The sequence below is a fragment of the Hoplias malabaricus genome, chromosome 4 (genome assembly GCF_029633855.1).
Source record: "Hoplias malabaricus isolate fHopMal1 chromosome 4, fHopMal1.hap1, whole genome shotgun sequence".
Lineage (NCBI taxonomy): Eukaryota > Metazoa > Chordata > Actinopteri > Characiformes > Erythrinidae > Hoplias > Hoplias malabaricus.
Genome location: NC_089803.1, coordinates 1,533,815 through 1,594,762, shown reverse-complemented (window position 1 = coordinate 1,594,762; position 60,948 = coordinate 1,533,815). Strand labels below are relative to the sequence as shown.

General features: G+C 41.7%; 1 protein-coding gene and 1 pseudogene across 1 annotated transcript; one reads left to right on the top strand and one right to left on the bottom strand.

Moving 5' to 3' along the window:
• Nucleotides 1–19,251: 19,251 nt before the first annotated feature.
• LOC136694210 (NACHT, LRR and PYD domains-containing protein 12-like) lies at nt 19,252–43,764 on the top strand (annotated as a pseudogene).
• A 10,331-nt stretch (nt 43,765–54,095) lies between these two features.
• On the bottom strand, nt 54,096–57,831 carry LOC136694073 (zinc finger protein 665-like). The gene is made up of 2 exons (XM_066667428.1): nt 57,797–57,831; nt 54,096–55,773 (listed from the first exon to the last, which is right to left on the bottom strand). The coding sequence occupies exons 1-2, from the start codon at nt 57,829–57,831 to the stop codon at nt 54,096–54,098; spliced, it is 1,713 nt and encodes a 570-aa protein (XP_066523525.1).
• Between the last annotated feature and the right edge of the window lie 3,117 nt (nt 57,832–60,948).

The window sequence follows — 60,948 nt, the reverse complement described above, 5'->3', positions numbered from 1 at the left end:
ACAATCTCTCCTATCTGTCTACTATAAGATTTGATTTAGTTCACACACATGTTCCTTATTTTTCTGGTCATCTTGTAGAGAGTCTGGGTGCTTCCAACAATCCCATCTTCTTTCATGTTGATTTATCGTAACTGGAGCCTCTGTGCAAACCTGTGAAACCGGTGAAAGACAAGCTGAAGATATAGAGACAACTACAATAGAAAAACAAATAAACACGCCTTAAGAAGAGACAAATATCTCAAAAATATCTTTGTGGAAGATATCCCTAGGTCTTCCATCCATCCATCCATTATCCACCGCTTATCCGGGTCCGGGTCGCGGGGGAAGCAGTCGGAGCAAAGAAACCCAGACCTCCCTCTCCCCAGCCACCGACTCTAGCTCCTCCGGGGGTATACCGAGGCGTTCCCAGGCCAGTCGAGACATATAGTCTCTCCAGTGTGTTCTTGGTCTGCCCCGGGGCCTCCTCCCCGTTGGACATGCCCGGAACACCTCTCCAGGAAGGCGTCCAGGAGGCATCCGAACCAGATGCCCGAACCATCTCAGCTGGCTCCTCTCGACGTGGAGGAGCAGCGGCTCCACTCCGAGTCTCTCCCGGATGTCCGAGCTCCTAACCCTGTCTCTAAGGGAGAGTCCAGACATCCTGCGGAGAAAACTCATTTCAGCCGCTTGTACCCGCGATCTCGTTCTTTCGGTCACTACCCAAAGCTCGTGACCATAGGTGAGGGTTGGGACGTAGATTGAACGGTAAATCGAGAGCTTTGCTTTTCTGCTCAGCTCTCTCTTCACCACAACGGACCGGTACAGAGCCCGCATTACTGCTGACGCTGCACCGATCCGCCTGTCAATCTCACGCTCCATCTTTCCCTCACTCGTGAACAAGACCCCGAGGTATTTAAACTCCTCCACTTGAGGCAGGATCTCACTTCCAACCTGGAGAGAGCACTCCACCCTTTTCCGGCTGAGTACCATGGACTCGGACTTGGAGGTGCTGATCCTCATCCCTACCGCTTCACACTCGGCTGCAAACTGGTCCAGCAAGAGCCGGAGGTCCCGGTTCGATGAAGCCAACAAGACCACATCATCTGCAAAAAGCAGACATGGAATCCTGAGACCACCAAACCGGACACCCTCCGCCACTTGGCTACGCCGAGAAATTCTGTCCATAAAAATTATGAACAGAACCGGTGACAACGGGCAGCCCTGACGGAGTCCAACTCTGACTGGAAACCAGTCAGATTTACTGCCAGCCATACGAACCAAACTCCTGCTCTGTTTGTACAGGGACTGGATAGCTCGTAACAAAGAGCCCAGTACCACATACTCCCTGAGCACCCCCCACAGAATACCCCGAGGGACACGGTCGAATGCCATCTCCAGATCCACAAAACACATGTAGACTGGTTGAGCAAACTCCCATGCACCCTCCAGGATCCTAGCGAGGGTAAAGAGCTGGTCCTGTGTTCCACGACCGGGGCGGAATCCGCATTGTTCCTCCTGGATCCGAGGTTCAACTATCAGTCGGACTCTCTTCTCCAGTACCCCCGCATAGACCTTACCGGGGAGGCTGAGGAGTGTGATCCCCCTATAGTTGGAACACACCCTCCGATCCCCCTTTTTGAAAAGGGGAACCACCACCCCAGTCTGCCAGTCCAGAGGCACTGCCCCCGATGTCCACGCGATGTTGCAAAGACGTGTCAACCAGGACAGCCCCACAACATCCAGAGCCTTGAGGAACCCGGGGTGAACCTCATCCACCCCCGGGGCCCTACCGCCAAGGAGTTTCCCTACCACCTTGGCCACTTCAGCCCCAGTGATAGACGAGCCCCCCCCCCCGGGGTCCCCAAGCTCTGCTTCCTCTGCGGAAGACGTGCTGGTGGGATTGAGAAGATCCTCGAAGTATTCCTTCCACCGTCTGATGACGTCCCCAGTCGAGGTCAACAGTTCCCCACCCCCACCATATACAGTGTTGGTGGAAAACTGCTTTCCCCTCCTGAGTCGCCTGACGGTTTGCCAGAAACTTCTTGGAGCCGACCGAAAGTCGTTTTCCATGTTCTCACCGAGCTCCTCCCACACCCGAGTTTTTGCCTCAGCGACTGCCGAGGCCGCAAGCCGCTTGGCTCCCCGGTACCTGTCGGCTGCCTCCGGAGTCCCCTGAGCCAACCAGGCTTGATAGGACTCTTTCTTCAGCTTGATAGCCCCCCTCACCCGGGGTGTCCACCACCGAGTGCGGGGATTGCCACCCCGACAGGCACCGACAACCTTGCAGCCACAGCTCCGTTCAGCCGCCTCAACAATGGAGGTCCGGAACATGGCCCACTCGGACTCAATGTCACCAGCCTCCCCCGGGATGCAGTCGAAGCTCTGCCGGATGTGGGAGTTGAAGATCTTTCTGACAGGTTCCTCTGCCAAACGTTCCCAGCAAACCCTCAGCACACGTTTGGGCCTGCCAGGTCTGTCCGGCATCCTCCCCCGCCATCTGATCCAACTCACCACAAGGTGGTGATCAGTTGACAGCTCAGCGCCTCTCTTCACCCGAGTGTCCAGAACATATGGCCGCAGGTCAGATGATACGACTATAAAGTCGATCATCGAAATGCGGCCTAGGGTGTCCTGATGCCAGGTGTACTTGTGGACACCCTTATGTTCGAACATTGTGTTCGTAATGGACAAACTGTGACGAGCACAGAAATCCAATAACTGAACACCACTCGGGTTCAGATCAGCGGGGCCGTTCCTCCCAATCACGCCCCTCCAGGTCTCACTGTCATTACTCACGTGAGCGTTGAAGTCCCCCAGCAGAACAATGGAGTCCCCAGAATGAGTGTTCTCCAGCACTCCCTCTAGGGTCCCCAAGAAGGCATGGTACTCTGAACTGCTGTTCGGTGCATAAGCACAAACAACAGTCAGAGCCCTTTCCCCAACCCGAAGGCGCAGGGAAATTACCCTCTCGTCCACTGGGGTAAACCCCAACGTACAGGCGCTAAGCTGGGGGGCTATGAGTAAGCCCACACCTGCCTTACGCCTCTCACCCTGGGCAACTCCAGAGTGAAAGAGCATCCAGCCCCTCTCAAGGAGATTGGTTCCAGAGCCCATACTGTGTGTCGAGGTGAGCCCAACTATATCGAGCCGGTACCTCTCAACCTCGCGCACCAGCTCAGGCTCTTTTCCCACCAGAGAGGTTACGTTCCATGTTCCAAAAGCCAGTTTCAGTAACCGAGGATCAGAACGCCAGGGCCCCCGACCCCGACCGCCACCCGATCCACAATGCACCAGACCCGGATTACTACCTCTCCCACAGGTGGTGGGCCCATGGGAGAGTGGACCCATGTATTTCCTTCGGGCTAAGCCCGGCCGGACCCCATAGGTGAAAGTCCGGCCACCAGGCGCTTGCCAAGGAGCCCCTCCCCCAGGCCTGGCTCCAGGGTGAGGCCCCGGTAACCCTGCTCCGGGCAAGGGAGGCTGTGTCCTCGTTGTTATCTTATTCATCCATGTCTTTATGGATCACTCTTTGTCTGGCCCATCACCTAGGACCAATTTGCCTTGGGAGACCCTACCAGGGGCTATTGCCCCCGACAACATAGCTCCTAGGCTCACGCAGGCACGCAAACCCCTCCACCACGTTAAGGTGGTGATCCAAGGAGGAGTCCCTATGTCTTACTGTGAAATAATATAATATACTTTTTATATAATATTCTATGCACTGAGTGGCATGGTGACGCAGCAGGTAGTGTCGTTGTCATACTGCTCCAGGAGCTTGGGTTGTGGGTTCAAAGAGTTTGGTGTGTTCTCCCTGTGTCTGCATGGGTTTCCTCACACAGTCCAAAAACGCACATTGGTAGGTGGATTTCATATTTCCACATTAGATTAGAATCTGTTCTTTTTAAATGTTATGCATCTTAGAAAATTATATGTTAATAAGTTATTGGGCAAATTTGCATTTATTTGTCAGAAACAATAATATTTAAATATATACAGTTACCATACAGTTTGTTTCGTACATTCAGTAATTGTAACAGTTTAAATTTAAAAGGGGACAGCTGTAGTTTTACTGAAACATGTATGTGTGTGTTTTACTGTTTTTAGGTTTATTTGTATTTATTCTAATGTTATATACTATTTTACTGGTGAAATATACTTAATGTGAGGAGCTTTTAGAAATTATTTTAACCCTATTGTTCCCCTTACCCCACTGGTATTCAGAAACTATGTTCAACACCACTAGGCATAATTATTCAGTTCTTTATTTAATCCTTGTTAACACCTGTAAATAAGTGTCATCTAAGGGAACAGGCCTGCCTTGGACCTCTCAAACTATAACCCAGACCCAAACTACAGACTTTACTATAATAAAGAACACACCAATCAAAGTGATCAGTGTTGACGGCAGGAGTCAGTATAACTTTAAGATTACACTTAGCATGCTACATTATTTTTTTGAGTAGCCTTTTCTTTTGGAGCCTGACCTGTGAGAACTGGTTGTTGTAGTTTTCAAAGCCAGTGTTAGTGTACCAGTTTGTGTCCTCACTGGCTCCGTTTTACTGGGGAGCTGTGCCAGTGGAAAAGCAACAAATTTTAAGCGAGCGAGGCGTGTAGAGCCAGACCCATCAAATCAAATCAAATTTATTTATATAGCGCTTTTCACAACTGATGTTGTCACAAAGTAGCTTCACAGAATTCCAGTAAGACAAAGATTTGACATGAAAAGTAAAAACAAAATGTAAAACCCTTAAGTGAGCAAGCCAGGGACGACAGTGGCAAGGAAAAACTCCCCCAGCTGAGGAAGAAACCTTGGGAGGAACCAAGGCTCACAAGGCATGACCCATCCTCCTCTGGTCAATCTACTGGTAATAATAGTTAGTAGTCTGTGAGAACTTCAGTGTAGGGGCAGCTTCAAGGCACTTGGTGGTTGCTGGAGCATGGGCAGCTGGTGTGCAGTCGTTTACGCGGAAAGATGTAAAGGAATGGAATTAATTTTGAACTGTTTGGTGTTTGTAAAGTAGAAAATATGAAAATTTCCAGAGTGTGGCTAATGACTCCGGCAGATCTGACTATGACAGCTTTAACTAAAAGGAGAGAACCAGAAGGACACACAGACACTGGAGCATCCTGAAACACTGGCATCCCTCCGCTCCACCGTCAACAAACCTGAGTGATCGCGAGAAGCGGCGGGACAACAGCACCAGCGTCTCAGTTTACTATAATTCCCTGTGTCCATGAACCCCCCGGATCTGCCGCCTTCATCTATGGGGGAGCATTAGCTACCAAAACATAAACTAAACAAATGAGTTTTTAGCCTAGATTTGAAGATTGCGACTGTGTCTGAGTCCCGAACATTTTCTGGAAGATTTCTGGGGCTTTATAAGAAAAGGCTCTTCCCCCAGCTAAGGCCTTCTGAATTCTGGGAACAATTAAAAATCCAGTATTCTGTGATCTGAGTAAACGTGGAGGCACATAATAGGAAACTGTATCTTGAAGGTATTCAGGAGCGAGCCCATGTAGAGCTTTATATGTTAATAACAGAATTTTGTAGTCAATGTGGAATTTAACAGGCAGCCAATGAAGTGATTATAGAACTGGGCTAATATGTTCAAATTGTCTAGTTTTAGCGAGGACCCTGGCTGCAGCATTTTGAACTAGTTGAAGTTTTCTTAAATTGCTGCTGGTGCATCCTGACAGTAGTGCTTTACAGTAGTCAAGCCTTGAAGTAATAAAGGCATGTACTAATGTTTCTGCATCCTGAAGGGATAAGGCATTTCTAATCTTAGCAATATTGCGAAGATGTAAAAAAGCTGTCCTAGTGATACTGCCTATGTGTTGATCAAATGATAAATCCGGGTCAATTATGACACCAAGATTTTTTGCTGCTGAACCAGGTTTAACTGGAAAGTCAGCGAGATTTAAAATTAAATCTGATAATTTATTTCTTGCCACTTTTGGACCCAAAAGCAGGACCTCTGTTTTGTTGCTGTTTAGAAGGAGGAAGTTACGCAACATCCAGCCTTTCACGTCTTTTACACAGTCCTCTATTTTCTTTAATCTGTGTTTGTCATCGGGCTTGGCTGAAATATACAATTGCGTGTCGTCTGCGTAACAGTGAAAGTTAATGTCATGGTTTCTTATAACTGTGCCTAGCGGTAACATGTATAATGTAAATAATAATGGTCCTAAAATAGAGCCTTGTGGAATTCCAAATCTTACTTTAGAATAATTTGAATTTAGATTGTTTAATTTTACGAATTGATAACGTTCCATTAAGTAAGATTTGAACCATAATAGGGCTGTCCCTGTGATTCCAACCATGTTTTCTAACCTTTCTAGGAGAATATTGTGGTCTATTGTATCGAAGGCTGCGCTTAGGTCAAGAAGCACCTACAGGGATACGTGGCCTTGATCAGAGGCAAGAAGAAGATCATTTGTTATCTTGACTAGAGCTGTCTCTGTACTATGATGTGTCCTGAATCCAGATTGGAATTTTTCATATATATGATTCTTATGTAGATATGAACTAAGTTGTTGGGCCACGGCTTTTTCTAAGATCTTGGACAGAAATGCCAGATTTGAAATAGGCCTGTAATTAGACAGTGTACTAGCATCAAGATTTGGTTTCTTGATCATAGGTTTAATAACTGCTAGTTTAAAAGCTTTGGGTACATGGCCCAGGCTAAGGGATGAGTTTACTATAGTTAAAAGAGGATTGATAACAGCTGGTAGTACTTCTTTGAGCAATTTTGTGGGAATTGTATCAAGTGTGCAAGTTGTACAGTTTGCGGAGGTGATAATCTTCTCTAGTTCTAACTGTGGGAGTGGGTAAAAGGTTTCAAGTCTTTCTTTTACAATTACATTATGTTTTATATCATTCATATCGGGTGGTAGCCAGGTCGGATTTAATCCTGTGGCTTGAGTTTGTTGTCTAATATTCTCAATTTTATTATTAAAATGTCCATAAAATCTTTACTGTTGAGAGTTGCTGGAATTAGTTGTTCAGAACCTGCTTGATTTTTTGTAGTTCTGGAAAACACACTAAACAGTGCTCTCTGATTATTTTTATTATTGGATATCAGCGAGGCCAGATATGCTGAGCGAGCTTTAGTGAGGGCATTTCTATACTCTATAAGACTGTCCTTCCAGGCAGAATGGAACACTTCCAGCTTGGTTGATCGCCATTTCCACTCTACTTTCCGTGATGTTTGTTTTAAAGTACAGGTTTTTTCATTATACCATGGTGCGAGCTTTTTCTGTCTTGTACTTTTATGTTTAAGTGGTGCTACCTTTTCTAAAGTAGATCGACAGGTATTTTCTAAGTTGTCAGTTAGTACATCTAGGTCCATTGGGTCTGACGGAGTGGGAACTGGTGTTAATATTTTCTATAAATTGTAGGGCGGTAGATGGTTTTATTATACGCTTTGTAGAATAGCGAGGGGTCTTACATATATTATGGCTAAGACGTAGCTCATATGAAATTAGGTAATGGTCGGAGATTGCTGAGGATTGCGGTAAGATATTAATTTTGTCAATGTTAAGACCTAGTGTCAGAACTAAGTCTAAAGTGTGGCTGCAGTAGTGTGTAGGCCCTGTTACATTTTGAGTAATACCAATAGAGTCTAAGATTGAGGTAAATGCCTTTTTTAGTGGGTCACTTTCCTTCTCAAAATGGATATTGAAATCTCCTACAATTATAACTTTTGATTGCACACAGCTAGGTGTGTAGCAAAATCGCTGAATTCTTTCAGAAATTCTAAGTAAGGCCCTTGTGGTCTGTAAATGTTGCATAATAAAAATGCGTCCTTTTTTGTGACCGGATTTGTAATAATAGTGGAGAGAAAGAAAGAAATGAAGGTGTCACATTGTTTAAGACTAATTTCTAGAGTATTTTGGTAAATTACACATACTCCACCTCTATATTCTTGGATATTCTTGGGCTATGTACATAATTATAGCCTAGGGGGGTGGCTTCATTTAGTGCTGAATATTCATTTGGTCTAACCCACGTTTCAGTGAGACAGAAAACGTTGAATTTATGATCACTTATGATATCATTTACGATGGCTGCTTTTGAGTTTAGTGATCTTATGTTGAGTAACCCAAATTTTAGTTCTGAGGTGTTGCTGCTACATGTTGTGTATGATTTAATATTGATTAGGTTGCTGAAACAGGCTGATTTTGTTTTTCTACTTTTACATTTAGTTCGGGGGAAAGACACAGTCTCAATACAGTTGAACCTAGGTGACGCCTCAAGACAGTTCGCAGACGGTCGGTTTAGCCTGTCTGTCTGCGGCCTGGTCCCGGCTTTGGATTGTCAGCAGCTGTCTACATTACTCTGCTGACTAACTAAAAGACTATGTGCTATGCTGCAAGAAAGTAAGACAGCACCCTCCCGCGTGAGGTGGATACCATCCCTACCTATAAGACCAGGCTTGCCCTCAAAACGTAACCAATTGTCTATAAAGCCCACTTGATTTTTGGAACCCCACTTGGACATCCAGCAGTTTAACGCCCAAAGTCTGCTGTAAGCTTCGTCGCCACGCCGCATTGGTATGGGGCCAGAGCAGATTACGGCATCGGACATCGTCTGGGCCAGTTTAATCACCTCTGTAATATTACCCTTAGTTACCTCAGACTGCCGCAGACGAATATCATTGGCCCCTACATGAATGACTACCCTCGAATATCTCCTATTAGCTAACAGTCTAAGGTTGCCACTAATATCCGGCGCTCTGGCTCCCGATAAACAGCTAACTGTTACTGCCGGCGCCCCTAAAGGAGTAGCTAATTTCACGTGTCGAACAATAGAGTCTCCTATAACCAGAGCACTCTTAACAGGCTCCTCAGCGGGTGCTTCGCTGAGCAGGGCAAACCTGTTTGACACGCGAATCGGAGGAGTGTGGTGTCCCGGTGGGCTAGCTTTGGCCTCAGCGTTAGCATCAGCCTTAGCTTTCCGGCTATGACGCCGAGACGTCACCCATTCACCCCGCTGTGAGGGCTCTAACGCCGGAGTCGTGGGGGTGCTAACTCTCCCTAAGGCACCCGGAGTTGCTAACACTGAATCTCGCTGTTTATCCCTTAACAATAATAAGCTCCGGATGCTCACTTCCAACTGGTCCACTTTATCCACCAGCTAACTAGCTGACACTTAGTACAAACACAACCACTATCTTTATCGCTAGAGGTGGAAAAGGGGGTTAAACTAAACATGCCACACTCTGAGCAGGCAAAACAGCCAGTAGTAGCCATGGAATTGCAGGTACTTACCGCTTTTAGTTGATTTTAGTAACTTACACCAAGAACGTTACTCCAGGGTCCGGTGGCAGTTTTAGTACCTCTGTAATGAATATTCCTGCAGAGACAATTTAAAAGATAGATCTATGGATGGTTAGTAGGTTATAAAATCAGATATAAATATAGAAATAACAGTGGAAACGAGTAAACAGGAAAACCCGAGCGAGCAAAACAGCTTCTAAACGGGTACAGGAACAGCCAAACGGGTTGCCAGAAACACACAGCTCTCTCAGCTGGAGTGAGGGGCACATACACTGCCTACTTCATTGTCATTCACTCACACACTCACACCTACGGACACTTTTGAGTCACCAATCCACCTACCAACGTGTGTTTTTGGACTGTGGGAGGAAACCGGAGCACCCGGAGGAAACCCACACGGACACGGGGAGAACACACCACACAGACAGTCATCCGAAGCAGAAATCGAACCCACAACCTCCAGGCCCCTGGAGCTGTGCGACTGCGACACTACCTGCTGCACCACTGTGTCACCCCTATATCAAATCAAATCTAATTTATTTATATAGCGCCTTTTACACCTGACGTCACAAAGCAGCTTCACAGAATTAGTATCAGAACAGAACATTTAAATCAAAGCCCAATGCCATCTGCCGAAGGCGACAGTGGCAAGGAAAAACTCCCTCGGGCTGGAGGAAGAAACCTTGGGAGGAACCAAGACTCACAAAGAGGATCCATCCTCCTCTGATCAAACTACAGACTGAAATTTAAATGATCACCAGTTAAGTGTCATTACACTACAGTACAATAATAATAATAATAAAGTGAGGGTTGAGAGCGTCCCAAAAATGCTAGCGTACAGCACCAATGGAAAATTCCTACAAGCCAAGATATCATTTCCAAGATATTCTACCAGCGTAGATAATACCTCAAGGGATCCTTTAATGTCTGCAATGGTGAGTTAATTGAGTATCTAGGCTTTTGGTTTTCCCCATTCCACCACACATTGTGCTCTAATTGTATTTGAGTGCTTATTTTCCCTTCATATTAAACTGTGAATCTTCACAGGACTTCAGTCCTGAGCCTAATTCTACCTGAAACAATATCTGTAATATTTTGACGCTTTTACAGTTAATCCTTAAATGGCTACCATTAAAATTTATTCTGTAGTCTGCCAGACACAGCGTAGCAGCAAATGATGCAGGAATCTTCCTGACCAGTTTGAGCTCCATCACACTACATCAGTGGGGACAGGGGTCATGGAAACAGAACAGCACTTTTAGAGGAAATGCGAGTTCAGAGTTCTGTTGGAGCCTGTTAGATGATACTACCCCCCAAAGAGGATTTCAGATGTAAATGTGGGCTTGTGATCAAGGTCCAATGGGTGGTCGATGCAGATGAATGACTCGTTAGGAGTACAGTGCAAAAAAAGTAATGTTTATTAGTGCGACGTAACAAGACAGACAAAAGAAATACTGAAGAAAAAAAACCACTTTGAACGTATAAACTATTTACAGGGGGTTATTGGCTCTAGCCTCAGTCCAGTCCCCCAGAAATGAGAATCTCTGTACACAGTCTATACACACACAGACACAACTACACAAATCGCTAGCAGTTAGCTCAAGTGTTACGCCTCACTCACTGATAGAACCAGAGCTCTCATACTTTAAGACCCACCCCAAACCATACTATTCCTGCACCAGCAGTGAACATAATAAACTAATCTGCATCACACACATCATCTGTACAGCATCAAACACACAGGTGCAACACACACATTTACATCTAGTTGTAAGTATTTCCATATCCACATGATCATGATCATTAATCCATCTTTCCTCTTTACAGGTGCTAGTGCAGAGTGATCTCTTATTTTAGTCTGTCAATCTTCCCAAGGAAAAGGGAAGCACCTGTACTACGGAATCTCATAAAGGAAACCCTCCTACCAAGGATTACAGGTAAGTTATGACTTATATTTATACAAAAGTTAGAAAATTACAATTTTGCATAATGTCTCTCAGGCTGGTGATGGTCTTACATGGTTCACCATATTAGAGAGCCTTTCTGGAGAACTTAATGTTCTCCATGTCAGAAAAGTCAGTCCAGCTTTGATTCTTGTGTTGTTATATTCTGTTAGAGGCAGTTTTTACTGAATAAACTTTTTTTCTCAGCTGAGGAATATGTGAATTGTTGTTTTGTCACAAGTGTTTGTAGCAAAATCCACCATCTTGAATAGAAAAAGCTTTGTGGGCAGTGTGTGTGTCGTTCAGGAGGGCAAACAAATGTGGGGAGAGACAAAACTTCCACAGGGTGGGACTAACATTCACATGCTGCCATCCCAAGGGTGAAAGCAATGTCCTGAGAACAGCAGAGCAGAGTGTGGCTGCTTTCTCTGCTCAGGACACCTTAACTCCACTACACTTTTACATCAAAATGAGTTGTTTTAATGTGCTGCTATATTAATGTACAAGATTTGGGACAGTTAACCTGTTAAACACTATTGGTACTCGAGTGTTAAGTGAATAAAGTGAATGTTAAAGCCTAATAAACAGCTTAATGACTGCTTTAAAGAGAAAAGCAGAAATGGTTGTGTCATGGTGCTGAAATATCATAGTCTGACTTGTTTAGCAGGGGCTGAGGATTAGGGTGTGTACACACTGCCTCTCCATTTTTACCTGAAAACCCATAGGAATGTGCTACTAACCACTATCTACAATTTGCGTAACAGAGTCAGAGGATAGTGGTGGCTTTGTGTATACACTGATCAGCCATAACATTAACACTAATTTGTTTATAAACTCTGTCGACTCTCTCAACGCCACTGACCATAAAAGGAGCACGATGGTGTTCTACAATTCTACTGTAGTCCATCTGTATATCTGCATACTCTGTTAGCCTCCTTTCACCCTGTTTTACAAAGTGGTCAGGACCCTCCCAGGACCACCACAGAGCAGGTATGATTTGGGCAGTGGATCATTTGCAGTGCTAATGTGACAGTGACATGGTGGGGTGTAGCAGGCAGGGCTGTCACTGGGCCACTAGTTATTTTTGGGCTTGGGCAGCCACCGTAGTTGAGGAGCATTCTATCCCCGCATCCCCTTTTCTTCAACTATTTTTTGGAAGGCAGATTGGCATTCAGGAAAACCAAGTGTCTCAGCTCGGAGGGTTGGAGCTTGCTTGTTGTTCTCTGATTGGTTGAATGACAAGCCTCGGCCTTGGCTCGGTCTTAGACGAGAACCGGCTCTCATCGTTCACTTACAAGAGCCGGCTCTTTGAACCGGTTCGTTCGCGACCGACACATCACTAATATATACGCAGTTAGCATGTGGTAGGTTAAGCTCCCACTTTTTATCGTTTGGGTCGCGGTACTGTGGTGCTTGCTGCTGAGAGTCTCGAGGACATTTTACCAGAAAGAAGACAGGTGTCACTCTCCCCGTCGATTCACCAAGCTAGCTAGCAGCAGCTTTAATCTGGGACAGTGCATATAACGCAGTTGTTGGTGAGTACGATTGGTTGGACAGTAGACATTAGGAGCTACCGTCATCCATTTTAATGAATTTGATCAACTAAATAGGATGGAAATTAACAGGAAAATGTCGTAAAGACGTAAATGTCGTAAATGTATATGGCAAGCTGCATCGAGATACGAATTCCATTCTTTTAGTTAGGCTGGTGTATGTTTTAGTTATAGATGGGTTTAAGGGCTTGAGGCACGGAGGGTATGTGTGTTTAGTAGCACGTGACTAGCTCTCTATCCCACCTATTATATGATGGTTTTATATTTTTATGATTAAGATGTTTCCTTTTTTATTAGGTGCTCTGGGGTGTCTTCCATTGGAGGTGGCCCAGGTGGTGTGGAGCAGAGCTTCTCCTAGTCTCCTGCTGTTTTGCCTTTGTGGATACGTTGTGGGGTCGAACCACTTTTATCTGGTTGTTTCTTTTATTTTGATTATTTGCCCTTGTGGGTTTTCTTGTTTGTTTTGTTATTGAGTTCTTTTGTTTTTCTTTGCCTTTTAAATTAACCCTTTATTTGGTTATTTTGGATTGTGTTTGGGCTGTGGGGATTACAGTCCTTTTTTAAAGCGCATATATATACATCATATAAGAACATCATGCGTTCACAGTGTTTCTCTCTGAGCCACTTTCTAAATCAGAAGTCTGATAAAGAGTAATTTCCCGTTTCCTCTTCCATTTTCTACACGGTCCCTCTGTCCTCCATGTTTCTTTTCTGGAAGGCGTTTCGTAGGAGGCACTCAGTCACGGAACCATTCGACACGTGTCTAACGAGTCCTCTGATCCCAAAACATAAAACACAGGTGTGTGACTCGCACTGCACAGATTCACATATTGGTTTGAGAAGGTGCAACTTTTGTGCATGTTTTATACGAGTGTGTGAGTGTGTTTTACACCATGTTTCCCACTGCAACTGCAGTAAAACTGAGCACATTATATTCTTGTACCTGTGTGTGTGTGTGTGTAGAGTTGGGTTTGTGCAGCTGCAGTGACTAATTTGTGAAGGTGTAACTGTTAAGTTGTGTTTGTGGGAGAGGAAAAAAATCTACGGGTTTGCAACTTCTGAAGAGGTTTACTCTGACTTCAAATTTATTGATACAAATATGTGACTATTTTCTACAACTACAAATCTCACTGTCACATGTGCTCAGGGGTTTTGCACCAAATAGACCTCCATACACCAGCATGCCACCAGACTGAGTGAGTCACTGCAGCACTGAGAGTGACCCACCACGCAAATCACTCCTGGTCTGGGGAGGTCCTGATCATTGAAGGGCAGGGTGAAGGGGTTAAATAAGTACGCAGGGCAGCAGGTGGACTAGTCTGTCATTCTAAAACTACAAAGTGCTTCTGTATTGTCAGTGGAGTTGAGAGAATGGAGAGTGATTGAGTCCAAAACTGTGCCCTATTCTACAATTTTGTAGTGGTGTCCACAAATATAGAGGACAATTTTCAGTGCACTCAAACAATCCCACAATGCACTGCATAAGGTAGGGTGTACTGTTTGGTAAAAAAACTCACAGGATAGTGTCCAAAATTGTTCACTCCCCTCCTGAATTCAGTTCCCTATAATAGAGATTATTATAGTAATGAATAATACAGGAAATAGTGAATAGGGAGCTGTTTCAGACACAGGGTGAGGGCTTAGATACAAGGAGGTGGTCATAATGTTATGGTCGATTGTATGAATAGATATGCGTTGGAGTACAGTAACAGAAGGAGCCTATTTAAATCACTAACAAGAGGTTGGAAAGTGTAAGAGCTAATTTATATGTGAGTAAATGAATACGTCCAGTTCAACGATGTACCCATCACTGTCCTCACACTTTAATGCATCCATTATGTTGGAATGAATGTTAAACACTACACTAGAGGCCTTTCAGAGTCAACATTTTCTGATTACAAAAACGAACATGGCAACAGTGGAGGAGGTGCATTGTTTTTTCCCTTTCTTTGTTTTCCCCATGCTTCACTACAGCAACATATTTGTGTGTGTTGTGATCAAGTAATGAAGCTGTTTTCAAGTGATATTTATTTGGTTTGTGTTGGATGAGGAAGCTATGAGCGTTTTCTGTTGGTGCAGACTTGCAGAGTATGACCATGGATAACTCTAGAGGGTCTGTCTGGAAAAATCCCTTTAAAAAAGGAGTGTGCTTAATCAGCTGTGCACACAGAGGAAATAACTAATCTAATAATATATAATCTTATCTAATAACACATTTAACTCAGGGACTGGTGAAGGGCTTGGGGCAAGAAGAGCTGGTGCTCAGAGGATGTGCCCTATTTTGTCAGGTAAAACAGAAGAGCTCATGACAGGCTTTGAACAGATGCTCTCACTCTCACCATAGTTTATTAAGCACTTCTAGCCACAGGGTCTGAACGGTTGAAATCCATTGAACCTGTCAAAAGCATTGTGTTTGAACAGAAGAATATCTCAGGGGTAACATGCACTGGAATGAGGACTGAAAAACACTGAAGAGAAAATATGGACACTACATTAAAATCCTGCTCAGAGTGGAATCAGAGTGTCGACATATTGGGGTTTTAAGATGATGTTGGTTCAGATGATGAAATGTTATTGTACAGTTTGGATACGGAATGTATGACAACTACCCTGTAGATGTAAAGTCAGAGACAGTAACTTATCTGTTGCTGCACAGTTTTTGTTGGTCGTCCTGTTTTAAGACGTTTGGTAAAATGTATGGTCAAAGTAAGTGTATTTTCCAAAGTAAGTGTTAAAATTGTACTGCATCTGACACAATGCACATCGTTATAAGGACACTTCCTTCTACTGAAATATAAAACCATTCAACAGTTCATTTTTTAAATTAATTTGTTTTGTAAATCTTGCTGTTTTTGGTCGTAGGTGACTGCAGACGTACGTGTTGCCAGCAGCGTCCATGCCGGAAGTTTGGGTGGTCTTTAAGTGTCCTGATGAGTGGAATCTCATTAACTTAGTTTCATCTGCTGCACCTGAACCGCACGGGTTATTACTACAGGCCATTTTTATATGGTAAATGGTTATTAAAGATATATATATAAACAATGCTAATGCTACCATTTAATGCACAATTAAACAACTTTGTTCCAAGTTATAAATTACTTTAACACTTGGTGAACATTTTAATTTGTGAATTTCAGAATAAGCCCTGGACATGCACAAAGAATGGTGTCACTTATTTGAAGCCATTCTACTGTGACACTTCTGTTCCTATGTGCAATAAAATAAATACTTTCACCTTGAAATCTCTAGCTTCTCTTTCATTTTGTGATGTTGAACATGGGTCCATCAGGTCATCGAACACTCTCAAGATTCAGAGTCTTCTTTTGAGGAGTTATCCATGTTGTGTATCAATTTCCTAATAACTACTGAAGTGTGAACAATAAAAAATGAACTTGTCCGACTACTGTTCATTTACACATTTTCAGCGCTTGGGATTAGTGCACACATTCATGCAGCTAAAGTTTATTCAAATGAACTGTATATTCTCCTACATAATGAAGCAAGCACAACAGCAAGAAAACGACTCTGTGCTGCTGTGTTTTCAGTTGTTGCCGTTTTGAGAGATGATCTATTCAGTGTGGTATCAAGTTCTGTAAAGTTGTTTTAGAAGAGCTAAAACCCAGAACATATATTTCATTATTGTCTATCACTTAAAATAAATCTTTTGTCTGTGCTCCTGACAGCTTTATTGAACTACCGTTATTTATTAAACGAATGAGGTTTCCTGTGTGTGACAATGGAGAATATATATATACACACACTCACTTCTTTCTTCATTGACAGTGCAGTTAATGTAATCTTTACTCAAACATTATAATCATTGTAAAAGCATGTACTCTTCCTCCAGAGGTAGGTCATGTCTCCCTGCCTGTGGGATGGTGATACTGCTTTTATTCCTCTGTGAGAGTAAAAATGATGTACAATTACTATAAATACAAAAATATAAACACAGTAAAAGTGAAATTATTTTTACTGCGTGTCTGTGTTGTGAGCGAGTGAAGAACAAAGTGTGTTTCCAGATGTTCTCCTACAGCACACTTCATTTAACACAATGAAATATTAACCTCTAACACTAGGCACTGGATGATAACCTCAAATAACACTGGACTGTCACCAGGAGAGATGTGGAAAGGGTTTAACACACTCACACACACACACACACAGTATCACACTCACTGGAATAATGGGTCTGGTTTTATTCGAATATTAGGGTTTTTTGAGTCAATAATCTCTTACTGCAGAGATAAATAGCTTCTTTAGATCAAATTTCCCCAGGCACCTAAAACGTTTACACAGTTCTGAGCAACTCTGCCTCACTGTAAGGTCCAGGAAGTGAGCATCAAAGATACATAGAATGACAATAAAAGGTGCAGATTTGAATGCACTTCAGTAAAATGTAGATTTTCGCTCAGAACCATTTTCTTTTGCTTTTCTGTAGATTTTGAAGGGTTTTTGCAGTGATTCCTCAGTGTGTGGCGGATGCTGGTCTTTCAAGGAGGTGAAGCTCAATTCTCATTTCTGGTGTCATGTGCAATACCCAACCTGGCCCTGAGTATTAACTGTTGCCCCTAGTGACGGCCTCATTACACACACCTGTTCTCAATAGCCTCATCAGCTCCACTACTTCCACTTCCCCTCACTCACACACTCTTTGTGAAGCATTGCCTGTAGTTTCTGCTTCCTAAGCCTTCTCTGAACTGTGTCTTCCTGCTGATTGATCACTGCCTGCCCCTTGACTCTGGATTTTGGGGTTGGTTTATTGGACTGTTTGCCTTGTTCCTGTGTGTGTGATTCTGGTTGATGACCTTATTGCTCTGCCCCTGACTCTGCTCTTCTGAACTGCACTGTGTACCTCCTTGTCTCTGTCAGAATAAAGTCTGCACATGGATCCTGTAAACTCTCCTCAGCTTCATTCCATCTGTTACTGTTACATTAGGGTTCAAGTTCAAGTTCAAGAAGTTTATTGTCATTTCAGCAGTATATAGTGTTTACAGTACACAGTGAAACGAAATAGCGTTCCTCCAGGACCAAGGTGCTACATAAGACAATACACAACATTAAAGTGCAACTAGTGTAAAGCTAGTGCAACATGAAACAGTGCACACGCATTAAAGTGCAAAGGAAATAGAACACAAAACAATACACAACATTAAAGTGCAACTAGTACAAATCTAGTGCAACATAAAACAGTGCATACACATTAAAGTGCAAAAGATAAGGCTAAGAAAAATACAAAACAATGTCCCTACAATACAATACAATGTAATACAAGACAAGGCAAAAACCATAAGTACGGAGGGGGTGAGGGAGAGAGACACTGCAATTTAAAGTGTATTTGTGCTGTAAACGGTAACTGGATGTAAACATGATGTAAACCGGATATGTGAAAACATTTACAGTCCAACAGACCAGTGTTTGTGTGAAGTGTGTGTGTGTGTGCTTCTTTCAGTCCAGTCTTAGTCTCTAGGTGTTCAGGAGTCTGATAGCATGTGGGAAGAAGCTGTTACGGAGTCTGGATGTGAGGGCTCGAATGCTTCGATACCTTTTTCCAGACGGCAGTAGGTTGAAGAGTGTGTGTGAAGGGTGTGTGTGATCTCCCACAATGCTGAGTGCTTTGCGAGTGCAGCGAGTGGTGTAGATGTCTGTAATGGAGGGAAGAGACACACCGATAATCTTCTCAGCTGTCCTCACGATCCGCTGGAGGGACTTGCGATCTGCCACAGTGCAGTTTCCAAACCAGACAGTGATGCAACTGGTCATGATGCTGTGATTGATGATTGTTCCTTATGGTACAGTATTGTCTTTGTGTTTATTGTTCTATTAAAGGTACAGTGTGGTATGGTACAGTTCAGTTCCCTAACTAAAGGTACAGGAGATATCCACCTGAGGGGACCACCCCAGTGAGGAGCGTTTATACCCTGAAAGGTACAGTGTGGTGTCTGTATTCCTTTGAGAGTGTGTGATGATTCTGTGGTAGACTCTGGCTGTAGTTCAGACTCAAATCTGAGCTCCTCTGATGATGTCATGCCACAGGTTTATGATCCATGCTCCTGAATGTTTTGAGCAAAACACAAACTAGCTGCTTGTAAAATCTCATTTTTCATGATTTTTTTTTAACTGACTCAAAGCTTGTAAAATTACACCATGGTCTTTTGAAATGGTTTAAATGATTTTTGGATCAGTGTCAAATGAAAAATTCCAGTGAGAGCCAGGTGCTGTGACAAGGCAAAGTGTGCTGATCTGTGAGATCTGGGGAATAGAACCCAAATAAAACAAAAAAAATCCCATTTGAATACACCACGAGAAAATGGTGCCTAACTCCACTGCCGGAGCTGTGCTAGTGGAAAAGTGACCAAGTAAAAGAATGTAGAGCTGAGCAGAGTAGAGCTGATCTTAAGCAGTGGAAAAACACCATATCACACCACCCCCCACTGCAGCACTGAGAATGACTGAAATGTGCTCTGACTGGTCTCTCTCTCTCTCTGTAAAGAAATTAAAGTTCAGTCGTTCCTAGCTGAGTGTGAACTGAAGAAGAGTGTGTTGGTTCAGTGATGATGTCTCTCTGAGTTTCTGCTGTTGGAAATGAAATCAGATCAGACTGAACTTTCTCTCTGAAGACGTCCAGACAAAGCTCAGAAAAGGTAGCAGTGTTTTTTCTTTCTCTCACACATCACTCTGCTCTTCTCACACCAACGGAGACATTGTGGTTCTGTTTGTATTGTGTGGGTTCTAAACTGGGGGCCAGTGAAATGTGAAATTAGATCATATTGGATTTTCTGACGTCCAGTTTGAAAGTGACTGTAGTGATCTGCTCTGTGTCAGTTTTATTTGGACGTCCAGTCTGTGGTCATGGCTCTGATCCTCTGTTCTGATCCTGAAAGTGTGCAGTGGACACTAAACAGGACTCATTAACCTCATTAAACTCTGGAGTAAATCAGTTTAAAGCTGTGTTTGTGTTGGTGGTGTGTAATGGACTTTAGGAGGAAGTGAATTCCAGAAGCTGTGTGTGTAGAGACTACAGCAGCTCGACCTGTTTTACTCCATTTGTAATTGGACACTGGAGGAAAGAATGATTCTAAAGTCAGTTCCTCGTCGTATGAAAACTGTAATAATGTGTTCAATCATTAGACCACATTTGTGTAACACACCTAATGGAAAAGACAAACGTTACTGCTGCGCTCCATAACACACACACAGTGTAGATTATTACAGAAGTGTAAAGAGGCACCTGCTGAAAAATAACATTAAAAACCAGACCTTTTCCAACACAGCAAAGGGACTGGGCTTTAATGGTCTCCCCTATGTACCATCAGGTTACTGTGAAGTACCATATACCATCAGAAACCAACAGAATGAAAAAAGGAACCACTAGAACATCACATACATATGAATAAACATGTTGAAGGAAACAATAGTAACCGGAGGGATAACACACTGCAGCTAGGTATACACTTATACACACACACACACACACACACACAGACAGAGTTCTCCTACCAATATTTCTACACTGATTGGTCTTTTAGTTTCTAGAGGTGTTGGATCTGAGTGACCATCCAGACAAGGCATGTGAAATCACAATTATCTCTCCACATGAGGAAGATGCTGTGATTGTGACAGCAGTAAGAGGGGAGACGAGTCATTAGCCTGCCAGGCTGTTAAAGGCATATACTGTACTTATGTAAACAGGTCATTACAGGAACATTATCAGTGATGATGAACAACCCCCTCCCCCCACCCCCACTCTCACCTTCATCCACTGAGGCTGAAACAGAGTCAAGGGCCTCTACGAACCAGAGAGTCCAGTCAGAAGAGTCAAGGGCCTCTATAAACAACAGGGGCCAGGCACACCAGCCAAGGGTCAAAAATAATGATAGAGTATTCAAACGATTGAAAAGGCCCACCACCATGTGATTCAAAACACACAGTGAGACTCCATCGACACACGTGAGAAATGTACTAAAGTAAAAGATCAGATTTATAATGAACTTGAAATATTCATCTCTCAAAACATTCTGAACAAAAGAAACAATACTAAAATATGAGGGTGTTTTATCTTAGCTTTCAGTGTTTATAAGTGTTTTCAATGTGTAAAACAGTCCCATTAGAATAATAATATAACAGAGCATTCTAGTGGAAATACTGGGGTCTGCTAATGACACAGATTTAAAATCTGCTATTACCTGGGTGAGGATACACAAGAGTTTACACCACTGTGTAGGATGAATATGTTAATGAGACAGATTCAATACCCCTTCAGTCTGTGAGAGCAGGGGTGGAAGACTCACTGAAGGGACAAACAGAGACAACTGGGTGGTAGGAGAAGGAAAGAGGTTGCAGGTGTGTGTGTGTGTGTGTGTGAAAAGGTGACATCAGTAAGAGGACTGAGGATTCATCAAGGACAGAGAAGGTGCGTGGATGAGGGAGTACAGGGGCCCAGCACTGAACGATACTTGTTCCTGGGGTTGTTCAAATCAGTCGGCTGAAGTCCACTGTAGTTAGTGATAAAACACTGGTAAAGGGTTAAAATAAGCCCAGTTAGAAATAACAGGACACTTCCAGATTCCACTTCTAGACTCAATTCTTAAAGGGTTAATAATGTAGAAGAGCTGAGAAATAAAGACAGAAACAGTCCTTATTTCACTGTGTTCCACTGTTCCCTGAGAACACACTGAGGTTCTGCTCTAAGCTGATTCAGACAGGTAGGTCAGGAGAGAGCTCTGATTGGTCTAGTAACACATGACTCCGCCCCCTTTACCTGTAAACAACCTGCAGCTCAGGTGTAATTCAGTCTGAACTGGATTTTAAAGAGAAAGTAAATGTGCAGCAGTGGAGTGTGTGTGTGTGTGTGTGTGTGTGTGTCTGAGAGAGAGAGAGAGAGAGAGAGAGAGAGAGAGAGAGAGAAACAGAAATGTTGTTAAAACATGTACAGACTGGATAAAGCTGATACACTACACTGCTGAAAGTATTCACTCATCTGAACTTCACACATGAACCTGAGTGACATTCCACTCTGAATCCACAGGGTTTAGTCTGATGTCGGCCCACCCTCTGCAGCTATAACAGCTTCATCTCTTCTGGGAAGGCCTTCCACACGGTTTAGGGCTGAGTTTATGGGAATTTCTGACCATTCTTTCAGAAGTGCATTAGTGAGGCCAGACTCTGATGTTGGACGAGGCCTGGCTCTCAGTCTCTGCTCTAATTCCTCACAGAGGTGTTCTATCGGGCTGAGGTCAGGGCTCTGTTCAGACCAGTCAAGTTCTACCACAACAAACTCACTCATTCATATTTTTATGGATTTGCTTTGTGCACTGTACACACACACACACACACTCCACAAATATTAAATAATTGTAAATTTTGCAGGGGGTACAGCAGTAATAAACTGTGTTCAGTGCAGTTTTATTGGACGAAAGTTGCAGAGAGAAGACTCAAGGCAGTTGCACTGTTGTGAAGAGAGAGAGAGAGAGAGAGATAACAAGGTAAATGTCTCTCTCTATGATATGTCTGTATCTTGTGGGGTGGTATCAGTGCCCCCCACAGGGCATGAGGGGGAACTGCACACTGACCTCCACAGGATTAAACTGTGTTTTTCTAGACTTTAAACAGAAATCTTGGACGTGTTTAATACCAAATACCAGGATGATTTTATCCCACACTGAGAGTGGATTAAAGTGGGACTGACACACTTTGAGGACACACTTTGTACAGAAATGATGAACCCATGATACAGAACTCATCAAAAACACTGTTGTAACAGAAACAGATTATTTTTGTAAAGTTGGAAGAAAAAAAAATAAAATGGAAAAAATTCCATTAGCTTAGCAACATATATGATATGATTTATAATATAATTTATAATTTATAATATGATTTGTCCAGCAGAGGGCCACAGAGAGAGGATTTAATAATAACCCAGATCTGAAAATATCTGGACCAGTTTTATCCATCTGGGACAACATCTCTGACATCATTTTGATCCTGAATGGGAGAAAAGGGGACATGAAAATCTGGGACATTTGGATCAGAATTAAAACCTTCCCAACACCGGCCCCAGCTGAGGGAAGGTCTTTAGGAAGAACGGGGTTCCACCCCCAGGAGAACTGGAGATGTTCTGGAAGATCATGGTGGACACACACTTCACTCTGGGTTAAAGGAGCAGTCTGTAATATATTTAACGTACTTAATCATAAATGTCCAGGATGTGTGATCAGAGATTAAAGAGACAGTCTGTGTTGAAGCCCTGGTGTCTCTGAGAGCAGTGCTGGAGCAGTATATTCTCTTTGAGTTCTCTCAGTTCAGAAAGGAGCTCTATTGGAGTTTTAGCCTGAGATCCCTCCTTCTGTCCAATCACAGTACAGTCCAAACACACCGGGTTGCCAGGTACATACAATATTTTACACAGACACAGCTTCTAAATATCTCCATGAGCAGAGACTCAGTAAAACAAGAGGAAACACTGGCTATGGGTCTGAAAGATGGAGGCAGCTCAGGAACAGAAAGACTACAAAAGAGATAATTCAGGCAGAATTGTGTTTCTCCGGGGGTTTCCAGGGTGACTTACACTTTATTGAGTGTTTATACAGATACAATGGGAAATAAAATGTGTTTTAAAGTGAGTTTTGTTTAACAATCCTAGTGCTGTCTTGGTGTTATTGTCTTTTTAAGGTGGAACTGGTGAATAATGTCAAACGGACCCATTTAACGTGGAACTAAATAAATTTAAGAAGCATGGATCTAAGGAGGATTTAGACAGTAAAAGCTTGTAAATGCAGGAAGGTGGTGTCTCATTCAATTTTCACCTTTCACAAAGATTAATGACACTGTACAGTTGGTCTGTGTGTTTTAACTCGATAAAGTGTAATAACAGTGGGTTTCAGAAGCTAGTGTTCCATTCAGCTCTTAAGGTGGAAAGGAGTATTCACGTAAGAAATGGCAATAAGACTGACCTATTTAAGGTGGAACTGAATGTTTGAAAATGGAAGTTGTGAATGAGAAGCAAAGATCTGCCTCCTACAACATCATTTATGGTGCAATGTGAAATGTAAAAGTAACACCGGCTGTGTCTAGAGGAAATATTTAAGATGGATTGAGACAGTGAAGGGAAATGCAGGGGAAACACCAGCCACTTCTCTAGCGCAGGGAGAGGTTTTAATGAAATGATGAACACTATTCTGTGTAAATATGTTGATTATGGTTCATTCTTTTCAGTCACTGCCCTCCAGATTTTTTACACTTGTTTTTCACTTGTTTGTGTAGGTTGAATACGTACAGTATCCCTTCCTGTGTTCTCTTACTCAGTCTACTGTCCTGTACACTCTGTTTAACATCCACAGGACTGAAACCCAGAGAGCTGATTCTCCAGTGTCCAGCTGTGTGTCTGTAACACAGACCAGTGACCAGACCATGGAGGACCCTCCTAAAGTCAGCACTGGGGGAGGAGAACCCAGCTGTGTTTCTATGAATAGTGACTGGTCCATCAGGAATCCTCCTCCATTCAATAAAGAAGGAGGGGAACCCAGCTGTGTGTCTATGAATAGTGACTGGTCCATCGGGAATCCTCCTGGACTCAGTAAAGAAGGAGGAGAACCCAGCTGTGTGTCTATGAAGAGTGAGTGGTCCATCAGGAATCCTCCTCCATTCAGTAAAGAAGAAGGAGAACCCAGCTGTGTGTCTATGAAGAGTGACTGGTCCATTGATGTTTCTCCTGTCCCCTCTGATCAAGAGTAAGTTACTGCCCTTCAGTAAAACAAATGTAAAGTGTAATGAGACTGGGGAGTGGGGGATGAGTGAGTGAGTGAAAGTAATGATGATGAAATGATGAATGAGGTACAATTGTAACAACAATTCAAGGAGGAGATTGAGTTCTTATACCAAGACTCACAGATGAACCTCCAGTGTTTAATCCTGAAATAGATCTAAAACCATGAAACTCAGACGCTAACCCAGTCCCACAGCCACGTTCACATTAGTGCGCATGCGCGAAAAGTGCGTGCAGCCTTTACGGTAGCTCCCGTTTGTGTATTCATTTTTTTTTTTTAATTATAGTTTTATCTTAACAATATCTATTTATTTTTACAAGGTAACTTAGCGAAGTTTTTGCCCTCTCGAATCATGCTAGTAGAGAGAGTTTTGGTCAGTTTTTTCGCTGTGAAAGTTCTACTTTCATGGTGCACCGCGGCGCAGGAGCATGGTCCCTTTGTTTACACCCGGGATCAGCTGATCGCGCTGAAGCCGGCCGGCATGGAGATCAGGGCCGCGAACATCCCAGACGAGCTCTGGAGACGGACGCGCAGGGGATGTAGAGGAGGAATGAACCAGCGCTCGGGGAAATCGAGGGCAAAAAGACGGAGGCTTATGGAGAAAAAGGGATATAAGCCGCGTCTTCCCACCGTCGTCATGGGCAACGTTAGATCGCTGGCTAATAAGATGGACGAGCTAACAGCGTTAGCCATGAGTCAGAAGGAGTATCGGCAGTGTAGTTTAATGTGCTTCTCGGAGACATGGCTACACCAGGACATTCCAGATGATAATGTTTCAATCGCTGGCTTTCAGACTGTTTGGGCTGACCGGAACCGCACCGAGAGCGGTAAGCGTAAAGGGGGAGGGCTGGCTGTGTTGGTTAACAACCGCTGGTGCTCTTCTGGTCACATTACCATCAAGGAGCGTATCTGTTGTCCGGACATTGAGCTGCTGGCTGCTGGACTCAGGCCATATTATTTGCCGAGGGAATTTTCCCATGTTGTTGTGGTCGCTGTGTACATCCCCCCCTCTGCCAACCCGACGTCGGCGTGTGACGTCATTCACTCCACCATAGCGCGTCTCCAAACTCAACACCCGACTGCCTTCATTGCCATATCAGGTGACTTTAACCATGTCACTATGGCCAGGACATTAACAAACTTCACTCAGTATGTGGACTGTCCTACCAGAGAGGAGAGAACATTAGACCTGATGTATGCTAATGTTAAGGAGGCATACAGCTGCTCCCCCCCCCCCCCCCTGGGTGGATCTGACCATAACTTGGTCAACCTTAGTTCAAAGTATGTGCCTCAGGTGAAGAGTCAGCCCGTGACCATGAGGACAGTGAGGAGATGGTCAGAGGAGACTTCTGAAGTACTGCAGGACTGCTTTGAGACCACAGACTGGACAGCACTCTATGAGCCTCATGGAGAGGACATTGACGGGCTCACAGAGTGCATCACAGATTACATCAACTTCTGTGTAGAATCCACTGTCCCAACCAGGACTGTTAAATGTTACCCAAACAACAAGCCGTGGGTAACAAAAGACATTAAAGCACTCCTCAATAAGAAGAAGAGGGCTTTCAGAGCTGGAGACCGGGAGGAGGTGAGAACGATTCAGAGGGAACTGAAGAGAACCATCAGGGAGGCTAAGGAAAGATACAGGAGGAAGCTGGAGTGGAAACTCCAGCAGAACAACATGAGGGAGGTCTGGAGTGGTATGAGGACCATCTCTGGCTTAAGGTCCAGCAACAACAGGGGAGTAGAGGGCAGTGTGGACAGGGCCAACGAGTTAAATTTGTTTTTTAACAGATTTGACACTGTGAGCCCTGACTCCTCTGCTGTTGGGCCTCAACAGCCCACTCCACTCCCCCTCCCCCCCTCCTGTGATAGTCCACGTCACACCTCCTGTGATAGTCCACGTCACACCTCCTCTCCTCCCCCACCAGGGACCTCTACAGTGAATCTCACAGCTGACCAGGTGAGAAGACAGCTACAGAGACTCCACACGAACAAGGCTGCAGGCCCTGATGGTGTTCCCCCCAGGGTGCTTAAAGCCTGTGCCACCCAACTTTGTGGAGTCCTGCAACATGTCTTCAACATGAGCCTGAGTCTCCAGAGGGTCCCGGTGATGTGGAAGACGTCCTGCATTGTTCCTGTGCCAAAGACTCCGCGGCCCAGTGACATCAAGGACTACAGGCCGGTGGCACTGACGTCCCACATCATGAAGACCATGGAGAGACTTGTCCTGGATCACCTCCGGCCCATGGTCCAGCCACTTCTAGACCCCCTCCAGTTCGCCTACCAGCCTCGTCTGGGGGTTGAGGATGCCATCATCTACCTGCTGAACCGAGCGTATGCTCACCTGGATAAGCCAGGCGGCACTGTGAGGGTCATGTTTTTTGACTTCTCCAGTGCGTTTAACACCATTCAGACTGCTCTTCTGGGTGACAAGATGAACGTGATGCAGGTGGACGCCCCCCTCGTGTCCTGGATTGTTGACTACCTGACTGGCAGACCACAGTATGTACGTCTGCAGCACTGTGTGTCAGACAGAGTGATCAGCAATACTGGAGCCCCGCAGGGAAATGTCCTCTCTCCCTTCCTCTTCACCCTCTACACTACTGATTTCAACTACTGCACAGAGACTTGCCACCTCCAGAAGTTTTCTGATGACTCTGCACTAGTTGGATGTATCATCAGGGGTGATGAGGATGAGTACAGGGAGACGGTGAACGACTTTGTTGCGTGGTGTGAGCTGAACCATCTGCAGCTCAACGTGACAAAGACAAAGGAGCTGGTGGTGGACCTGAGGAGGGACAAAACGCCAGTGACCCCTGTGTCCATCAGGGGGGTCAATCTGGACATTGTGGAGGACTATAAATATCTGGGCGTACACATTGACAATAAACTGGACTGGGCTAAGAACACTGACGCCCTTTACAAGAAGGGCCAAAGTCGTCTCTATTTTCTGAGGCGTCTGAGGTCCTTCAACATCTGCAGAACTATGCTGAGGATTTTTTATGAGTCAGTTGTGGCCAGTGCCATCCTTTATGCTGTTGCATGTTGGGGCAGCGGGTTGAGGGTGGCAGATGCCAACAGACTTAATAAATTGATCCGTAGAGCCAGTGAGGTTGTGGGTGTAGAGCTGGACTCGCTGACGGCAGTGTCTGAGAGGAGGGTGCTGTCTAAACTTCAGGCTATCATGGATAATGGCTCCCACCCTCTTTATCACATGGTAATGAGACACAGGAGCACGTTCAGTGCAAGATTCATTCAGACAAAATGCACTACTGAGCGCCACAGGAGGTCATTCCTACCAGTGGCTACCAGACTTTATAACTCCACACTTAAAGCACGACACCTTTCACATGTACAGTAATAACAATAGAACAATTTTTTTAATTATGAGTGTAACAACTCAAATGTGCAATACTCATACTGCTGTATACAGTATATCCGTATTTATTATTATAGATGTGTACATATTGTAAAAAATTCCTTTTGTGTTAAATTTTTATCAGAGTGTTTATTCTTTTACAACTGGCTGCTACTGTAATAATTGCAATTTCCCCCTGGGATCAATAAAGTATTTCTGATTCTGATTCTGATTCTCTTGGGGAAGACAGTTCAATGAAGGCAACTTTAGAACAGAACATAATTTATTCAGCCCAGACACATTCAACTCCATTAAAATTAACTTGAACAAGATGATTAAAATTCTTTGATTAAAAATGTCATAAAACCACACTGTTCCATATGTGCTCGATCATGCCGCTTCTCCCTATTCAAAATAAGGAAGATTAGGCCATACCTAACTCAACATGCAACACAGCTCCTTGTTCAGACGTTAGTAATCTCCCATCTTGACTATTGCAACGCCCTCCTGACAATTCTTCCGGCCCGTGCTGTGAGACCGCTACAGATGATCCAGAATGCTGCAGCATGCCTGGTTTTCAACCAGCCTAAAAGAGCACATGTCACACCCCTATTAGTTGAGCTGCATTGGCTACCCTTAGCTGCTCGCATCAAAATTAAATCACTAATGATGGCCTTCAGAGTATTCACTGGTTCTGCTCCCATCTCCCTCAATAGACTCTTAAAACCATACGTTAGCGCCCGCCCTCTCCGTTCCTCAAAGGAGCGCCAACTAACACGACCAACCCCCCCGTACAGGTCAGTCGAGGTTATTCTCATCTCTGGTACCACGCTGGTGGAACGAGCTTCCAAGCACCATCAGAGCAACAGAAACCCTCTCCGCATTCAAGAAATCCTTGAAAACCCAGCTCTTCCGAGAGTATCTCTTGCACTGAAAGTCTTGTTTGAATGTTAGATCCTCTTTTGTAAGCCGCTTTGGATAAAAGCATCTGCCAAATGCATAAATGTAAATATGTGCAACAACAGTGGGCCGTGGCAGTCTCAGTTCACTGTCCTCTTTGTTCCTAACGTTACACACCAAGCCTCATGGATGCTGCCCTCATCAAACACCGCTCCAGCAGTCACTAAAACACACAGGAACACAACCCGCAGTCTCCAAGATTAACACAATATCACTGTCCACTCTGTGAGACACTCCCCCAAAGAGTGTCAGTTGTCCTCTAGTCCTTCACTTGATTCACTCACAACACACACTAACACACCACCACCACATCACTGTCACTGCAGCAGAATCCAGACCCACAGACTCACCACATCACACCTGCTCTGTGGGGATCCTGAGGGGGTCTAGAACTTTGAAAAACAGGGAGAAATGGGCATAACGTATGCAGAGCAACAGATGGACTTCAGTCTGTAGCTTAAGAACAACAGAGTGCTCCTGTGTGGGCAGCGAAGCTTATGAAATGGATTGTTAAGTGTAGTGTGGTGGAAAATTATGACAGACATAAGAAGACTGAGTCTCTGAGTCGGTATCAAATGAGAGAACAATTTATTTAATGGAGAGAGAATGCTACGCGTAGCACCGTTTCCTCTCTCTCTGACCCACTTAACAAACTGCATCTTTATACCTGTGTCTCTCTACCTCTGACTACCATATCTCTCATTTCTTTATCTTATATGGCTATGAGCAAAGTTACCATTGTTACTCTTTACACATTCCATTTGCTTTCTTTGCACATCAATTGCATTCTAATGCATTCTGTTCTCAGCATGACTCCATACCATTTTACCATCTCTTTTACATATCTTTCACACTTTTTACAATGCACTCTGTGCACCCCTCTATTCAGTTGGTCTCGGTTGTCTCCTCTCTGTGGTCTGGAGACAGGAGGAGTAGATTGGAAGGTGTCGATATGCTGTTATTTGAAACACACTGACACACATAAGTCTACTGTTTCAAACAAGAAATTAGAAATAAAACTATTTCATTTAAACAATCATACATGGTTATTGTTAAATAAAAATACCTCTGTTGATTATAAATCATTTCAATAAACAAACTCCATCACAGTAGACACAGGGTAGATGTTCCTCATCTACTTACACTTATATACACATCTAAAATGTATAAAACATTAACTACACCTAAACTAAGAGTGTAAGAGCCAGTCAAGAATGCACATGCATCAGTCAGAATATTAAGTCTCATTACACATTTTACTTCAATTAATTAGTATATGTAAATAAAACTGTAAACACTATTAGTAAATGTGTGGGATAAAGACTGATGTACCGAGACCAAGTAACATAACACAGGCCCAAAAAGGTGTGGCCAAGAAAGTGTCCAAATCCACAGAGCTAATTCACAGAAATACTAATGTTTAAACATAAATTCCAACACAGGGTTATTAATAAAATCAAAACCCTGATTCATAAAATAGTAACAAGTGGCTCAGCTATAAGCTAAAAGTGTAACAGGTGTTTCGGCTACAAACCGGATTCCAAAAAAGTTGGGACACTAAACAAATTGTGAATAAAAACTGAATGCAATGATGTGGAGATGGCAAATGTCAATATTTTATTTGTAATAGAACACAGATGACAGATCAAAAGTTTAATCTGAGTAAATGTAACATTTTAAAGGAAAAATATGTTGATTCAAAATTTCACAGTGTCAAGAAATCCCAAAAAAGTTGGGACAAGTAGCAATAAGTGGCTGGAAAAAGGAAACTGAGCATATAACGAACAGTTGGAAGACCAATTAACACTAATTAGGTCAATTGACAACATGATTGGGTATAAAAAGAGCTTCTCAGAGTGTCAGTGTCTCTCTGAAGCCAAGATGGTAAGAGGATCACCAATTCCACCATTGTTGTGCAGAAAGATAGTGCAGCAATACCAGAATGGTGTTATCCAGCATAAAATAGCAAAGACTTTTAAGTTATCATCATCAACTGTGCATAACATCATAAAATGATTCAGAGAATCTGGAACAATTGCTGTGCGTAAGGGTCAAGGCCGTAAAACTCTACTGGATGCTCGTGATCTCCGGGCCCTTAAACGTCATTGCACCTATAACAGGAATGCCACTGTCAAGGAAATAACAGAATGGGCTCAGGAATATTTCCATAAAGCATTTTCAGTGAAGACAATCCACCGTGCCATCCACCGTTGCCAGCTGAAACTCTACAGTGCAAAGAGGAAGCCATTTCTAAGCAAGCTCCACAAGCTTAGACGTTTGCACTGGGCCAGGGGTCTTTTAAAATGGAGTGTGGCAAAATGGAAGACTGTTCTGTGGTCAGATGAGTCACGATTTGAAGTTCTTTATGGAACACTGGGACGCCATGTCATCCGGACCAGAGAGGACAAGGATAACCCAAGTTGTTATCAATGCTCCGTTCAGAAGCCTGCATCACTGATGGTATGGGGTTGCATGAGTGCTTGTTGCATGGGCAGCTTGCATGTCTGGAAAGGCACCATTAATGCAGAGAACTATGTTCAGGTTCTAGAACAACATATGATCCCATCTAGACATCATCCCTTTCAGGGAAGACCCTGCATTTTTCAACAAGATAATGCCAGACCACATTCTGCAGCAATCACAACATCATGGCTACGTAGGAGAAGGATCCGGGGACTGAAATGACCAGCCTGCAGTCCAGATCTTTCACCTATAGAGAACATTTGGCGCATCATAAAGAGGAAGGTGCGACGAAGAAGGCCCAAGACGACTGAACAGTTAGAGGCCTGTATTAGACATGAATGGGAGAGCATTCCTATTTCTAAACTTGAGAAACTGGTCTCCTCTGTCCCCAGACATCAGTTAAGAGTTGTAAGAAGAAGGGGGGGATGCCACACAGTGGTAAAAAATGTCCTTGTCCCAACCTTTTGGGGATTTGTTGACACTGTGAAATTGTTAATCAACGTATTTTTCCTTTAGAATGTTACATTTACTCAGATTAAACTTTTGATCTGTCATCAATGTTCTATTATGAATTAAATATTGACATTTGCCATGTCCACATCATTGCATTCAGTTTTTATTCACAATTTATTTAGTGTCCCAACTTATTTGGAATCCGGTTTGTATAATTTAATATTGTAACAGGTGTTTCGACTATAAGATAAAAGAGTAATTGGTGTTTCGTCTATAAGATAAAACTGTAACGTGTTTCGGCTATAAGCTAAAAGAGTAACAGGTGTTTCGACTATAATCTAAAAGAGGAACAGGTGGCTCGGCTATAATCTAAAAGAGTTACGGGTGTTTCGGCTATAATCTAAAAAGAGTAACGGGTGTTTTGGCTATAATCTAAAAGAGTAACGGGTGTTTCGGCTATAATCTAAAAGAGTAACGGGTGTTTAGGCTATAATCTAAAAGAGTAACAGGTGCCTTGGCTATAAGCTAAAAGAGTAACAGGTGGCTTGGCTATAAGCTGGATAATCACTCATCACCAAAGGGCACTACGTTTGTGATTCTGACGAAGGGCATGCCGTGGTTCAAATCTGTTTTTCAGCTGAAGTGAGTAAGACCGGTATTCTGGTCTGGTCCTGTGCTGTGCTCTCTCAGCAGCAGTGTTAAGTTTAGCAGCTGAATTTCCTGGACCAGCTGTGGTACCAGGAGTAGAAGACAAGACTACAGAGCTATACAAAGCACGGTGTTTGGGTCTAGCTTCAATCTGCACCCACTGCCCTTCTCTAGTTGTACATACAGCAGTATTGTCATCCACACTATCCTCTGGTCTGGATCTGTGTTCCTTAACTCTCTGCTGCTCAGTTAAGTCCTCAGCCCGCTGTCTGCTGCCTGTACTCCCACTCACTGTTACTCCTCACACAGCTATGAAATGCCAGTCCTTAAACTCTGATAGCAGACTCCGAAAATCCCTTTCCAAAGCTGTCATTCTCTGGAGCCCAAGTGTAAAAGAAAAATACCAAATCAAATGCGAATTAAATCACAGGTCTAGCCAAAATAGTGTGTTAATAGGTTTCCTAAACATGCGTACACACATACATAAATGACTTTTGCTCAATTGTAACAAATTTTAATAAGATATAAAACACAATACGACTATTTGCATTATATTTAATAATTTAATTACATTAATAATAATAAGAATAAAGTACCATTTTCACATACACATATTAATATTCATGCACATAAACCAATAAGACATCACACACAGTTTTATCCCAACATTAAATGACATTCCCAGCTAAAAAGACACTTATGACATCAATATGATTGAGGTGTAAAAAGGTTAGAACTCCTCTTGCTCTAAGAGTGTGAGAGGACACAGTGGAGAAAGACAGTCCAGAGCTTTGTAGATGTTCAGTCTGTGTTTAACTAAGAATCAGTTAAAGATCTATTAAATGAAACTGAAGCGGACGTCTCGGACAGAGCTGAGGACCTTTTGTCCAGTTCTGATTCTTCTGTAACACTAGGATAAGATAATAAACACAATGACTCTTGTTCTGTAATAGTTATTGTCCTCAGTTCAGTCCTGACTGAAGATCTGATGAGAACTAAACAGATGAGATTAAGATGAGATTTTCAGAAACAGGAGCGCACAAGAGCCACTGTTTGAAGATGAACTGATGAAGGAGTAGAAACAGGTGCGTTTCTGCTTTATTGGAATGAAAAGCTGCAGTAACAGCACCTCTTTGTGGAGAAGATTAGACCCTGCTGATCTGTGTAGCTGAACTCTGTGTGTTATAACGGCAGTGGAACCTTCATTATATATCTAGGATTTCCTACTGAATATGGATCCAGAACAGTCTGAATATCTAGTAATATCTGATGATGTAATGTATTGACCAGGTTCTCCACATTATTCAGTCTGTGTTCTGATTCTCCACAGAGTCCAGAAGAAGACTCCTGACAGGACCAGGAAGAATATGGAGTCAATATTAAAGGTGTGTGTAAAACACTGGAGGTGTGTGTGTGTGTGTGTGTTCCAGTGTTGTTATTATAGGACAGTAATAAAGGCTACTGTTTATTCACTGTAGCAGTGTTATGATGGAGAGTGATGTAGAGTTTAGTGATGGACAGTGATTCTGGATTTTCTTAGAATAATAAAATATAAATCATTATCACTTCCACCCCTCAGCTCACACTGCACTGTCTGACAGACTCTGTGTTAATATTTCTATTTTAATCAGGAGCTGGAGCAGAGAGTGATCTCTGTGGTGAAGAATCATCTGAAGAGGTTTATGAAGCTGCTGAGTGAGGATTACCCAGCATGCTCCGAGAGAGAGGAGGAGGAGGAAGAAGAGGATGGTGTTAGAGATGGAGTGATGAAGATCACACTGAACGTCCTGAGGAACATGAACCACACACACCTCGCTCACACACTGCAGAGCAGTAAGATTTCAGGGTCCTGTCTTTACTCTTTATACACTTTAATAGAAACAGATCTAAGGATCATCATGATGGAATATTAATAAAATTAATCACAAATATATTTTCATTGTGTGAATATTTGTTCTGTGAAAATATATTCTCAAATATAAATAAACTACAGCTGAATAACTTTTAGGTTTAATTTAATCAAAAACTCTTCATGATCACTACATAATATTTCACATGGTCTTCATAGTTATAAAGTTGAATTAGTGCTGGGAGGTGTATTTGTTCTGGTTCATTCTTTAAACCCTTTAAAACTCATGCTACAGTATGTGTTTCTCACTGGTTTTCTGCTGCAGTCTGTAACTAATAGTGCAGAATAAATGCTTAGTGCCCTTGGCCATTCTCTGACAACCCCCAAGGAGTTTCCCCATCCATTTTTCTGTTGTATTTTAGTGTGTGGGGCTGACTTTGACTCGTGTGACACCAGGGTTCTGTCCCAAAGCCTAGTGAGCACCCTAGATAGGCACTGACTACATAGTCTATCCCCATGAGTCAGATTATTGAGACGCTGTAGTTAGATCGTGATGGAGTCACAGCTTGTTCAACTCTCTCGACGGGAGTTGTTCTGGCGTTGCATCCTGGGATTGCCTTCGTGGCTGAGGATGGGTTCTGCCTTAAAATTTGGCCAGATTAAGATATCTCAGTAGAGAGCATAGTGAGGTGTCTAAGAACTGATGACACTCCCCCTGCTGCCCACCGCAGGACCTGGGGTTCTTCAGTACAGTCCTGGTCCTCTGCTAATAATGCTGCATTTTTTATGTTTCCATGGAGACGCCACTGAACATAATTCTGAGATTCAAAATTATTTCTTTTGAGGAGTGTAAATATTTATTATTAAGATTTGGTGAATGATCTTCTGTGATGTGTCTGAAATTTGTCACAGTCTGTTTTCAACTGCAGTTACAGACAGTGAATGAATAAATGAATGTTTTCAACAGTGCTAACTACACTGAAGCTAAACTGTATGAGTTTATCATTATTACATACTATATTTGTTACAACTGAAAGACTAATTTGCATTAATTAAAAGCATTAATTTGATGAAAAACCATATGAACACCTATGTTATTTTATTATAACAATAGTTATGTATATTATATTTATGGCTAAACTAAATCTAAATTAAAGTATTTAACATGTGATTGTTTCCTCTTTTATTAGAACTGGCTCCTTCTTCTCATCGAAAGCTGAAATCAACCCTGAAGGAAAAGTTCCAGAAAATGAATGAAGGAGTCTCTAATCCTGGAAGCTCAGCTCTTCTGAATGAGATCTACACAGATCTGTACATCACAGAGGGAGGGAGTGGAGAGGTCAATACTGAACATGAGGTCAGACAGATTGAGGCAGTGTCCAGGAGACCAGCAGCACAGGAGAAACCCATCAGATGCAGCCAGCTCTTTAAAGATAAAGCCATCAGAACTGTGCTGACTAAAGGAGTGACTGGAATTGGAAAAACAGTCTCTGTGCAGAAGTTCATTCTGGACTGGGCAGAAGGAAAAGAAAACCAGGACGTCCTCTTCATATTTCAACTTCCTTTCAGAGAGCTGAACCTGATGAAGGAGAAAAGGCTCAGTCTGATGGAGCTTCTTCATCAGTTTTTCAGAGACACAAAAGAATTAAAACCAAGAGACTATGATCTCTACAGAGTCCTGTTCATCTTTGACGGTCTGGATGAGTGTCGACTTCCTCTAGATTTCCAGAACAATGAAGGATTGTGGGACGTAACACAGTCAGCCTCAGTGGATGTGCTGCTGACAAACCTCATCAAGGGGAATCTGCTTCCCTCTGCTCTCCTCTGGATCACCTCTCGACCAGCGGCAGCCAATCAGATCCCTCCTGAGTGTGTTGCCCAGGTAACAGAGGTACAAGGATTCAGTGACCCTCAGAAAGAGGAGTACTTCAGGAAGAGAATCAGTGACCAGCGCCTGGCCAATCAAATCATCTCCCACATCAAGTCCTCCAGAAGCCTCTACATCATGTGCCACATCCCAGTCTTCTGCTGGATCTCAGCCACGGTTCTAGAGAGAGTTTTGGGTGGAGCAGAGGGTGGAGAGACCCCCAAGACTCTGACTCAAATGTTCACACACTTCCTGATCTTTCAGATCAAACACAAGGAACAAAAGTACCAGGGAAAACAGGAGGTTGATCCTCAGAAAACTAGAGAAAGTGTCCTGGCTCTGGGAAAACTGGCGTTCCAACAGCTGGAGAAAGGCAATCTGATCTTCTACGAGGACGACCTGAGAGAGTGTGGCATTGATGTCAGAGAAGTGTCAGTGTACTCAGGAGTCTGTACCCAGATCTTCAGAGAGGAGTTGGGGCTGCACCTGGGGAAGGTGTTCAGCTTTGTCCACCTGAGTGTCCAGGAGTTTCTGGCTGCTTTATATGCATTACTCTCCTTCATCAGCAGAGATGGACAAGAACAGAGTTCCACTGATCTCTCTGGAATCTTCAGAGCATCCACCATGTCAGAGTTCCTGAAGTGTGCAGTGTACGAGGCCTTACAGAATGAGAATGGACACCTGGACCTTTTCCTCCGGTTCCTTCTGGGTCTCTCACTGGAGTCCAATCAGACTCTCTTACGAGGAATACTGACTCAGACAGGAATCAGATCTCACAGCAGAGAGGAGACAGTCCAGTACATCAAGGAGAAGATCAGGGAGAATCCCTCTCCGGAGAAAACCATCAATCTGTTCCACTGTCTGAATGAACTGAATGATCACTCTCTAGTGCAGGAAGTCCAGGAATACCTGAACAGAGGAGGTTCTCTCAGTGGAGTCAGGTTCTCTCCTGATCAGTGGTCAGCTGTGGCGTATGTGTTGCTGAATTCAGAAGAAGAACTAGTTGAGTTTGACCTGAGGAAATATAATCCATCAGAGGAAGGTGTTCTGAGACTGCTGCCAGTGATCAAAGCGTCCAGAAAAGCTGTGTGAGTTCATCATTAATAAATGTTTTTTATACTTTTAGATTTAGTGCTGAATTTTCTCTCATTGTCTCAAATCCTGTTTGATTTGTCTTTCTCACCATCCTCTTTCTCATCTGTCCCTCACTACAACTCCCATGTCTCATGATCACATGAATGGGGACATCTGTCCTCCACCCGATATTGGAGGGAAATCCTGACAACATTAGAACTGAAGTGAAGACAACAAAATATAAATACATTTTACTATTTATTTTTCCAAACTTTTCCACAAATATCACTATAAAATTAAAAATGAAATGTTTAGATTTATTAATACAATTAAAAGTAAAAAAAAATTTAAAAAAGCTTTGTGGGTCCATTAACTTTTTGGTGATTTTTCATTAGAAAAACAGATGTTAAAAATGAAAAAGTGGTGGTTATTTGATTGTCATTTCATTCTCCAAATCCATATCATGTAAAAACAAGCAATGTTTATTTTTTTACTTTGAAATCACAACATAACAGTGTTTTTCTTTCCTTTCCTAGAGAAACTAGTCTCTAATGTTCGTCTCTCGTAGCTCTGCTGCTAACTTCCTGTGACATGCTTTGGAGGAAAATCCTAGGGTCTGAGCTGAAAAAGGAATCTTAAGCAGTCACTTAATTTTTCTAATACATTTTTACTGAAGCATAGGCTGAGATGAGAAAACATTTAAAACACACAACAGATGAACTCTAGATTCTAAAGACGTAAACCATGAACACTAAGACTAACAATGACACTGAACTTTGTAGTCAATGTCCATGTTATTGAATAGTGTTAAAGAGTAAACAGGCTCTACTTAAAACACCACAAGTGCACACACTCACACTCAGGGCTGTAACTAGAATTAAAGTTTTAGTGAGGTCCACACTGCGGGAATGAAAACTCACTTCACTTAACAATGCCAAATTTTTAAAACTTCTAATGCTGACTTCTAAATTATGTTACCCATCAATACTCCCATAAACTGCTTTGACCCAACTTAGACTATGTATTTTGTTTTATGTTTACCTCTCTTTCTGTCTCTCACTGTGTGTTCATCCTCCTCTCACTTCTCCTCACTGATTACTAAAAAAAACAACATAAGATACAATAATAATCACAAACACCATTCATTATATTTGTAATAATATTAGTAATATACTGCATGGACAATCAGAATTACTGTATTAATGCAGTAATTAAAACAGTTCATGTTCTTATAATGTACTACTATACTGCATAGATTACATCATATCACATTACTTTTAATAATAACTGTTTCTGTATTACAATACAGAAATGTGCAACTGCTGGAATCATGTTGATTTAAGATAAATATTACATTTCTATAAAACATGTAACTGCTGAATGGATTTTGTATTATTCCGTTCTTATCATGTGTTAAGATGTCGTAAATTTTTATTTTCTGAGTTAAACCTGTAAATACACACTGAGTAGCATGATCTGACAAAGTAACATAACCTGACAGGTATTAGTCTGCTCAGCTAATGGTGCTGCAGTTAGAGAACAGGTTTTGAATAGCGGTGCTACACACACACACACACACACACATTTCTGTCTAAACCTTCGATTTGCCCTCACAAAGTCTTCACGTTCATGTCATAGCAGCAGTGTCGTATGTTAGTCTGTAATATGTGCATAACATACCTCTCAACAAGCACTTAAAGATGGTTAGTAATTGAAAGGTCTTGTGAGAGCAGGTTGGCAATTCTACCAACAAACTGAGAGCAGGGTTGCCAGGTCCAGCAAAAATATCCAGACCAAAGTCTGTTGAAAACCGATGTCCTACTAATAAAACATATTCCTGTAGGGCTGTGTGAGAATGTGGTGATATGATACATATCACGATACAGGGGTTACGATTCAGTATATTTAAAATGTAATCAGAAATTTTTACCTTAGAAATTAAAGAGATTGCAAGATTCCTACATGTAAAAAAAACAACAAATAATACATATACAAGTGAACATGTATGTAGTATGTATTGCCTTTGTTGTGGAATCTGAAAATCCACAATAAGCCCACACTTCAGCTCTGTACACTACGGGAGCCATTCTAGCTTTCACACAGAAACAAACACAACCTTCATCATGGACATTACCCAGACTGGTAAAATCTGAATCAGCGCATGTGAGAACAGAGCGAGAAATGATTCTCCTGCACAAGAGCTGCTCCATGCTTTGTCTCCCGTTGTGAGAACGCGCCTGATGCAGAAAATCTCCCGCAGTGCGCTCCATGTGTTGAAGTACTACTCCGGGACATCTCCGGACCTGATACTCAGAAGTTTTTCTAGAAATCCGCTGGAACTCGTGCCATCAGATAGGTTCACTAATTCTAATGTTAGCAGTGCATTCTGAAGTTACTTGTTTACAATGGGGTGGGAGAGTCTAATGACAGAAGACAGTACAACAGTGTACTCTAACAGTCAGGAGTTAAAACACTGTGAGGAGGAAATATCAGGCTACAACAATTCAGTGAACATTTTCTAGTTTCAAAAGGAAGGGACCTATTCATCACACCACATTCTGTGTTTACTCTGTTTTTACAGACTTGCTGGGTGTAATCTCACCAAGGACTCCTGTGAAACTCTGGGATCAGCTCTACAGTCAGTAAACTCCTCCCTGAAAGAGCTGGACCTCAGTAACAATGACCTGCAGGATTCAGGAGTGGAGTTGCTCTCTGCTGGACTGAAGAGTTCACTCTGTAAACTGGAGACTCTCAGGTAAATCTTTCTGTAGAGTCAATCCTGAATGAACAAGTAGATTAGAAACTTTAACTCAAGTTACAAACAATATATCAATCCAGTGAACGTATTCTAAATGAAAGAAGAAGCATATGGACAGTATCATCATTATGCATCATCACACTATGTGTTGTATTTATGCCATTTTTACAGACTTGCTGGTTGTAATCTCACCAAGGACTCCTGTGAAACTCTGGGATCAGCTCTACAGTCAGTAAACTCCTCCCTGAAAGAGCTGGACCTCAGTAACAATGACCTGCAGTATTCAGGAGTGGAGTTGCTCTCTGCTGGACTGAAGAGTTCACTCTGTAAACTGGAGACTCTCAGGTAAATCCTTCTGTAGACTCAATCCTGAATGAACAAGTAGATTAGAAACTTTAACTCAAGTTACAAACAATATATCAATTCAGTGAACTTATTCTAAATGAAAAAAGAAGCATATGGACAGTATCATCACTCTGCATCATCACACCATGTGCTGTATTTACTCTGCTTTTACAGACTTCCAGGGTGTAATCTCACCAAGGACTCCTGTGAAACTCTGGGATCAGCTCTACAGTCAGTAAACTCCTCCCTGAAAGAGCTGGACCTCAGTAACAATCACCTGCAGGATTCAGGAGTGGAGCTGCTCTCTGCTGGACTGAAGAGTTCACTCTGTAAACTTGAGAGTCTCAGGTAAAACTTTCAAAAGATGTCTTTAAAACAAAGTATTCTATGGTATGGAGTGTAAGAGGTCTGCCTGGGGCTGGGGCGAGGCTGCCTGCTAAGCCACCCCCAGTCACTAGAGGGAGACAGAGACACTCTTAAGTTGGCTACTTAAGGGAAGCCAACACACACCTCAGTGTTTAGTCTTGGGTTTCTCTTTTCAGAGTGCTGTGCAAGCCTGGCCGGTAATTTGGAAAAGGCTCTTGAGTTTTCTTCTGGGTCTCTCTCTATCTTCTGTTTCACCAGAGCTTTCCCTATGAGTTTCTCAGAGGGTTTCTCTGGTGATTCAATATTTTATTTTTCTTTCCATTTTTGGTATAAAGAAATAATTAGAAATAAAATAAGTTGTGTTCTATCTTTAATTTTTTTTCGTCTTGTCTTGTCCTTCCCTTTTGTTTTGGGAAACTCTCTCGCCTTTGTTTTCTTTTGCTCAATAATTTTGAACTGATCAGTTTTCCCCTGATCTCTTCAGTTTTCCTCTCGTTTCATTTTTTTCCTGGCACTCTTAAGGTCCAGAGGGGTTGTTTGTGTGTCTCTGCACTTGAGGCCTATTTCTCTAGTGCTCTGTTGGTGGCTTGCCCTGTTCCAATCCACCCCTGGGTGAGCTGCCACATTACATGGAGTTGTTAATTTTATTAAAGTTAAACTCATAATGATTTAGAAGTGTTTCTGATTCAGCTTATTAATTTACCTTGTCAAAGCCAAATTACTCTTCTTCAAAATCTTATCTTTTCTTTCTTTTTCTTCTTATTATTATTCAATTCACAAAATGTAAAATTCTACTCCTCCTAGAGTTTTCATGCTACAGCCAGTTCACATGGTCATATATCCTATGTCAACTCAGGTTGCTTGTGCTTTTTGAAGTGACCCGACTGACAGATTTCAAAATACGAGTTTCTAAAGTGAGCATTTTTCCCATAGGAATGCATTGGCCAAAATTTCAACCTGCTTAAGTCGGTCAATTTTGAAGCTATGGCCACAAGATTTCAAACGGTTGGACCCGGGCACACCCAGACTCATCACATCTTGCACTCATCTGTTTGTGTGTTTTTACCCTGCAACAATGCTAGCAATACGTGACAAGACAAATTCATAAAAGTTCTTGGACTTTCTCCCTCTAGTTTAATATTTTATGTAACTGTTTGGTGTAATAGCGCCTTTGTAATATCATGTATGTCTCATTTAACAATATCTTCACTCAGACTCACTGTCTGGATGAGAATGACTTCTACCCTGTCTTTCCATTCTAAATGTTTTATAACTATCTCCTGCTGCTCAGAATTAAACGTATTTAAACATGTAGTAATTAAAAGTAAAAATGCTATGTTATTTTAGTTGTGGTGTGTGTTTTGTATCAGCATTGATTCATTTTAAACAGAGTTTAGTGGTGTGTGTGTGTCTGTGTGTGTATTGTACTACAGCTGTTGTTTCTCTATGAAAGCTCCATCTCTTCTTTCTGCAGATTGTCTGGGTGTATGATTAAAGATAAAGGCTGTTCTTCACTGGCTTCAGCTCTGAAATCAAACCCCTCCCACCTGAGTGAACTGGATCTGAGCTACAATCACCCAGGAGAGTCCGGAGTGAAGCTGCTCTCTGATCTACTGCAGGATCCACACTGTGCACTGGATAAACTACAGTGAGTGTCTGTCTCTCTCACACTCTCTCTTTCACACACACACACACAGAGCCTGACACCACTTACACAATTGCAAAAGATTAATCATGTGTTTATTATAATGACTGTTCTTAAGATAAAAAGATAACAATTCATTGGTCCTGAAGAAAACTGTAGTGTCACAGTACTGTACATTCCAGGAGTAACTGTAGAACTACAGAGTGACCAGCGTGTGGACGGTGGAGCTGAGAGAGTGGACAGTGAGTGTAGAAACAAGGAGGTGTTCATAATTTTATGGCTGGTGGGTGAACACACTCCTGTAAGCTTGAGCTGTAAAACCACAGAAGTGCAGCCCCCCACTGCGGTGATGAGGGGGAGGAGCTGAACCCCGCGGGGGGCATCACATGACCCCGGTGTTGGGGGAATGATCTTATGGTCACAGCCCTAGTTTCAGGTTGATGTGGAGTTTAATGAGTTTATAAATGTGTGTGTTTGATCTTTAGAGTCCAACATGGAGGAATCAGCAGAATGAGACCAGGACCGAAGAAATGTAAAATACACACACACTATAATACAAAATATACAAAATACACTAACAGACACACACACTGTACACAGTGTGTGTGTATATATATATATATATATATATATATATATATATATATATATATATATATATATATATAGAAAAGGTCATGTATAATAAAAACACATGTATAGTATTGTTTGTAAATGTGTGTGTGTGTGTTACAGATTACTGTGATCTAACTCTGGATTCAAACACAGCACACACTGCTCTCTCTCTGTCTGAGGGAAACAGGAACGTGGAGTGTTTGAAGGAGACTCAGTCGTATCCAGATCATCCGGAGAGATTTGATGGTGTTCCTCAGGTTCTGAGTGTGGAGAGTTTAACTGGACCCTGTTACTGGGAGGTGGAGAGGAGGGGGAGGGTTGATATCTCAGTGTCGTACAGAGGAATCAGGAGGAAAGGACGAGGAGCGGAGAGTTGGTTTGGAGACAATAAATTCTCCTGGAGTCTGTTCTGCTCTGAGAACAGTTACAGGGTCAGTCACAATAATCAGGACACTGAGATACACCCCCCCCTCACTCTAACAGAGTCGGAGTGTATCTGGACTGGGGATCCGGCACTCTGTCCTTCTACACCATCTCACCTCACACACACACACTCACACACTTACACACATTCACCTCCACATTCACTGAGCCCCTCTACGCTGGGTTTGGGGTCTGGAGTTACGACTCCTCGGTGCGTCTGTGTGAGACAGAATAGACACACTCTCTCCTACACACACACACACACAATATCACATTTTCAGACACACACTAACACTAATATTTTTTTCATTAAAATGTTTAAAATGTAAAAAAAGTAAAATGTCTTTGTGACTGTGTTGTCTGTTTTCTCTCTCAGTTTTTAATTGATTTTAAATTAAATGTAGGGTTTAAATGATTTGCACGTCATTGTGAGTTGTTTTTATTTACATGTTGCACACTGATTTAGAGCAGTGGGGAAATACACTAATATGGTAGAAGAAAGAAGTAAGGAGAAATGGTCAATTCAAATTAAGAAAAGATATTATTTCTCTGATAGCGTTAGTATTTTCAGCCTGTTAAATGTATCTTGCTATCGTTAGTTCAAGCTACTATTTCTCCGATAGCGCTAGCATATTCAGACTTGCAAACATGCCTTGTCTCCGCTAGCTCAAGCTACTATTTCTCCGCTAGCTTTAGCATGTTCTGTCTGGCAAACGTGCCTTGTCTCCGCTAGCTTATGCTACTATGTCTCTGCTAGCATTAGCAAATTTGGCCTGTTAGATGTGCTTTGTCTCTGCTAGCTCAAGCTACTATTTCTCCACTAGTGTTAGCATATTCAGACTGGCAAACGTGCCTTGTCTCCGCTAGTTCAAGCTACTAATTCTCCACTAGCGTTAGCATATTCAGACTGGCAAATGTGCCTTGTCTCCGCTAACTCAAGCTACTATTTCTCCGCTAGCTTTAGCATATTCAGACTGGCAAACGTGCCTTGTCTCCGCTAGCTTATGCTACTATGTCTCTGCTAGTGATAGCATATTCAGACTGGCAAACGTGCCTTCTCTCCACTTGCGTTTCTTGTCTCGGTAGCTCAAGCTACTATTTCTCTGCTAGCGTTAGCATATTCGGTCTGGCAAACATGCCTTGTCTCCTCTAGCTTATGCTACTATGTCTCTGCTAGCATTAGCTTTTTCGGCCTGTTAGATGAGCCTTGTCTCTGCTAGCTCAGGCTACTATTTTTCCTCTAGCGTTAGCATATTCAGACTGGCAAACGTGCCTTGTCTCCGCTAGCTTATGCTACTATGTCTCTGCTAGTGATAGCATATTCAGACTGGCAAACGTGCTTGGTCTCCGCTAGCTCAAGATACTATTTCACCGCTAACGTTACCATATTCAGATGGGTAAACATGCCTTGTCTCCACTAGCTTATGCTACTATTTCACCGCTAGCGTTAGCATATTCAGACTTGCAAACGTCCCTTGTCTCCACTAGCTTATGCTACTATGTCTCTGCTACCATTAGCGAATTCAGCTTCTTAGATGTGCCATGTCTCCGCTAGCTTATGCTACTATGTTTCTGCTAGCATTATTATATTCAGACTGGCAAACGTGCCTTGTTTCCAATAGCTCAAGCTACTATTTCTCTGCTAGCATTAGCATATTCGGTCTGGCAAACGTGCCTTGTCTCCGCTAGCTTATGCTACTATGTCTCTGCTAGCATTAGCATATTCGGCCTGTTAGATGAGCCTTATCTCCGCTAGCTCATGCTGCTATTTTTCCGCTAGTGTTAGCATATTCAGACTGGCAAACGTGCCTTGTCTCTGCTAGCTCAATCTACTATTTTTCTGTTAGCATTAGCATATTCAGACTGGCAAACGTGCGAGATGAGACGAGGAGACTCCCTGGGAAGATTCACATACTGCTTTGCTCTGGGCAGCAGTGTGGTAGATTACGCCATCACAGATGTAAACCCTGGATACATCAATGCATTCGTAGTTTTACCACAATCACATCTTTCTGATAACTGCCAAACAGTTCTACACTTAAAAAAAATATCAAAAATAGACACAAACAAACAAGAACCAAGCACTGACATTTACCCTCTCCCCAAGTCACACAGGTGGACGGAACAGAGCACCACCAACTACTTGGCCCTGTATTGTTCACACTCTACATGCTGCCACTGGGTAGACTAATCCGTAAGCATGGGATTCAATTCCACTATTATGCTGATGACACACAACTGTATATATCAGCCAAACCTAATGATGTTGCTTGTCTACATAAAATAACAGAATGTCTAACTGAAATTAAAGACTGGATGATGCAAAATTTTCTCATGTTAAATTCTGATAAAACTGAAGTCTTGTTACTAGGTACAGATACTCAGATACATTCACTCAGAAATGCTGCTATTAATCTTGATAATTGAACAGTAAAACACAATGCCATCATTAAAAACTTAGGGGTAGCCTTTGATTCGACTCTCACATTTGATACCCACATATCCAATACAGTCAAAACCGCCTTCTTCCACCTACGCAATATTGCCAAAATTCTGCATATTTTATCCTTAAAAGATGCAGAGAAACTAGTGCATGCTTTTATCACTTCACGTCTAGACTACTGCAATGCGCTCCTGGCAGGGAGCTCGTGCAAAGCGTTACACAAGCTTCAGTTAGTTCAAAATGCAGCAGCCAGGGTGCTCTCTAGAGCTAGAAAATTCGAACATATCACCCCAGTTCTCTCGTCCCTACACTGGCTACCTGTAAAATTTCGCATTGACTATAAAATACTCCTCTTAGCTTATAAATCTCTAAATGGTTTAGGCCCGCAGTATCTTACTGAACTTCTCATACCTTATCGCCCGTCACGTACACTTCGTTCACAGGATGCCCATCTACTCTTTGTTCCTCGCTTTAAGAAAAACACTGCAGGAGGAAGAGCCTTTTCTCACAAAGCTCCTCAACTCTGGAATAGCCTTCCGGTTACTGTTCGGGGCTCAGACACACTCTCAATCTTTAAATCTAGATTAAAAACATACCTTTTCAAACAAGCTTTTGGTTAATCATTCACTTTCAGGTTACTTCTTCTCTATTGGTGTTCGGGCTGGTTTTCATATTTTCACTGTTTTGTATTAACCCTGTCATATCACCATAGCTACAGCTTTTTTAGTTAGCTTTCTAGTAACTGCCAACACGCTGTCTGTCGCTGGGTTCTCTTGCCTGACCCGTGGAAGCTTTTTTCGCAGGACAATTTTGCCCATTCTTTACCATGACCCTACTAACCTCTACTTTTATTTGTTCCCTTTGTCTGGTTTTCTTTCTCCTGTCTCTCTCTCATGCTTTGAGATGTCCTGCTGCTCTCCAGGTGTTGCCCTGATTCAGCCCCTGTGTATCCTGTACAAGATCCTGGCCTTGTCTCATCTACACTATCATGCTTGGCCATGCTGTTTTATCTCAGATTAACTCTGCACCTAATTTTAACTCACACAGAATCCCTGATCACCTCCTCCTACCTCAGACTCATACATCACTAATATCATCATCCTCATCATTTTCTTTTCCGCTTCTCCATCATCACTAATATACTACATTTATATTACTATAACCCCTTCATCTGTCATCATTTCACTTTTACTTCTGTTCTCTGTTGTGTCTCCGGTGTCGACCTGAGGAGGATGGGTTCGCTGTATGAGTCTTGGTTCCTTCCAAGGTTTCTTCCTCGTGTGCTGAGGGAGTTTTTCCTTGCCACTGTTGCCCCTGGCTTGCTCATAGGAGGCTTGGACCCAGATCTCTGTAAAGCTGCTTTGTAAGTCATGTTGTGAAAAGCGCTATATAAATAAAATTTGATTGATTGATTGATTGATTGACATAACAGCACCAAAACTGTCCAATAGAAAACATAGAAATCCAAATGACCACCAAGTGAGGAATATTTTCAAGCATTACAACAATACAAAAGATTAATTCGCGAAAAAAAAAAATCAGTACATGGAAAATCAATTTGACAAAATGGAAAAAGCAATTGATGAAAATTTATTTTGGGGATTTATGGGAAAAAAATATCACAAAAACAAATGTCAAAAACACCCCCATTAAAAATAGTACAATATGGAAAACATATTTTGAAGAACTTTATAAAGATCCAGATAATTCAAACAAGGACAACATCTCAAAAAACATAAGAGACGTAGAATCAGCAGTTAAAGATACTCAGTGCTCACTCCACTACCCCATTACAACCCAGGAACTAACAGAAAAACTCAGTGCACTAAAAAACAGAAAAGCCTGCGGAATGGACAACGTCAAAAACGAAACGCTGAAACACAGCAGTCCACAATTTAAACTGGCTGTTCTAAAACTATATTAATTTAACATTAAAAAGTGGAATTTTCCCAGTGATCTGGAACAGAGGCCTCATTACCCCACTCCATAAACACGGAGACAAATCTGACCCAAATAATTACAGAGGAATTTGTGTAAAGAGCAATATGGGCAAAGTCTACTGTAGTGTTCTGAACAACAGAGTATTAAAGCATTTGACTGAACACAACGTCCTATCAAAAAGTCAAACTGGTTTTCTTCCTAAACATCGAACCTCCGATCATATTTACACTCTGCACGCACTCGTTCAAAAACACGTCCCTCAGAAACACAAGGGGAACATTTCTGCTTGATTTGTAGATTTTAAAAAAGCTTTTGATTGGGTTTGGCACAAAGGACTGTTCCTTCAGTTACTGGAGTCTGGCACCGGGGGAGGGGGAAGGTTTATGAATTAATCAAATCCAAATATAATGATAATAAATGTGTAATTAAAATTGACCAAAAAAGAACAGAATGTTTTACACAAGGGCGTGGAGTGCATCAAGGCTGTAACTTATCTCCAACACTATTCAACATTTACATAAACAAACTGGACAAAGCTCTCCAACAATCCACAAATTTAGGATTAGAATTAAATAATGAAGTGATAAAACTCCTTCTTTATGCGGATGATTTGGTTTTATTAGCTTCTACAGCACAAGCCCTGCAGCAACATCTATCAGTGCTGGAGGAGTACTGTCAGAATTGGGCCATAGACATTAACGTCCATCACTGTCCTCACACTTTAATGCATCCATTATGTTGGAATGAATGTTAAACACTACACTAGAGGCCTTTCAGAGTCAACATTTTCTGATTACAAAAACAAACATGGCCACAGTGGAGGAGGTGCTTTGTTTTTTCCCTTTCTTTGTTTTCCCCATGCTTCACTACAGCAACATATTTGTGTGTGTTGTGATCAAGTAATGAAGCTGTTTTCAAATGATATTTATTTGGTTTGTGTTGGATGAGGAAGCTATGAGCGTTTTCTGTTGGTGCAGACTTGCAGAGTATGACCATGGATAACTCTAGAGGGTCTGTCTGGAAAAATCCCTTTAAAAAAGGAGTGTGCTTAATCAGCTGTGCAAACAGAGGAAATAACTAATCTAATAATATATAATCTTATCTAATAACACATTTAACTCAGGGACTGGTGAAGGGCTTGGGGCAAGAAGAGCTGGTGCTCAGAGGATGTGCCCTATTTTGTCAGGTAAAACAGAAGAGCTCATGACAGGGTTTGAACAGATGCTCTCACTCTCACCATAGTTTACTAAGCACTTCTAGCCACAGGGTCTGAACGGTTGAAATCCATTAAACCTGTCAAAAGCATTGAACAGAAGAATATCTCAGGTGTGACATGCACTGGAATGAGGACTGAAAAACACTTAAGAGAAAATATGGACACTACATTAAAATCCTGCTCAAAGTGGAATCAGAGTGTCGACATATTGGGGTGTTTTAAGATGATGTTGGTTCAGATGATGAAATGTTATTGTACAGTTTGGATTCGGAATGTATGACAACTACCCTGTAGATGTAAAGTCAGAGACAGTAACTTATCTGTTGCTGCACAGTTTTTGTTGGTCGTCCTGTTTTAAGACGTTTGGTAAAATGTATGGTCAAAGTAAGTGTATTTTCCAAAGTAAGTGTTAAAATTGTAATGCATCTGACACAATGCACATCGTTATAAGGACACTTCCTTCTACTGAAATATAAAACAATTCAACAGTTCATTTTTTAATTAATTTGTTTTGTAAATCTTGCTGTTTTTGGTCGTAGGTGACTGCAGACGTACGTGTTGCCAGCAGCATCCATGCCGTAAGTTTGGGTAGTCTTTAAGTGTCCTGATGAGTGGAATCTCATTAACTTAGTTTCATCTGCTGCACCTGAACCGCAAGGGTTATTACTACAGGCCATTTTTATATGGTAAATGGTTATTAAAGATATATATATATAAAATGCTAATGCTACCATTTAATGCACAATTAAACAGCTTTGTTCCAAGTTATAAATTACTTTGACACTTGGTGAACGTTTTAATTTGTGAATTTCAGAATAATCCCTGGACATGCACAAAGAATGGTGTCACTTATTTGAAGCCATTCTACTGTGACACTTCTGTTCCTATGTGCAATAATATAAATACACTCACCTTGAAATCTCTAGCTTTTCTTTCATTTTGTGATGTTGAACATGGGTCCATCAGGTCATCGAACACTCTCAAGATTCAGAGTCTTCTTTTGAGGAGTTATCCATGTTGTGTATCAATTTCCTAATAACTACTGAAGTGTGAACAATAAAAAATGAACTCGTCCGGCTACTGTTCATTTACACATTTTCAGCGCTTGGAATTAGTGCACATATTCATGCAGCTAAAGTTTATTCAAATGAACTGTATATTCTCCTACATAATGAAGCAAGCACAACAGCAAGAAAACGACTCTGTGCTGCTGTGCTTTCAGTCTTTGCCGTTTTGAGAGACTATCTCAGTTATTTATTAAACGAATGAGGTTTCCTGTGTGTGACAATGGAGAATATATATATACACACACACTCACTTCTTTCTTCATTGACAGTGCAGTTAATGTAATCTTTACTCAACCATTATAATCATTGTAAAAGCATGTACTCTTCCTCCAGAGGTAGGTCATGTCTCCCTGCCTGTGGGATGGTGATACTGCGACCTCTCAGTGTCGTTCATAATTGGGTGTTGATCTTAAAACCACTGATTATTAAACCTCTTTTTTAAATCTGATCTCCAGCGCGAGCGTGGTGTTTCTCTGGTGACAACACGAGTCACACTGCCGCATTTTTCATGCCGTGATTTCGTGGAGTGAAAAAGACGAGGAATGAATCCGAGCAGGCAAAGTGACGCTGAGGTGAAATTTCCTGCATAAAGCCGACGTCGAACAGAGCGATATTAGCGTACGATCGATGTCTGCAACACGGTGATGAAGATGAGACCAATTTAAGATCAGTTTGAATGGAACGCGACATATTTAAGACGCTCCGACCTTTTCCAGACGTACTGGAGACGTGTGTGTGCTCTCAGGGATTGAGTTAAAATGATAAAAGTGCTTCTTAGAAACCACACAGATTAAACAAACACCATGTGATGACTGAGGCGACTAAAATATTTTCACTACGAACCTCGGTGAAACACAGGTCCGTCGACGTCGAATTAAGACGCAGGAGGATTTACCTCGCAGTGTATGGGACTGCCGTGGGAATGAGGAATGACGGGTTGGGAATGAGAATGGATTTTTCATTTGTAAGAAAAAAAAAAAATGAGAAAGGTGTGAAACTTGTTAATCCAGTTCCCTGTCTCTCATTTATGAGAAAATGAACCTCATGGAAACTGGTGTTAAGTGTTTTATAAACAAACAGGAGAAGAACTGCTGCCCCTACTTTTCTGGTGTCATGTGCAATGCCCAACCTGGCCACCAGAGGTACTCGTCCCCTGAGTATTAAACGTTGCCCCTAGCGACAGCCTCATTACACACACCTGTTCTCATTAGCCTCGTCAGCTCCACTACTTCCAATTTCGCTCACTCACAGACTCATTGTGAAGCATTGCCAGTAGTTTCTGCTTCCTAAGTCTACTCTGAACTGTATCTCAGAAAATTAGAAAATTGTGAAAACGTTCAATATTGAAGACACCTGGTGCCACACTCTAATCAGCTAATTAACTCAAAACACCTGCAAAGGCCTTTAAAAGGTTTCTCAGTCAAGTTCTGTAGGCTACACACTCATGGGGAAGACTGCTGAATTGACAGTTGTCCTAAAGACGACCACTGACACCTTACACAAGCAGGTCTAGACAGAAACGATCATTGTAAAGGGGCTGGCTGTCCACAGAGCTCTGTGTCCAAGCTCATTAATAGAGAGGCGAAGGGAAGGAAAAGATGTGGTAGAAAAAAAGTGTACAAGCAATAGGGATAACCACACTTTGGAGAGGACTGTGAAACAAAACCCATTCAAAAATGTGGGGGAGATTCACAAAGACTGGACTGCAGCTGGAGTCAGTTGTTCAAGAGCCACCACGCACAGATGTATGCAAGACATGGGTTTCATGGGTCGCATTCTTTGTGTTGAGCCACTCTTGAACAAGAGACAGTGTCAGAAGCATTTTGCCCCTGGGCTAAAGACAAAAAGGACTGGACTGCTGCTGAGTGGTCCAAAGTTATGTTCTCTGATGAAAGTAAATTTTGCATTTCCTTTGGAAATCAAGGTCGCAGAGTCTGGAGGAAGAGAGGAGAGGCACAGAATCCATGTTGCTTGAGGTCCAGTGTAAAGTTTCCACAGTCAGTGATGGTTTCGGGAGCCATATCATCTGCTGGCGTTGGTTTACTGTGCTTTCTGAGTTCCATCTACCAGGAAGTTTTAGAGCACTTTATGTTTCCGACCAACTTTATGGAGATGGAGATTTCATTTTTCCAACAGGATTTGGCACCTTCACACAGTGCCAAATCTACCAGTACCTGGTTTAAGGACCATGGTATCCCTGTTCTTAATTGGCAAGCAAACTCGCCTGACCTTAACCCCATAGAAAATCTATAGGGTATAGTGAAAATGCAATACACCAGACCCAAAAATGCAGAAGAGCTGAAGGCCACTATCAGAGCAACCTGGGCTCTCATAACACCTGAGCAGTGCCACAGACTGACTGACTCCACGCCACACCTCATTGCTGCAGTAGTTCAGGCAAAAGGAGCCTCAACTAAGTATTGAGTGCTGTACATGCTCATAGTTTTCATGTTCATGCTTTGCAATTTTCCAGCATTCCAGAGGTGTGGAATACACATTTAAACATAGGTGGCACTATAGAGACAATGAGACAGGCATATCCTTAATTGTCCTAACTCCAGTAGACCTGCTTTATGATAAAACCCGGTTATATTTGTTTGGTGATGAGATCAATGATAAAATATTTGATAAGCTACATCCGGACAATTGTCTGCACTTGGGAGCGCTATGGAGCTCCTGATCCACTCCCAACCCCATGCTCTATGAAAATTATACTTTGTGGTATTTCAACAAGTGGAAGGTCTGTTTTCATTTTCATTTTTTGACCTTTGAAAAAGCCTCAAAAATATGATTTCATTCACTGTGGTATCTACAACATTATTACTTATATTTATACCCAATTCCTTACTTTCTCATTTAAAAACATTTAATTTCATAATTTTCATTAAAATGTCTATTGTCTAGAAAATGAATATCCACACAATCAATAAAGAAATAAAGTAGCAAACAAGCAAGATGTGTCCTTGAGACCTTTAAAAAGAAAATTTAAAAAAGAATATTTTGTCATGATATCAAAAGATAACTCGAGTGACGCTTGTGGATTAAAAAACAGTTTAATATCCTACAGAGGGCAAACTAAAAGCATAAACATGAAAGTCTGAAGTCAAGCCAAAAATACAAACAGATCCAAAGGGCAAATCCAAAAGAGAGAAAAATAGAAATAGATAAAGCACTGAATGCACAGATAAGGCAATACTCTTAAACAATCTTAACCAACACTGTATTTAACTACTCTGTCTAATGAGCATGAAGGAGAAACAGGGGTGATTGATATTCAGAAGATTTGGAACAGTGAAAAGATCTCAGATAAGTGGAGGTGGACATGTGATACTGCTGAGGATTCTGGGAATACCATCCTTCTTGTTCATTTTCAGTGAGAGTCCAGAGAGTCATCAGATGATCATAGGATGGAAATCTTTTGAGCAAGATACACATTATTATAATGTTTGTACTGAGGACACTGTAATATCACCTGAGTGACTCTACTATAGACATAGATACAATATTGAAATAGACCAAATCATTATAATTCGACTGGTTTTGAACTTAGTTATAATAAATGCTTTTCCACGGCACACTTGTCTTGCTGCAGTGATAAGCAGGCATGCCCTTCATGGCGATCAGAATGAGGAGAACAGTCTGTCTGGATGTGTGCTGAGGTCCTGGTAGCACAGCCCCGTGACTCCTGTGCTCCGTGAGACTAATAGCTCCATCAACACTGATCTTTCCCCTTCCAAGGGTATACAGTCCAGCCCCAGAAATAGGGAGGAATGGTGATGATGGGAGGCAGACGGGTAGTAGAAGCTCAATACGGAGTTGTATTGTCTCTATTTGGAGCACAGTGAAACACAACAGTGACAGTGTGAATGAGAGGGTAAATAGGACCTGTAATAATTAATTCTGAGGTCACATCTTGAAAATAAAAATAAAAGTTCCATAAACAGTCCGTGGCATCTGGTATCACACAGTTCAATCACACGTCTCCAAATTCCCAAGCACTACACAATTCAGCTTTAAGGATAATTTTACATTAAATGTGACCGAACACAGTAATTAAATCCAAATCTCTGAAGGTAGTTCCTCACTCAGTGCAACCGCTTCTGTTCTGGGTGAACGCAGTGATGTTTCTGGACAGAACTCTGACGACTAAAACTCTTCCCACACTCTGAACAGTGATACGGTTTCTCTCCTGTGTGAATGCGCTGGTGTTTTTGCAGATTACACTGTACAGTAAAACTCTTCCCACACTCTGAACAGTAATAAGGTTTCTCTCCTGTGTGAATGCGCTGGTGTTTTTGTAGACTACCCTGTTCAGTAAAACTCTTCCCACACTCTGAACAGTGATACGGTTTCTCTCCTGTGTGAATGCGCTGGTGTCTTTGGAGATGACCCTGTACAGTAAAACTCTTCCCACACTCTGAACAGTAATAAGGTTTCTCTCCTGTGTGAATGCGCTGGTGTGTTTTGAGACTATCCTGTACAGTAAAACTCTTCCCACACTCTGAACAGTGATACGGTTTCTCTCCTGTGTGAATGCGCTGGTGTCTTTGGAGACTACCCTGTACAGTAAAACTCTTCCCACACTCTGAACAGTGATACGGTTTCTCTCCTGTGTGAATACGCTGGTGTCTTCGGAGACTACCCTGTTCAGTAAAACTCTTCCCACACTCTGAACAGTGATACGGTTTCTCTCCTGTGTGAATGCGCTGGTGTGTTTTGAGACTACCCTGTACAGTAAAACTCATCCCACACTCTGAACAGTGATACGGTTTCTCTCCTGTGTGAATGTGCTGGTGTCTTTGGAGATGACCCTGTTCAGTAAAACTCTTCCCACACTCTGAACAGTGATACGGTTTCTCTCCTGTGTGAATACGCTGGTGTCTTCGGAGACTACCCTGTTCAGTAAAACTCTTCCCACACTCTGAACAGTGATACGGTTTCTCTCCTGTGTGAATGTGCTGGTGTCTTTGGAGATGACCCTGTTGAGTAAAACTCATCCCACACTCTGAACAGTGATACGGTTTCTCTCCTGTGTGAATGCGCTGGTGTGTTTTGAGACTACCCTGTACAGTAAAACTCTTCCCACACTCTGAACAGTGATACGGTTTCTCTCCTGTGTGAATGCGCTGGTGTGTTTTGAGATGACCCTGTTCAGTAAAACTCTTCCCACATTCTGAACAGTGATACGGTTTCTCTCCTGTGTGAATGTGCTGGTGTCTTTGGAGATGACCCTGTTCAGTAAAACTCTTCCCACACTCTGAACAGTGATACAGTTTCTCTCCTGTGTGAATGCGCTGGTGTGTTTTGAGACTACCCTGTACAGTAAAACTCTTCCCACACTCTGAACAGTGATACGGTTTCTCTCCTGTGTGAATGCGCTGGTGTGTTTTGAGATGACCCTGTTCAGTAAAACTCTTCCCACATTCTGAACAGTGATACAGTTTCTCTCCTGTGTGAATGCGCTGGTGTCTTTGTAGATGGCTCTGTTTAGTAAAACTTTTCCCACACTCTCCACAGTCATAAGTTTTCCGTTTGTTTTCACTTGTCTGAGATTTCCTGTTGGATGTGTCAGTGTGGGGAGTATCCAAGGATGCTTCCTGAGAACTGGAGCTTCTGTCCTCCATATCCTCACATTTAATCCCTCCTGATCTCAACATTGTGTTATATTCCACTTGGAAATGTTTCTTGATGCACCTGTGGAAAAACTCTGGAACTTTCTTGAACAGGAGCCAGAGAATGTATCCAAAGAGATGGTCTTCTGTCCTGGAAGACAATAAACAAAGATAAATTAGTTAAATTCTCTCTCCCCTGGCTCTCTGTTGGTGACCAACATTCTCCTGAATTTATGGTCAGTTCCACCTTGTACTATAGTAGTTCAGTACTGCTACTGAAACAGCAAAAAAATTGTCAGTGTTGACAACTCATGGTACAGGAATAGAGCAACATATCTAGGGCTGGGCAATATAAGTGCAAATCAATATCACGATTAATTGTACATTTTACCACGATTGCTATTAATGAATGATTATTTTGTTTTTGTATTTTTGACTCTCATAGTTCAGTGATGAGGCTTGTGATGTAAATATGCTCCAGTATTAAATATGGGATTTTTTTTTTGTAATGTCGCTGGGAGCTTGTTTACATTTAAATTATTTTGTTCAGTGTCGTCTTAATTATACTCAAAACACAGCACGTCCAAAACTACACACTAGCTGGTCGAGTCGCTTGGTTTGATTTGGCATTTAGGTTGCGTCCATGTGGCAGATAGGAGCAGAATCACAAGACTACAGCTTGGTAGTGTGGTTTTAGAATAGAATAGCTTTTATTGTCCCTGAGAAAACAATGTTCAGAACAGTGTTAAAACAGTGAAATACAGTTTTGGCATCCTCTCTCGCGCGCGGCACTTAGATTATAAAATCATGTGACTCCAGCTTGGTGGTGTGGTTTTAAAAGGACAATACATAAACACACAGTTGGGACATAACAGAATAAAAATTAAAAAAAAAATCAATATAATTGATGTCGGTTAGAAATTCTAAATGTGAATTTCGATTAATTGCCCAGGTATATTGTCTTCATTAAAACAAGGTATAAACAGAGTATATTTTAAACACATTTATCTTATTAAGATGATGAAAAAATAAACATTGATTCAACATACTTTTGCTATCTGGGGTTTATTTTCAGTAAAACAATACAAACGGGGTGTAAATATCTTAAACACATCTTTATCTTCAGTAAAACACAGTATAAATTTCTTAAACACATTTATCTTCAGAAAAACACGGTATAAACGAGGTGTAAATATCTTAAACACATCTTTACCTTCAGTAAAACACGGTATAAACGGGGTGTAAATATCTTAAAAACGTCCCAGATAGCAAAGAACATTGAATGAACGTTGAAATATGGTTCCATTACACCTCTTTTTACGTTGATGATGGAAAAACAACCTATAAACAACTTTTATTTAACACTTTTTTACAAATATCCTCAGGCCCAGTTTCCTGCTTGTACATATTGAGTAAAATGTCACGTCTCAGTCTGTCATCCTATTTATCCACCAAAAAGCATAACATTATCATAATGTACTCATTAATATATAGTTCCTGGATCAATATTGATAGTATATGCTAAAATTTTAAGCTTTTCTAAAATTAATAAATATTTACTTTAGCTCTTGGACAGGTGTCTGTGTGTATCTCAATTAAATTACAGCCAATAGGAGGATTGCTGAATGCCCCTGCGCATGTGCATTTTAAACCTGTGCCGTTACTCATCAGATTTTTTTTTTTAATGGACTCTTCAGCCAAGCCATCGGTAAACTCCTCACAAACTCCAAGTACACGAAACACTTCTCTGAATATTATTTAATCATGGACCAAATCAACTTATTTAATATTTTGGATGTTACATATGTGTTTGATTATGTTTTGATTTTTGTCTCTTGTCAGTTAGCTCTGGCATGTCAAGGTAGGGTTAAACAGTAACATTTTAAACATCACCCATGTCCATTGGATAATTACACATTACAAAATAACTTTTATAACAGTTACTGACAAAGTTACATAGTGTTTCAAATTGAAAATGTTATTAAATAGTTTTTCAATACATTTGTTCTTGCCCTAGCTACTGTAGTGGAAATAGTTATGCACATGTTGCAGTGGCATAAGTACTACATAGCGGAATCAATGATAATTAATTATTTTTTTTTATTAATAATTAATTAATTCATTTTGCTAAGTTCCATGTTTGGGAGCCATTAAATAATATGTAGTGTCTTTACCTGTCCAATTTTAGCTTAGACAAGTAGGTCGTCATGTTAGATGACTTTACATATTGTATAGCAGAATTTGCTAGAATTGGAGGTTGTGGGTTCGATTCCCGGGTGTCTTTTAGGCGTTTGGTGTGTTCTCTCTGTGTCCGCGTGGGTTTCCTCCGGGTGCTCCGGTTTTCTCCCACAGTCCAAAAACACACATTGGTAAGTGGATTGGCGACTCAAAAGTGTCCACAGGTGCGAGTTGCCCTGAGAAGGACTGGCGCCCCCTCCAGGGTGTATTCCCGCCTTGTGCCCAATGATTCCAGGTAGGCTCTGGACCCACCGCGACCCTGAACTGGATAAGCGGTTACAGATAATGAATGAATGAATAATGAATTATGCTCATTGACCCGCTGTAGGTTTCTGAACTAGAAATAATAATTCTATACAAGGAAGGTGCACACACAAACAAATACCAAAGGATTGGTTTAATCACACAAATGGTTTATTAATAATATCATCAAATAATGAATATTGGTTATCCATTCATATAATGAAATGGATTACAGAAATGGATACATGAGGGAACAGGGAGATTAATATATGAGGGAACTAAATGCTCAGAAGGTCATTCAGAGGGTGCATGTGGCCGTCTTCTTCGTTCCCGGTCCGGAAGCTTTGTCGTCCTTTTGAGGGTCGGATGTCTAAGGTATCCTTCATGCTCTGGGTGTGGCGTTGAATTTTTGCTAGAGTTAAACTATAGCTTTTCTTAATCTATAGTTTTCTACAAGAGATAAAATTAAAATAGAACTTCTGTTCTGGGCCCAAGACTGTTTAAGAAAGCCATGGGAGTCCGACGCCAGCAGAGTCATTTCAAAACCAAAGTCATTTTCCTCTTTAGCCTTGAAAAGGGTTAAAAGAGAAAAAGTGTAAAGTGGAGTGAAGGAGCCCCAAGTGTCTGGAGCCTTGAAGTTGAAGAGTAGAGAAGACAAAGCAGGGTGTGTCATTTGGTGTCACTGGGTTTTGACCAGAGTTTAGAAGACCCGCCTTTAATACCAATTGGATAATATTGGAATCTCTTTTGCTCCTGATTGGCTGTTTCCTGTACCTTGGTAGTGACATCACATATAATTTATGACCCATGACAAGACAAAGACTTGAAGAACATCTCCTTTGAATGAATCTCCAAGATTTTGAATCATACTTTTGCAATATAAAAGATTATATGTTAACACAAAGTAATATTAAGATATACAACCATGTATTACATAATTATTAAGCAAATACACACATAGTATGTGGCTACCTTGGTTCTACATAAATCATATAAAATAAAATGACTTTAAGCACATGTAAATTAATCCCACCCATTTTGATTGTCAAAATGGAACTAATTTCAAACCGTTGTGCCCATATACAACTTGTTTTCCATGTATGAACTTTGGGATGTTTGAGTCTTTTAGAGTTAACAGTCTTTAAAATGTGCGAGAAGACATGGAATAAAGGTGGGTCTGTGTGTTTCTTTGCATTCTGCAAAGATTCTCCTCTTGACACTGCATGGCTTTGGGTCATAAAAGAGGTCCCTGGAGAGTGGTTTACAAGCCTGCTCTGTGTTGTCTGAAATTTCCATCTGGGCTTGTGTGGCTTGGAGATGTCTCTGAAAACTAGCGAAAGCTTGGGTATGTAAAATAAACTCTCAGAAAGTCACTATTTCTTATTAGAAATTACACATGCATCATATCACACTACACTATATTAGCTACTGCTAGCACCAGTAAAACATTTTCTGTTCCACCTTAAATGTTGCAACAGTTATTTTCTGGTGAAACACCAACAAAAAATAGCAGCAAACATTTTACTATTTGACACTAGAAGCTACAGGCACCTTTGACTTATTGATACAAAAGGAGCCCACAGGCAGGTTTTCATGTGTTTCATGATAATTCCAGGTGCATTATGTAATCTTAGATTACTGTTATTATTTGCTTAACTTTTTTTTTAATTAACCCAACATACATTATTTTTCCACTCCCAAGGATATAAGTTATACATCTATTCTGCTTATATTTTTTTGGGGAACATTTTCTGGTATAGTATGGTTAGTCCAAAATACCCTACTTATTGTTATATTTAGGTGGCTACAACATTTCATAAAAAGTCATATATTGACCCTGGTTTCCCATATTAAGTTTAAATTTATTTTTACAAGAGCCAACTACATGTGGCATAATTGTGGTGGTTCATCACAAGATTAACTCATGGTGTGTGTTATTTATTTCAGATTGAAAAATCACACCAATGTTGCTTTCATTTGCTTGCTCTTGACATGGTAAATAAGTCTTTTATTAATACATTTACATGAGCACACACACATTTTCATTCTCACTCCGGGGAAAAGTAGTAGTTAACAAGCAAGCACTTGTCTCTGTTGTATACAAAAGGTGGTTCTGCTTATTGTTTGAAGAATAAGTAAGTGTTCATTTAGATGTACATGTCTGATAATAAGTGCAATGTTCATAATGTATTGTGACTAGTAATGTTGTACTGATTTTGTAAATGTGCTTTTCTCTCTCTGTCTCTGCCCCCCTTTCAGGTTTTACCAGAGTTCAGAAGGATCACCTGTATGGAATTTCAGAACCACATTTCTGACATCCCTTGATTAGCATACCAACACACTAATAAAAGACCACGAGACACTTTGGAGACAAGATGAGAATTTTCTGAGACAAGCCTGATGACCAGGTGATTATGGGTAGATAGAGATCAGTATATATAGACCTACAATATTTTTAACTAATTTGTTGTTGATGGTGTGATTTTCTTAAAAATATATGGAAAACAAATGTTTTGTTATAAAAACGGCGTACTAAAGTTTTAAATGTGCATTTACATGTCCGCTTCAGTCTTTGAGAGATCTGAGGTGTACATCCCTGATCTATAGTAAACAGAGAGCTAGTGTTATTCTGTATTTGGTGCACTTAAAATATCATCTCTTTCCACCTTGTAGGCAACAGACGTAAGAGGCACACACACTGAAACCAAGGGAACATGAACCACTATTAAACATCTGCCTGGTAAGTTTTCAGCAGTATCATTTGATAGAGCTTGTATGATATTAAAGCCCCACTGGTATGAATATTGGATACAAATAAGAGCTCTTCACATCCAGAAAAAAACGA

Excerpts from the sequence above, each read along its gene's own strand:
- LOC136694073 (XM_066667428.1), bottom strand. The coding sequence starts at position 57,831 with ATGACGACCTACTTGTCTAAGCTAAAATTGGACAG. Across the intron at positions 55,774-57,796 it reads TCTAAGCTAAAATTGGACAG|GACAGAAGACCATCTCTTTG; the intron begins GTAAAGACACTA and ends ATTGTCTTCCAG.